General features: G+C 37.3%; 2 protein-coding genes and 1 pseudogene across 4 annotated transcripts in view; 2 read left to right on the top strand and 1 right to left on the bottom strand.

The window, feature by feature from the left end:
• Positions 1 to 5,954, top strand: part of LOC122134848 — a 7,500-nt gene extending 1,546 nt beyond the window's left edge. Inside the window, exons 2-4 of one of the 2 annotated variants that reach the window (XM_042711656.1) lie at positions 4,985 to 5,311; positions 5,501 to 5,569; positions 5,669 to 5,954. In XM_042711656.1, the coding sequence (XP_042567590.1) occupies positions 4,985 to 5,311; positions 5,501 to 5,569; positions 5,669 to 5,718 (446 nt within the window). In that variant the 3' untranslated portion in view covers positions 5,719 to 5,954. Of the gene's footprint in view, positions 1 to 4,984; positions 5,312 to 5,500 lie in introns of both variants that reach the window. The other variant, XM_042711655.1, reaches the window with a different exon arrangement.
• A 12,553-nt stretch (positions 5,955 to 18,507) lies between these two features.
• On the bottom strand, positions 18,508 to 47,082 carry LOC122134950 (annotated as a pseudogene).
• On the top strand, positions 26,162 to 37,574 carry LOC109046432 (SLAM family member 5-like). 2 transcript variants are annotated; one of them, XM_042711653.1, is made up of 4 exons: positions 26,162 to 26,655; positions 26,881 to 27,204; positions 29,342 to 29,632; positions 37,340 to 37,574. In XM_042711653.1, the coding sequence occupies exons 1-4, from the start codon at positions 26,610 to 26,612 to the stop codon at positions 37,525 to 37,527; spliced, it is 849 nt and encodes a 282-aa protein (XP_042567587.1). In that variant the 5' UTR covers positions 26,162 to 26,609; the 3' UTR covers positions 37,528 to 37,574. The 2 variants fall into 2 exon arrangements, 1 of the variants encoding a protein (XP_042567587.1); XR_006153134.1 differs by lacking the exons at positions 26,162 to 26,655; positions 26,881 to 27,204; positions 37,340 to 37,574 and adding an exon at positions 30,434 to 30,883 and having other exon boundaries at positions 29,603 to 29,632.
• Positions 47,083 to 55,878: the final 8,796 nt, after the last annotated feature.

The raw sequence follows: 55,878 nt of genomic DNA, 5'->3' as shown, positions 1-55,878 counted from the left end.
AGTCACGAAATTGTTGTGAAGCCACTCCTTCGTTATTTTAGCTGTGTGCTTAGGGTCATTGTCTTGTTGGAAGGGTGAACCTCCAGTCCAGTCTGAGATCCTGAGCACTCTGGAGAAGGTTTTCATCCAGGATATCCCTGTACTTGGCCACATTCATCTTTCCCTCGATTGCAACCAGTCGTCCTGTCCCTGCAGCTGGAAAAAACACCCCCCACAGCATGATGCTGCCACCACCATGCTTCACTGTTGGGGACTGTATTGGACAGGTGATGAGCAATGCCTGGTTTTCGTCTCACACATACCGCTTTCATGTGTCTTGCACTGATGAGAGGCTTCCGTCGGGCCACTCTGCCATAAAGCCCAGACTGGTGGAGGGCTGCAGTGATGGTTGACTTTCTACAACTATCTCCCATCTCCCCGATCTGCATCTCTGGAGCTCAGCCACAGTGATCTTTGGGTTCTTTTTTACCTCTCTCACCAAGGCTCTTCTCCCCCGATAGCTCAGTTTGGCCGGACGGCCAGCTCTAGGAAGGGTTCTGGTCGTCCAAAGAAATCTTCCATTTAAGGATTATGGAGGCCACTGTGCTCTTAGGAACCTTAAGTGCAGCAAAAAAAATTTTGTAACCTTGGTCACTACTTCTTCTTCTTCTTCTTCTTCCTCTTATCCCTCCATGCAATTCCACTGAACCCATCATCCAATAAGTTGCATTGCCACACTTCTTCTTCTTCTTCTTCTATGGGATTTTACGGCAGCCGGCATCCAATAAGTTGCATTGCTGCCATCTATGGAACTATTACACTTGACACTACATCCTTTTATACAGCCAAGTGTCTCTTAAAAATTTAAAAACACATAGTTTTCCTTTCCCGCTTACCCCTACGTCTAAAATAGCTTTCAGAGATATTTCTTCCAAACCAATTTCTCGCAATTCTCTAAATAGGTCTTGTCTTTGAAGGTCATATCTTCTACATGAAATCAACACATGTTCCACTGTCTCAGGCTCCAAACAGGAACACAAGCCACTCTGATGTTTTCCTAAAACAAATAAAGTGCAATTTAAAAACGTGTGCCCAATCCTCATTCTAGAAATAATAACTTGTTCCTTACGACTAATCCCCCCTCTATTATAAATATTAACTGAGTCAGTTACCCTACTTGAAAATGAGAATAGGTGTCTCCCTTTGATTTCTTGCTCCCAAAACTGTTGCCATTTTAAAATTGTTTCCTGCCATACTATACTTTTACCCTCCGCCTTAGATAGATTTAGGTTAACATCTATAGTCTCCTTTTGAGCAGCTTCCTTGGCCAATTTATCAACCTTTTCATTTGATGCAATACCTACATGAGCTAGGACCCATACAAATGATATTTCTACCCCTCTCCTTTTCACATCTCTAATTGCCAGAAGAATATCAGACAAAACACCACATATAAACACTTAATACCCCTTAACCAAACCATTCAAATCTAAAACAAAGTCACTACATATTAACACTTTATGGTTCTGAATCTGCTCAGTCCATTGTACAGCCATCAGGATTGCATATAATTCCACTGTGAACACACTTAGGAAATTTGATGTTCTCTTAAAAGCTTGGACATTCCACCTCTGAACGACAAAAGCTGCTCCTGTAGTACCCGTTTCTTGATCCTTTGAGCCATCAGTAAAAATTATTATATGTTCCTGATATCTTTCTCCTATATGACACTGGAATTCATACACTAAATTTGCCTCAGGATTATCTGACTTAATCCCAAGTATCTCTAAATCAGTGTTTGGGGACCTCCCAATTGCCATAAAGGAACTGATGGCCACAGTACTCCTGGACAAAAGTTCTTGTCATGTATAGACATTTCCTGTGCCCACTGCCTCCCCTGTCCATCCAAAACTTGAAAGACTTGCCACCTCTCTTTCCCAGCTTGTCTGAATTGTTATTTTAACTGGGTGATCACACCTTTGACCCATCAAATTGACCCAATAGTTAGCCTGAAGCTGCTTCCTTCGCAAACAGAGTCTGACATGCACTGTGAGCTGTAAGGTCTTCTATAGACAGGTGTGTGTGGCTTTCCTAATCAAGTCCAATCAGTATAATCAAACTCAGCTGGACTCAAATGAAGGTGTAGAACCATCTCAAGGATGATCAGAAGAAATGGACAGCACCTGGGTTAAATATATGAGTGTCACAGCAAAGGGTATGAATACTTAGGACCATGTGATATTTCAGTGTTTCTTTTTTAATAAATCTGCAAAAATGTCAACAATTCTGTGTTTTTCTGTCAATATGGGGTGCTGTGTGTACATTAATGAGGAAAAAAAATGAACAAATTTTAGCAAATGGCTGCAATGTAACAAAGAGTGAAAAATTTAAGGGGGTATGAATACTTACAATGGTTTCATTTTAGTAAGGAATAATTGACGATGGGCCGTTGATCACTTTAATAACTTTAATAAGAATAACCTATATTTAATGTATGTATTTCATTTTTATATTTATTCATTAAATGTCTGTAGTTGGCTATTTCTGTGGTAGCCTTTACTACAGTATATAGACCTATCTGAAAACTAAAAAAAAGTACTGTATTTCATTTGTATTTTTGATTAATATATTTATTTATCATGTTGCTTGCAGCTATAATAATTAGATTGTTTACTTGTTTTCAGTAAGCTTGAGAATGTTTTACTTACATTATTAGTTTCCGCTGTTGTATTGAAATTATTATTATTTTTCAAACATGGTGGCAGTTTCTAGCTTCAAATAAAAAAAATCAAATAAAAAATTTAACATCTTTGCGGCAATAGTTTTCATGTGTCCAAAACCAGACAAAAATTACATGACAAAAATTGTAGTTAGTAACATAATCCATTACATTACACATTTTAAAGCGGTCATATGATGTTGCTAAAAAGATAATTATATTGCGTATTTGGTGTAATGCATGTAAATCATATTATTCTCCACATAATGTATATTATTGTGGATCCTCTATGCCTCGCCTTTCTAAAAATATATTTTTTTTGTAGATTTTTACAAAGCTCATTGGTCTGAAAAGCGAGGTATGCTGTGATTGGCCAGCTATTCAGTGTGTTGTGATTGGCCGAATACCTCAAGCGTGTGACGGAAATGTTACGCCCTTAACATACTGTGGTGCTGTCTCCTGGCGCGGCAGGACAAAACCAATAAAACCCATTATAAACAAAGTATTTGTTGCATCCAGTGGGCACATAATTACTGATTATAATGACTTATACTGTGTTTTTATGCATAAACATAAAACCATGTCTGCATTTGTGATCAGAGAAACGACAAACAACAAGCGCTACTCTACACTGCTCAAAACTCGTGTTTGAATCATCTGTGGCAAATTCTTTAAATATGAAAACGTACTTACAGGCTGTGAGTCAGAAGCGCCAGACTGTCCTTGCACAGTTGGAACTGCCTCACTTTATAGAAACAGCCGTTGTGCCACAGACGCATTGCAGGCTACTGGTTCAGGAAACTCTCTGTAAAATGTTTTGCGCTCATCTGAATATTTGGGTTGAACTGTTCTGGAACAGTGTTGAAATACAACTTAACCACCGATTTCTAGTTGTGTCCTCTTTTGGAAGGCCAAACAAAGTAGCTTCGCTTTCACAACGAAACACACAGCATCTCCACAACATAGCGCGTGCGGCAACAGAGAGAATAAAAGTTATGCCTTCTTTCTTTGCGTGAACATTTGGGCAGCGTTATGCAAATCTTCCCACATAGTGGCGTAGACATGTGGGGGCGTGTTAGAATGAACCCTTTTAGGGGGATGTGGTTGACTCTTACTTTTATAAAGAATATCTCTTTGGATTTGAGACTTTAGTCTTTGCAACTTTACAGGTCTTCTTTATGCACCAAGAGCTTGTAACACTCCAAAGAGAAAGGAAAATTTAAATCGCATCATAAGACCCCTTTAATATAATCCGACTACTTTTAGTTTACTTTTGAGCTAACTCATTTATTAAAACAAAATCATCTGGCATAATAGTGATATAAAAATGCAAAGAAAAAAATTATATATTCCATTCATTGTTATTAACAAAATGAAGTGCATTAAACGTTACTGCAGGGGATTCATGGATTTATTAAAAAACTGGTTAAATAAGCCTTCTGATTAATGACTGATCTCTGTGTGAACGTCCACAAAAACTGAGTAATAATTCAAATAAATTCTTCTTCCTCTCAATTTACTGATCAATTATAGACAACTGAACACCAACATTTACTCAATATTGTGTAAATAAAAAAAGCTTCCTGATTAATGACTGATCTCTGTGTGAACGTCCACAAAACTGGAAGACTTTCTGAGTGTATATGAGGGGTTACCTGTATTAGAAAGGAACGTTTAAAATATAATAAAAAAAGGAAAAAGGGAGAATCAATAAATTCTTAATAATAATTTATTGCTATTGCGTAGATGATATGTAATCATGTAATTAAAAAAAATTGGTCTAATCACAAGTACTGAATTTTTGGAATCTGATTACATAATCCAGATTACATGTAATCAATTACTACCCGGCTCTTGTTATGGAAAGTATAGGGCTTTCATGCACAGACTGCGCCATTGAAAAGACTAGGTTTATCCCTCACAGCCACATTTCCATCCAAGAAAAAAAAATGTCATATAAAACCCAAAACACACACAGCCACAGTCAGAGATAAGAGGTGCATTTTCGGCTCTTCAGGTCCAATTCACCAAGCTATATCCCCTGAATTATATTATGAGGTCAAATCCCCAACAGCATTAGTTTTAGTGATTTTAAACATTAAAGTAAAACTGTCTTTTTCATTTAGATATTGTTCCATATATAAATCTATTTCTCTTTTCATTCATCATATTTTGTCTTTGTACTGCTGCAGAATATTATTGATTTAAAATGATTAAAAGTATTTTGCTTCAAACCAACATCGATTGATTCTAAAGCTTTAATCTGTGAAAACCTCTGTTCTTCAGGAGTGTGTGCTGATGCAGATGTACTGAAGTCAGTGTCAGTGAAGAAGGGAGGTTCAGTCACTCTAAACTCTGATCTTACTGGAATAAGAAATGGTGATCTGATTCAGTGGTGGTTTTCGGTTGGAAGCACTTTAATAGCTGAAATCAATAAACAGGACGACAGCATGACTGTACATGATGATGTTCTTGACGGGAGATTCAGAGACAGACTGAAGCTGGACAAACAAACTGGATCTCTGACCATCACAGACATCAGAACTGAACATGCTGGAAATTATGAAGTAGAGGTCAACCGTATTAGCTTCATTTTCGATCTCAGTGTTAATGGTGAGTCAAATATTTGTTTCACCCATTTTATTTTAATATTGTAATCTCCAAGTACAACATTAATAAACACCCTTCATTTTTTTTTTTTCAAACGTGTTACTTTCATAAACAATCATAAAGTTATTTAAAGGTCTTAATCTGTGACAAACCCTCTTTCTGTTTGTTCTCTTTGTGTGTTTGATGATGCAGGTGAAATATCAGTGATGAGTATGGAGGGAGATCCAGTCACTCTAAACCCAGGTTTTACTGAAGTAACAGGTGATGATCAGATTTGGTGGTGGTTTGGCAGTGAAAACGATTTAACAGCTCAAATGATTGCATTTAATAACAGATTCACTGTATGTGATGATGTAATAGGTGGGAGATTCAGAAACCACCTTAAACTGAACAAAGAACTGGATCTCTGACCATCACAAACATCAGAACTGAACATGCTGGAAAGTTTTATATTTTCAGATGATAGATTGTATAAACACTCACTCAACACACAGCCGAAAATATGTTTGTTGATTAGATTTTTTCTTATCTTCATTCTCTCATGTTTGCAGCTCGTCTGCCTGTTCCTGTCATAAGCAGGAACTGTTCTTCATCATCATCATCATCATCATCATCATCATCATCATCATCATCACAGCAGAATTGTTCACTGGTGTGTTCAGCCGTGAATGTGAGTCATGTGACTCTCTCCTGGTACAAAGGAAACAGTTTATTGTCCAGCATCAGTGTGTCTGATCTCAGCATCAGTCTCTCTCTTCCTCTGGAGCTGGAATATCAGGATAAAAACACCTACAGCTGTGTGCTCAACAATCCCATCAGCAACCAGACTCAACATCTGGACATCACTCAACTCTGTCACACATGTGCAGGTACAGCAGAGCTGATATTAGTTGATGTCGGCGCTGATATTAATGTTTATTGACTGAGCTGATCTCAGTTTGGTGTTTTTATATTCCTCAGACTCTGTCCACCGCTGTGGTTCTACTGAAGCTGTGATCCGATTGGTCCTCTCTGCTCTGGTGGGCGTGGCTACTGTCATTGTTCTGGTTTATGACATCAGATCCAGAAGAGCTGAACTAGAGGTATGTTTGACTAGAAGTAGTGCTGCGCAGACCGATGAGCGATCGAAGAGTGATTTGAAAGAATAAGAAGCCGTCTGCTCTTTCCGGCTCTCGCGGTACGTTGATGTCATACACCGATCAGTCTGCACAGCGCCGCTTCAAATCAAACACACCTAAGATCAAGCACAGTTTTACACATCAGCTACATGAGTGATGATGTCATTTCTCACAAAATCCTGCATATATATAAATATTTGTGAGATTAATGTATAGCTTTATTCTTTTGCAATCTAAAGCAGAACGCTGAACTTTAAAGGTTCTTCAAGTGCATTTTTGTTCTTCTAGTGTTTTTCTTTCAAAATCACCTCAAATCACACTTGAAGGTAGTGAAGAGTTGCAAATATTATTGTATAGATCAGACATCTCTACTACTGAAGCTCTTCTACTGGCTGAACATGAACTCAATAAAACATTAAGCACTCTTTCCTTGCATTTTTAGTGTCAGATTCTTCATAAATCCAGTTTGAAAGACTTATTGTTCATATTTTCTCAGACAAGACACACAGATCTTACTTTATTACTGCTCTCTGTTTGTCATGTGTATTTGCTTGCCTTTATCAATGAAGTTTTCTCACTCTGAGCTTCAAGAGTCTCTGCATGTTTTACTTACCTCCGACAGTCAACGATAAAGTATTTAAAGAGCAGGTCATATGGTATTTTAAAGTGCTGGAGTCTGCTCTGATTGGTCAGCTGGCCAAGTCTGTTGTGATTGGTCTTTTAGTATACAATGCTTGTTGGAAACGAAACGCCCATTACCTTACTTATTTTTTTGCAATGGAGGGTTACATGTAAACAAAGACTCTATAAGCTTACAAAAATGACATTGGTATTACCTTATCAATTTGAGGCGGCAGGGATTATGCAAATGTGTGACCTTGTGACGTATATAGGTAACAGGCAGGTTAAGGTTAAGGCATTAGTTAAGGACTCGTTTAGGTGGTTTAGAATCATCTCGGCACAGAACAGACAAACAACACTGTCTCTGACCACACAAGCAGATACATTTTAAAGTACTATAGTAAAAACCTGCAAAACAATCAGCCAAAGTGCCCAGAAAGATGTACAGCTTTAGCTTCAGATGAGCCACTAGGGGCTGGTTTAATGGTTAGCTTGGCCAAATGGCCCAGAAATGAACCCCAAACAGTGGGTAATTTTTCAATGGAATTAGTTCTCAAGAATCGGAGTCTTTCCATTTGAATAACAGAGATCACGTCCATAATCCACATTTGAAAAGAAGGGGGTGAGGGTGACTTCCAGTTCTTAAGCACAAGTCTCTTAGCCACAATCATACACAGGGTTAGAGACTGCTGTAATGTCCCCAGGAGGCAGGAGGTGCGCTGTGAAAAACCAAAGATAGCAAGTTCCGCATAAATCTCTTTAAATCTCTCGGAATCGTCTCTTTCTTTTAAGAGACAAATGCTGTGTCCGAAAGCTCTAGGTAGGAAGGCATCAAGGCATGTCCGAATCCAAAGTTAGCTTCACTTCCTGTCTCATGAGATACCTTCACCTGATCAGTTTTTGAAGGCAGCACAGATGTATCCTTCGCTGCCTTTGATATCCCACAATCCTGTGCATTCCATTCCGTGATGGTTGATCTAAAAAAATAAAGATGGTGTCTGAAAGTTGCGTTTGGTGGTCAGTTTGTGTGTAAATGTATATTTCTGACTAACTTTTTGCACTTTTGATGTTAGTTCCAGCGAGAAATCAGTATTATAATAAATAGGCTAAATATTAATATATTTATCACCAAAACTTGTTTTATTTTGTTGTAGATCCTTAAACCGTTTTGCTGCCTCAGAAGCCTGTCTGAAATCAGTTTCATGAAGTGCCTGCCTCATATGCAAGCATTTGCTCAGATCAGAACTTTATTTCACAGTCTTTAGCAGCTTGACTGAAGTGTGTGAGAAACTGTTGCAGTGTCATGTTATTTTTGTCTCACTAATGCGGTGTTCACTTGTTAGTAGAGTAAGCATTTAGAGCAGTGTTTCTCTCCCAGGGGCCGGGGCCACTAGAGAGGTTTTTCATCCTCATATACTCTAATAGCAGCTGTAAGGACTAATGCAGTGTTTGAACAAAGTGAGCATTTAGCGTGTCACACCAGCGTCGTAATCCATAGCTGCTGAATATAAATCATTTGAAGATATCAGAGAACACTTTTCTACACACAGTTCTAGCAGCTAATCTGTTCCTGCTCCTTAAAGCCATTAGAAACTCAGAAACAATCAAGATATTTGATAAGAAATGAAGATAGTTAGAGGAGAGAGCAGAGCCAAACACTCTCAGGATCTGATGAGCAGATTAAAATGCTGCTTTAGGACACATTTCACATGTTATGTGTCAGTTTGTTTCTGTTGAAAATGACACCATGGATCTACAGGAAGTGGACGCCCTACTGAAGCTCAAAGTGACGATGTTCAGAGTGTTAATTAACCAGCCAAAAAACCTAAGTACCAGACAGTCACATGCATTAACACTTAAAGATGTGCAGTTATTTAAGATGAATGGGGAGTTTTACTTCATTTTACTACAGATCAGCTTATCTGTAATTGTATTGCTGAACCAGTTTTGAAGAGTTTGAGTGCTTAAACTTGTGCTAGATTGAAGTCAGTAAAAATATTCTTTGGTAATGTAACTCAACAGGCACCAGATAACATCAGGTTGACGTTGGACCCCAAAAAATTACAGTAGACAGATGTTGCATTTTGGTTGAGTATGAAAATTGGGTTGACATCATGCAAAACATGCAGCTAGTAAATGACATATTCAAACAAATGGTGAACACTATTACCAGTAATAAGGGTTTGAAATAAACACCCACTAAAAATCAGCTGGTGCGGGTAACGTTGTCAAATCACCAGCCAATTTGGCGGGTGTTACTTTTCTTCACACATTAAAGTCTAAGTTAATGTAAGCCAAATCTGTTAATTTAAAAATATAAAAATAGATGAACTAACATGATCTATTAAGGTGCAAAATGCATTTACCTACACATATTTGAGAATTAAGATATTTAATTATATAGTTAACAAGTTTGGGAATATTTCAACAAGTTCGGTGCTCCCTCAAATATACTAAGTGCATGACGCACCTGTAAGTAATTGGTTTGACAGATGTAGTTTGTTAATAACAGAGGAAGCATGTAATCTCAGTCTGTGAATGTTTCTCCTCTCAACTGTTCATCCAGCAGTCGGCACTCTGTGCTTCACAGGCTTTTTTGAGATGTTGGTTCACTAAAATGTTTAATGTTTTGAGTGTGATTTTCTAATCCTTGTTACTGTTGCAGTTAAAATATGAAAGTTGTTATGTAAGCTCATCATAATTCAGAAATCACTGATCCAGGCCTCTACACTTCTCAGTTTCTCCAGAAGAAAAGACCAAGGCAAAGTTATTATATACAAGTTATTGTGCACAGAGTGTGCACATCAGTGTCTGGTTTGATCTGTCGGTGGATAAACAGCTTCTGCTGGATGTTTCTGGTTGCTGAGTGTGTGCGTGCATGCGTGTGTGTGTGTGTGTGTGTGTGTGTGTGTGTGTAGTTTGTGATGGAAGCGTTTCTTCATTTTCTGTTCTGCTGATATGAACCTTGTAATCTTCTGCTCCACATGAAACATCTTTAGAAACGAAATGAGGTGAATCCATCAACAGTAGATTAAGATTCAGAGGTCAAATATGATTGACATCTCACAATGCTTAATAACACACAGTAGATACAGATATCAAATCCAACACTCATGCAACATTTCACTCATGCAGGACCAGAATTCATTTTAAAATCTAAGATCAGCAAAGGTTTGATCATTTTCATAACTTCCTCTGCTAAAGGAAACTGAGACAGAGTTTGAAGTCTGTTAAGAGAAGATTAAACAGATAAATAGGGTTCAGTCATGTTTTCAAACATTTTAAGCATCGCTATAGTGGGGTTTTCAGTGAACCGATGAAGAAAATGTCTCTGAAATCAGTTTGGTTCTGTTTGTGTTTATGCCGTCTGGTTGGTGAGTTTGAATTGTGTTTTTATGATTTAAGTTGCTTCTGTTCTGGTAGCATGTAATAAATTACTGATTAAATTAGTAAGGATCAACACTGTTATTCTCATATAGAAATGTCAGATCGGGTTTGAATTCAGGTCTGAAGTCAGTTCTAATGGATTCATTAAATAAAATAAATATGAAGCTCAGATACTCAACAGCATTAGTTTTAGTGTGACATTAAAAATTAAATTCTGTTTTTAGTTATTGTTCCATATATGAATCTGTGTGTCTTTTCATTTAACATCTTTTGTCTTTTTACTGCCGCAGAATATTCACTTCACATTTAAATGATTAAAAGTATGTTAGTGAAGCTTCATCAAACCAACCTAAAGTGATTTTAAATGTTTTATTAACAAAGTTCGGGAGGAGCACATTCAGATAATTATCCTAATTAACAAGATAAGAGATATATACACACACAGAATTATTGACTCCTTTCCTTAACGATTTTACTTAACTTCTCATCTTACTTATTGTCACAGTTATGGACTTCTGTTCTTACTGAGTTTCCTTATTTGGTCATGTTCCTTTTCTTGTTTAGTTAATTAGCCCCACACCTGTTTCTGTTTCCCACTGATTACGTTCCCAGTATTTAAAAATCTGTGTTCTCCATTTTTGCTTTGTCCGCTATTGATGTTTGAACATTTGGATTTGTGTTTGGTTGTGCCATTTTTTCTCCTGTGGCTCATTAAAAGTACTATTTTTGAGATCTCCTTTGTCGTGCGATTGCTTTACACACCAACACGTGTGACAGAATAGCGAACCTAACAAGTGAGTAAGTTTAGTGGTGTATTTCTTTTTTGTTTTGTTTTTCCCCTCTCCTGGCATGGCTTTACCAGCTGTCCAGCTCCTATGCCTGGAGCAGTTGGACCGTTCACTGGAGGACCACACCAAGGACTTTATCGATCTGGCATGTCTTACCCACTTCCCAGACCGTTCGCTCTGTTTTTTTTTTCATTACACCAGCCTGAGCGAGTGGTGTAAGGCACACCTACCAGCGAACAGTCCCAAAGAGGATTTCGTGGAGTGGGTGCTGGAGAATAATGGATCACCATTCACCGTCTGCCCCACTGAGGAGGATATCTCCAGCCCCACTCCCGAACCAGAGACCAGCCAGCCGTAATACCGCCGAACCCAACAACTGACACAACCCAATCCAGACTCAGAACATCAACCCGCCTCATCTTACCCAATCGTCGCCTGGGAGCCTGAGCCTCCAGCATTGTCTGACCAAGTGCATGAGCCGGCGACATCGTCCGTTCCCGAGGGAGTTTTGGTGGAGATCAAGGGCTTGGAGGAAAGCCCCGCCCACACTCCAACCACTGTGGGTGAGCTGCAACTGGTCACTGGACCATACTATGAGGAACTAATTGACATTTACCAGAGGGATTTAATAGATTGGTTCGGGGAGGGATTACCCTATTTTCCTGTGTCTCCATTGCCTGTGTTCCCCGGGGAGGGATTACCCTATTTTCCTGTGTCTCCATTGGTTCCGCCCAGCCCCGAATCTACTGTGTCTCCATTGGTTCCACCCAGCCCAAGTCCTGTGTTCCCTCCCAGCCTCCCTCTCCTGCCTCCTCTCAAACCAGCCAGTTCCTCAACCCTATCTTCGCTGGTGCCTGTCAGCCCCTCAGCTCACCCTCAGTCAGCGCCATCTGGGCGCTCTTATTCGCCTCCGGACTTCCAGTCTCCAGCTCCGCCTTGGTGTGAGGATCCCCTGTCTCCGCCTCCAGCCTCAGAGCCCTGGACTCCACCTTGGTCCTTTGACCCATTGGCTCCGCCTTGGCACTTAGCTCCCTCGTCTCCACCGTGGCCCATCATCCCACCAGCTTCACCAGGCTCCCTCGTCCCTCTGGCTCCGCCTTGGTCAGTCGTCAACCATCCGCCGGCTCGGGACTCCACTCCTCTGCCTTCGCCTTTTCACTACATCCCTCTGGCTCTGTCAGGATCCTCCTTTCCTCTGGCTCCACCTCCATCCTCAGTCACTCCGGCTCCACAACGGTCTTATGGAGAGCCTCTGCCTCGGTTGCCTGTGCCTTCAGCTCCGCCTTGGCCCTCTGGATCCTCCGTGTAACCCTGGCTCTCTGTCTGCTCGGCTCCATCCTGGGCTCCTCATCCATCGGTGCAGTCTCCGTCAGTTGGCCCCCTGGTGTTGTCGGCTCTTACTCCACCGTGGCTCCTGCCGCCGTGGACTCCACCGTGGGCCGCTATCCTGGCTGGCCTCTAGAATTCCATCTGGCTCCTCCTGCTCCGGGCTCCTCCCTCCATCCACTCCACCCTGGCACTATGGTCTATGCTCCCTCCATTGCCTGCCCCACGCCCGCCTCCTGATTCCCCACCCTCCCTCCGCTGGACTACTTCTGTTGGTGCGGGGACGCACCATTCCGGGAGGGGGCGAACTATCTATCACAGTTATGGACTTCTGTTCTTACTGAGTTTCCTTATTTGGTCATGTTCCTTTTCTTGTTTAGTTAATTAGCCCCACAGCTGTTTCTGTTCCCCACTGATTACATTCCCAGTATATAAAAAAAAAAATCTGTGTTCTCCATTTTTGCTTTGTACGCTAATGATGTTTGCACATTTGGATTTGTGTTTGGTTGTGCTCTTTTTTTTTTTTTTTTCCTTTCCTGTGGCTCATTAAAAAGTACTTTTTTTTTTTTTTTTTTTCTTTTCTTTTTTTTTTTTTTTTTGATATGTCCTTCGTCATGCGATTGCTTTATACACCAACACGTGTGACACTCATGTATTCCTATCCCATCCTGGGATGGGGGAGTACTCTGGGTTCAGCACGCCAAATACATATCCTTTACTCTATCTTATTATATGTAAGTGTGAACTTGTGAAAGTTTAATCTGTGAAAAACTCTGTTCTTCAGGTGGGTTTGGTTTAGTGGAAGTGAAGTATGTGAAGGAGGGACTTTCAGTCACTCTAAACGCCGGTCTTACTGAAATAAGGAATGGTGATCTGATTCAGTGGAAGTTTGGAAAAAAAAAAACTTTAATAGCTGAAATGAACAAACAGAACAACAGAATCACTGTATATGATGGTCCTGATGGGAGATTCAGAGACAGACTGAAGCTGGACGATCAAACTGGATCTCTGACCATCACAAACAGCATGACCGAGCATGCTGGAGTTTATGAACTACACATCAACAGTGTGATCAAGAGTTTCAGTCTTACTGTCAATGGTGAGTTAAATATCAGTTTCACCTGTTTAGTATTTTAATCACCACAAACATTATTAATCCAAATTCCATTTAGCTACTGTTGTTTAATGATATTTATTTCAAAATAAAATGTCGAACTATTTACTTCTGTAAACGACTGTCTAAATCTGTTAAACCCTGTTTGTGTTTATTTTGCGTGTCTGTGTTTGGTGATACAGGAGCAAAGTATTTGTCAGTAGAAACTGGGAAATCAGTTACTCTCAACTCTCTTCTTAATAAAATTAAGAAGAAAGATGTGATTGAGTGGAATTTTGGATATAATGGATATACTTTAATAGCTGAAATCAATAAACAGGCCAAAATAATCACTGTATATGATGATGTTCTTGACGGGAGATTCAGAGACAGACTGAAGCTGAACAAAAAAACTGGATCTCTGTCCATCACAAACATTTCAACTGAACATGCTGGAGTTTATGATCTACAGTACAACTATATCAGGAAGCTTCCTTTTATTCTCACTGTCTTCGGTGAGTTAAATATCAGTGTCACATTTTATTACAGCTGTAGATCTAATTACCTTAACTGTTTACATTAACAGCCAGGTTTATATTTAACTCTGTATATCAGATTCTACTTTTATACAGTCGTGGTTCCTCTCAAAGTTTCTTCCTTGTCTACTTAAATTTCTTCATTCATACTCATTTGTCTTTATTCTCTCACGTTTTTAGCTCGTCTGCCTGTTCCTGTCATCAGCAGAAACTCTTCACAGTGTTCTTCATCATCATCATCATCATCATCATCATCATCACAGCAGAATTGTTCATTGGTGTGTTCAGTGGTGAATGTGGGTCATGTGACTCTCTCCTGGTACAATGGAAACAGTTTATTGTCCAGCATCAGTGTGTCTGATCTCAGCATCAGTCTCTCTCTACCTCTGGAGGTGGAATATCAGGATAACAACACCTACAGCTGTGTGCTCAACAATCCCATCAGCAACCAGACTCAACATCTGGACATCACTCAACTCTGTCACACATGTGCATGTAAATAAGAGCTGATATTAGTTGATGTCAGCGCTGATATTAATGTTTATTGACTGAGCTGATCTCAGTTTGGTGTTTTTATTCCTCAGACTCTGTCCACTGCTATGGTTCTACTGAAGCTGTGATCCGATTGGTCCTCTCTGCTCTGGTGGGCGTGGCTACTGTCATTGTTCTGGTTTATGACATCAGATCCAGAAGAGCTGAATAAGATCATGGATGTATTCCCTTGTGACAAGCCTAAATTACAATGTAATTTCTCCTATAACAATTTTGTATATCATTTATTAATCTTCATTTTTACATATATTCTCAAATTTATATATTCATATGCTGGCTTTGATGCTCATTTATCAGCGACTCATTTTCATCCTAAAAGATTGTTTGAGAGCATAAAGTATCATTCACATATATGCTCAAAGTTACAAAAGTGAGTGTTATGATAAATACCATGATTCATCAATATTACAATGCCTTAACTTTTTAAACTTATCTTTTACAATCTTATGTTTGTTACAGTGTTATCTTTCATATTTTCTGGGGCTTTAAAGCAATTTAAAATGTACCTTTCTTGTAGTTGTTCAGATCAGATGTCTCTAATACTGAAGCTCTTCAACTGGCTGAACATGAATTGTCTTTCATATTTTTTAAAATCTAATTTGAAAGCTTTTTTTGTTCATATTTCCCTCAGATACATAAAACAAATGAATAAAGAGACACTCAGAACTCTCTTTACTACTGCTGTCCACTTATCATCTGTATTTGGTTGTCTTTATCAATAAAGTTTTTATTCACTTTGAGGTTCAAGAGTCTCTGCATGTTTTATTACAGTTATTATGTTGAGCGCCTCCTGGAGGAAACATACTTTATTTAGATCATTCTTACATTGTTCAAAAGGATTTCTTTAATATACTGAATAACATAGGCTACATTCATGTAATGAGTTCTTTTTCCCATATTGACTCTTTTTTCATGAGGTTCTCAGAAGCAGAAGTCTGCATAACATCTGTAAACTTCTACAGCAGATTTAGTTTTTGCGTTTTCATTTAATCAAACATCAAAAAAAAAAAAAAAAAAAAATCCATGACTTTTTCAAATGAGTAAAAAAATACAGAAAGATTACGGCAGTCAAAAGAAAGAAAGGTGTCGAAATCACGGTTATTCCCTCAGAAACACCCTCACAGCAGTGTTTATATGGTTTTGGAGTCAGAATTGATCCTGCAATATTTTCCTATTTGCTTTGTACAGAATCAGTCAGGATAAACAGCTTCTGCTGGATGTTTGTTGTCGCTGTGTGTGTCAATAGTTTGTGGTAGCGTTTTTTTTTTACCCTAGTGCGATAAACTCTTGCGTGTGCGCACTTTCACTGCATTATGTGATCTATTAAAATACAGTTGACCACAAAAGGCAAAATGAGGATAAATTGAAAGAATGAATGGCCTTTAATACCCTAAGCATAAAAAGATGTCATGACTGAGTTATGCAATATCATGCGAGCAGGATATCAGCATGATTGCAAATGTGATATTGATTTTATGTTCTTCTGTGCCACTTCTTCAGTGCAAAGATTTTGTTGATTCTGATTTAATTTGATTGGTAACAGCACTATAATCTTTAGTCTTTCCTGATTGAATTTATTTAGTGTTAGAATTTTATATAAGAGATGATACATCATGTTGTAGTGTTTTCAGACATTTTTATGGTTACAACGGAGAGGTTTTCAGTGTACTTAAGAAGAAAATGTTTCTCAAATTATTATTATAAATCATTTATTAATCTTCATTTATTTTGAATCGCTTTATTTATTCATCTGCTGGTACTGATGTCCATTTATCCACCCTATAGAAGATTATTTGTGAACAAAAAGCAACAAATCCTGAACATAAAAGCTCTCTCTTTTCATTTTTCAGTGTCAGTTTTTTTTTATTCAGTTTGAAAGACTTTATTGTTTGTATTTCTTTCCGTTAAGACACACAGATCCCACTTTATACTGCTGTCCATTTGTCATCTGTATTTGATTGTCTTTCTCAATAAATATTTCTCACTCTGAGATTCAAGAGTCTCTCCATGTTTTATTACATTTATGACGTTGAGCCCCCCCTTGTGCTTTTCAACCTAAATATGCGTGAATTGCTCCTCAGTCTCATTTATTAGATGTATGTGGTCAGTAGTTTTGGTCAGTAGAAAGGTTTCTTCACTTAATATGAGTGTCTGTGAGATTTATAAAAAAAAAAAAAACTGACCTTTTTCAGAGAATGTGAGCAGATTTTTTCCAAACTCAGTGAAACATGAAGTTTTAATGCAGTCCTGAGCAAGTAGTGGCTGGTAAATATATTTCACTGCAGAGTGTCACTAAACAAAGCAACCATGATAGCTTGTGAGAAATGTGATGAAGCTCATTCACCTAGTTTAGAACACAATTATTCCATTATTTTATTGTGTTAAATGTTCTAATAACTATTTTACAATATTGTATGTTTATGCTGAAATTCCTAATACTTCACTACTGGAAAAATTGAGTGTCAGTCTAGAGTCTACGAGGCTCTGGTAAAAACAACATCTCGTAACTGAATATCTTCGTCATCTCTGAAGTCACAGCCTTTAGCAGCTTTTGTAAAATATGTGAGAAACTGTTGTAGAGTCTCACCTTGTTTTAGTGTGACCGTCTCACTAATGCAGTTTTCGGAACAATCAAATATCACTTTCATACATACAGTTCTAGCAAGCGGTCTGTTCCTGCTCCATAAAGCCACTAGAGAAACTCTGAAATCAGTCTGAGAGAAGAAACAATTAAGACATCTCTGTTTCTCACGACCACTTCAAACAAATCAAAAACGAACCTAAAATCTCGGAACTCAACTTAATAAGGATTTGCAAAAACAACGCAATCATATAATGAACTAATCTGACGTGGACCAATCCATAATGCCACACAAAACCGAATTAAAAACACGCCAACCATTACAAACACAGAAACATTGTCTTATCACAGCGATGTCTTTACCATGGTAAAACCAAAACTTGTTTCACAATTGTGCTACACTGTTTCAAAAACACTGACAGTCTGCTTTTTCTTTGCTTGACTGCTTCTATGACAGGCAGACGAGCTGGAAAAACATGAAACCACAAACACAGTAAGAACACAACTCAATAAAACATTTACCACCAAAAAAAACATTAACCAAAATCGAATGAGAAAATAAACTAAAACATAAAAAATCTGTCATCAAGGTCACACTTAAAATCATCATTCCATATGTGTTCCAATTCGTAAATCATGTTTTGCTGCAGGAGCCATTTACAGACGTTGCTCTTTCTAGTGTTTTTTTGCAAGCTACTGGTGATGGTTTCTACTGGTTTCTTTCTCATTTGTTCCTCTAGTTCAGCTGGCTTGTATAAATATTATTATTTCATCACAGCATGTCTCATCCAACTTCACGATTTCTGTCTCAGGTTTGTTTCTATACTTTTGTTTTTTTTTTTTTCTCATGACTTGAGACGAGCTGGAGGCATGTGAAGGTATTTTTAATTATTACTTTTCCTTCCAAGACGAGGAAGAAACCATGACTGATCAATGGCATGTGAAGGTATTTTTAATTATTACTTTTCCTTCCATTATATTTATGTGCTTTTGAAAACTAAATGTCCCCAACACTTGGGCCAAAGCTAGTGTGTTGTAATAACAAATAAGGAAACAGAACTAGACAGCTGTCTAGGTTTGTGTATATATTTAACCTCATGACTTGAGTAGCAAGCTGAAGTATCAATGAAAAATAAATTACAAAGAGAAAACAGAACATACATATAGAACAATCAGCAATACATTTGGCAACTGGAAAGCAGTAGTAAGTGAAGTAGCTTACTATAGATAGCGCAAGCTGAAATAATCATCATTTATTATGAAAAATACTAAAAGAACAAAAGACATACTTGTAGAACCTTTAAAGTTCATCTTTCTGCTATAGATTTCAATACATTCTGAAAAAGATGAACATATCAAGGCATAAATTAATAAATTTCACAAATATGTTTAAATGCTAAATCAGTTTGTGAGAAATTACATCATCAATCATGTACCTGATGTGTGAATATGTGCTTGATCTTGTTCATATCTTCAGGATCTGATGTCATAAACCAGAAGAAGGACAGTAGCCACGCCCACCAGAGCAGAGAGGACCAATCGGATCACAGCTTCAGTAGAACCACAAGCGTGGACAGAATCTGAGGAATAAAAACATCAAAATGAGATCAGCTCTGGCAATAAATCCTTACATTTATGGAGTGCTCTCATATCTGAACATGTGTGACAGAGTTGAGTGATGTTGAGTTATGTTCATCCAAGTCTCTACCTTTCTCTCACAGAACAACCCCCCAGACAACAACAAATCTGGTTACAAAAGTGGCCACTTAACTGAGACTGCCCTGCTTTCGGTTATTGAAGCCATGAGACTGGCAAAAGCAGCTTCCAAATCTTCAGTACTCATCTTGCTGGATCTGTTTGCTGCTTTTGAAAAAGTCATGCACTCCAGTGGTTCAAGTCTTACTTCTCAGGTATGACCTTCAGGTTGTTTTGGAGGTGTGAGGTGTCTAAGTCGCAACATCTAGTTACTGGGGTTCCTCAGGGCTCAGTGCTTGGACCATTTCGCTTTTCAATTTACATGTCATCACTAGGATCCGTCATGGTTTTTCCTATCACTGCTATGTTGATGACAAACTCAACCCACCATTCCAAATAAATAACCTCACATTAAATTCTTCAACTCACCTTCAACTCACTCTTGCAAAGAAAGATCTGCTTGTGAAAGTGACGTGACATGTGGCCAAATATGGTGTCCCAGTACTTCTTCTCCACAACTTCTTCATTTAGCAAGGTTCATCAATCATAACTCTTTCCAGGACAGCCAGGAACCTCTGAGTTTTGATCAATGGTCAGTTAAACTTCACAGACCACATTGCTAAAACTGTCCAGTCATGCAGATTTTCCGTACATAACATTAGGACGATCAGGTGCACCCTATTGGAACAGCCCACACAACTCCAATCTATCCAAGCTCCTATTCTCTCCAGACTGGACTATAAATGCTCTCTCGCCAGGCCTTCCAGCATGTACTGTCAAACCTTTGCAACTGATCACATATGCATCAGAGAGAGTGGTCTTCAACAAGCCAAATGGAGCACACATCACATAATTTTAGGGCTGTCAAATGATTAATCACGATTAATCACATCCAAAATAAAAGTTTTGTTTACATAATATATGTATGTGTACAGGGTATATTTATCATGTATATATAAATACACACACATAAATCATATATTTAGAAAATATTTACATGTATATACATTTATATATTTATATTCTTATATTTTATATTATATATAAATATATTTAATATATAAACATAACATATTCTTCTTAAATATATACATGCATGTGTGTGTATTTATATATACATAATAAATATACACAGTATACACACATATATTATGTAAACAAAACTTTTAATTTGGATGTGATTAATCGTGATTAATCATTTGACAGCCCTACATAATTTAGATTTGCAAAACATTGGAAATCTTTTCTTTGTACTTTTGTTAATTAAATAAGGGTTAAAGAGAATGAACAAATTACATATTCTTGATTTTAATGCATGGCAAAGGTGACATGATCCATTACATCATTGTTCTCCAATATGATTTGTTCTGCATATGTTTAATTCAGCAAACTTTCTTCTGTTACTAGTTAAAAGATACTTTAACTTGTTACTCAAGTCATGAGGTTAAATATATACACAAACCTAGACAGCTGTCTAGTACTGTTTCCTCTTTAGTTATTACAACATACTAACTTTGGCCCAAGTGTTGGGGACATTTAGTTTTCAAAAACATATTAATGTAATGCAAGGAAAATAAATGTTTGTGATTAATTAAAAATTTCCTTCACATGCTATACTTTTGTCCAATTTTGATCTCCTTGAATATTTCCATTCATCCTTCATTCTCTCAACATTAAAAACATGCATATTGAATGATATTTAGAAGATACAAAATAAACACATAAAATAGAAGAAATGCTATTATAGATGATGTTACATTAAAGACATGCATATTGAATGATATTTAGAAGATACTAAAGCCGCCTAGAAGAGCAAATGAGAAAGAAACCACCACCTGTAGCTTGCAAAAGCCAAGGCATGGGTCATATAGCAAAACATGATTTGCGTATTGGACAATACATGAGTGTGACCTGGGTTACAGATAGTCTCTGCGAGCTTTTATTACGTTTTACACATGCACATAAGATGATTTAAGTATTTCTGCTGAATTTCCACTGGTTTTGACTTAAACTGCTTCAGACAACCTGTTTGCTGATTGCCCGAATTTTGCCTGTTGCTGGTTTTGAGTTTGAAAATGTAAGATCAGCAAAAGCTTGTTGATTTTCATGATGTAAAAGAGGAGGGACGTCTGAGAGTAAACAGTGATGGAGGTTAGGGGAGGATTCACACACAACCAGATAAATATCACCATCCAGTCGTGTTTCAAACATTTTAAGGGTTGCTTTGGAGAACTGATGAGAAAAATGGCAATCAAATTCATTTTGTTCTGTTTGTGGCATCTGGTTGGTGAGTTTTAAATGTGTTTTTATGGCTTCAGTTCTTTCTGTGAAAGATTCACTGTTTGTTTTTCTAAATGGTGGCTCTATAAAAACACTGAAGCTTAAACAGCAGCAGCTTTAGTTTCACTGTTACGCGATTCTCATCTGAAGTAAAAGTGTTTTCTGTGTATATTGTTGTTTGGAGCTCAAATCAACTTCATCAGTAAATGGGTTTCATTCAGAATCACCACAAAGATGCATTATTAATCATTTTTGTAGTCTGGAAATTGTCAAATGTAATTTTCATCATAATCCATCATACAGTTATTAAAAGATCTATCATTTAAACAGAAGAATCTTCTGTTTGTTCTTCAGGTGTGTTTGGAGATTCAGATGAAGTGAGGTCACTGTTTGTGATGGAGGACGATTCGGTCACTCTAAACTCTGGTCTTACTGAAATACAGACAGATGATGAGATCGAGTGGAGGTTTGGACATACCAACTTACTCATAGCTGAACTCAGTATGAAGTCCAGTATGATCCTTTTGTATGATGGTGATGATGGGAGATTCAGAGACAGATTGAAGCTGGATCATCAGACTGGATCTCTGACCATCACAAACATCACAACCACAGACTCTGGAGTTTTTACAGTAAACATCATCAGCAAAAGCAGAGAGATCAGATACAGATTCAATGTTACTGTCTATGGTAAGTAACAGTTACAGTCATAGGTCGGAGCATGTGTAAGGCCATGGGGTCTTAGGGCAAAAATGCCACTAAATTGGACAAAAATGCCTCAAAATGCTGATTTTGTACTGTATTTCAGGTGTTTTTTACAGTGTTTTGCATTATAACCAATCAAACAAGATTCTGTTGAGCTTAGGAATACAATAGCCAATCAGAGGTGTTCAGATGAGTCATCGCTGAATCTCATCAGCTTTGTTGAATGCGCGCATATTCCATAATTGAATTTTTTATTTATTTATTTATTTATTTATTTTTTGAGAGTGCGATAGATCAATGTTAGTGATAATGTCATGTCTGTACATAATTTATTCGATATTTGAATAACCGTGAGAAGGAAACGTTCTATAGGCTAATTATTAATTTCTAAGGTTTTAATTAAATTGTTATCAAATTAAATACAGTCCTTAAATTCAGTCCCATTAAACATATTTTATTAGCCTACATGACACCCATGTCTGGTTCTTGCCTAAAAAGACAGGTTTATGATGTTTGTAGTTAATAGATTTGGCTGCTTTTAGCCTTACCCTGGAGTTGGTTCACCCTCCACCTAACTTACAGTCTTCTTTGTGCTGCCAGCTTCATACTTATTTACATAATTACTACATAATTTTCTTTAGGTGTACTTACACAAATATTTTTTTTCCTAAACATTTATAAAGCAAGCTATTTAAGATCACATGCACAGTTTTTCATTTTGTCATTTTGTTTGACATTTTCCTCTCTGACAGTGCAATCTTTTTAAACATGAATCTATTATAAATCTTGGGAAATGAAGACTAACAGTATCAGCATTAAACACACTGACGAACAAAACAGGCTCTTAATAACCTTTACCTGCCATCAACATAAACTCCTATGTTTTCAGCTCGTCTGTCTGTTCCTGTCATCAGCAGTAACTCTTCACAATGCTCTTCATCATCATCATCATCACAGCAGAATTGTTCATTGGTGTGTTCAGTGGTGAATGTGGGTCATGTGACTCTCTCCTGGTACAAAGGAAACAGTTTATTGTCCAGCATCAGTGTGTCTGATCTCAGCATCAGTCTCTCTCTACCTCTGGAGGTGGAATATCAGGATAAAAACAGCTACAGCTGTGTGCTCAACAATCCCATCAGCAACCAGACTCAACATCTGGACATCACTCAACTCTGTCACACATGTGCAGGTACAGCAGAGCTGATATTGGCATTCATTATGTGGCTTTCTGGAATACGTGATCCAGATATTGTCTCATAAACACTGCCGTCCATAGCAACATGATTTTGCCTTGACTTTTATGTCTCTTGTATCACAGCACAGACTTGCACTCTCTCGATTCATATATCAGAACCAGAGATTTGGAGCATGTATCAAACAGCCAAAGAGCGTTTACTTTAGTGATTTAATAGTTTTCATCTTCTTCTGTTTGTTCTTCAGGTGTGTTAGGTGATTCAGATGAAGTAAGGTCAGTGTCAGTGATGGAGGGAGGGAGATTCATGATCTTAATGAAACACAGAGAGCTGATCAGATATTGTGGACCGTAACGTTTGAACCGAACAACTTGCTCATAGCTAAACTCAGTAGATCGCAAAGTATGATCTCTATATATGATGCTCTTGATGAGAGTTTCAAAAACAGACTGTAGCTGGATCATCAGACTGGATCTCTGACCGTTACAAACACCATATAACAATAGTTTTCTTACACAAATAATTATTTAATAAGTATTTATTAAACAAACCACTTACTCATAAGATCATTTTCTTAGTCTATCAGACGGATGGACACGTTCACTCTAATGAATCGCTTTTTAGCCGAACAACAACTGATTTATATCCCATAATACTTGATTGGCTCATTGATTCTGAATGATGTTCAGGTCCAATGCATCATCAGATCTCGTGATGAATTTGCAGCAGATTGTCATTTATCAGGCTTGTTTTCTCCTTTGACTCTTTGTGTCTGTGTTTGTCTGACAGGAATCTGAGATGACGATGCGTTTCCGCTCAGAACGATGATCAAACTCTCTGTGGTTTCTCACAAACGATGTTCTGACCACAACAACTGCATCTGCCTTTACACTTACTGTTTCAAATATAATGTGATTTTAGTATATTGTTATCCTGACTGATAAATGCTCTAGATTATTAAAGAACAGAGTTATTTATGTGTCTGCCTGCCCTCGTTAATAAAGTTTTCTTCATACTTTATTACATTATACCGAGCGCCCACTGGAGGAATACTAACTTTATGTATTTTATTTTAATTTATGTATTTTATTTTAATTTTCAGTAAAGCACAACATACGGAGCTTTATATCATTTTTCTAAAGCTCATTACTTTTTTAAAAAATTTTATTTGCTTTTCATTTGTCATTTGTTTACTCTGTTTACTATTTTTATTAATGTACTGCCTATTTTTTCTTTATGGAATCATAACATTGCATTTTTGGAAAATGATAATAAATTTAAATAAAAAAAATGTGTATTATCTTCTCTAAAATAATCCTCATTGAGGATTTAGATTGATAATATTTTGCCAATGTACAAACCCGATTCCAAAAAAGTTGGGACACTATACAAATTGTGAGTAAAAAAAGGAATGGAATAATTTACAAATCTCATAAACTTATATTTTTTTCACAACAGAATACAGATAACATATCATATGTTGAAAATGATACATTTTGAAATGTCATGCCAAATATTGGCTCATTTTGGATTTCATGAGAGCTACACATTCCAAAAAAGTTGGGACAGGTAACAATAAGAGGCCAGAAAAGTTAAATGTACATATGAGGAACAGCTGGAGGACCAATTTGCAACTTATTAGGTCAATTGGCAACATGATTGGGTATAAAAAGAGCCTCTCAGAGTGGCAGTGTCTCTCAGAAGTCAAGATGGGCAGAGGATCACCAATTCCCCCAATGCTATCAAGCGGCGAAAAATAGTTTTTGAAGTTATGATCATCTACAGTGCATAATATCATACAAAGATTCAGAGAATCTGGAACAATCTCTGTGCGTAAGGGTCAAGACCGGAAAAAACCATACTGGATGCCCGTGATCTTTGGGCCTTTAGACGGCACTTCATCACATACAGGAATGCTACTGTAATGGAAATCACAACATGGGCTCAGGAATACTTCCAGAAAACATTGTCGGTGAACACAAAGCCACCGTGCCATTCACCATTGCCGGCTAAAAGTTCATAGGCCAAAAAAGAAGCCATATCTAAACATGATCCAGAAGCGCAGGCGTTTTCTCTGGGCCAAGACTCATTTAAAATGGACTGTGGCAAAGTGGAAAACTGTTCTGTGGTCAGATAAATCAAAATTTGAAGTTCTTTTTGGAAAACTGGGACGCCATGTCATCCGGACTAAAGAGGACAATGACAACCCAAGTTGTTATCAGTGCTCAGTTCAGAAGCCTGCATCTCTGATGGTATGGGGTTGCATGAGTGCGTGTGGCATGGGCAGCTTACACATCTGGAAAGGCACCATCAATGCTGAAAGGTATATCCAAGTCCTAGAACAACATATGCTCCCATCCAGACATCGTCTCTTTCAGGGAAGACCTTGCATTTTCCAACATGACAATGCAAGACCACATACTGCATCAATTACAACATCATAGCTGCATAGAAGAAGGATCCGGGTACTGAAATGGCCAGCCTGCAGTCCAGATCTTTCACCCGTAGAAAACATTTTGAGCATCATCAAGAGGAACATGCGACAAAGAAGACCTAAGACAGTTGAGCAACTAGAAGCCTGTATTAGACAAGAATGGGACAACATTCCTATTCCTAAACTTGAGCAACTTGTCTCCTCAGTTCCCAGACGTTTGCAGACTGTTATAAAAAGAAGAGGGGATGCCACACAGTGGTAAACATGGCCTTGTCTCAACTTTTTTGAGATGTGATGATGCCATGAAATTTAAAATCTACTTATTTTTCCCTTAAAATGATAAATTTTCTCAGTCAGTTTAAACATTTGATATGTCATCTATGTTGTATTCTGAATAAAATATTAAAATTTGAAACTTCCACATCATTGCATTCTGTTTTTATTCACAATTTGTACAGTGTCCCAACTTTTTAGGAATCGGGTTTGTACACACAGTTCTAGCAGGTGATCTGTTGCTGCTTCTTAAAGACATTAGAAACTCTGAAATCAGTCTGAGAGGAGAAACAACTGAGACATTTGATAAGAACTGAAGAAGAAACGAGCTGAAGACAGTTAGAGGAGAGAGCAGAGCCAAACACTCTCAGGATCTCATGAGCAGATCAAACACTGCTTTAAGACACTCGCAACTTCTCCAGTCTCTGATCATGTTAGGATTCAGTTTATTTCTGTTGAAAATGATGCCACTGAAAGGAAAGAGGAAGCTGAGGTCTATTGAAGCTAAAAGCCGCAAAGTTAACATGTTGTGAAATGACCAAAAAAAGAGCTGGATGTCCACACGATTTAACACTTCTAGTTGTGCAGTTATTTTAGCTGACAGTAGAGTTTCTCGTGACTTTACTACAGATCAGTCTCTCATCAGCTCATCTGTCATTTTATTACTGAACCAGTTCTGAAGAGTTTGTCTTCATATTTGTGGACTGAAACCACTGAAGATGTTTCACAGATTTTGGTTCTGTTTGTGTTTGTGGCATCTGGATGGTGAGTTTTTATAGCTTCAGTTCCTTCTTCAGATTCAGTGTTTGTTTGGTTTTTTTCTAAATGTCCTTTATATAAATCACTGAAGCTCAAACAGCAGCAGCTTTAGTTTCAGTGTGACGTGATTCTCATCTGCAGTAAAAGTGATTTCTGTGTATGATGTGTTTAGATGTTATTCATTTTAAACTGTCAAGTTATGTACAAATCTTTTATTTTTATGTTCTTCAGGTGTGTTTGGTGTTGATGCAGTGAAGATGGTGACGGAGGGAGATTCAGTCACTCTAGAATCTGGTGTTACTGAAATACAGACAGATGATTTGATAGCATGGTCCTTTGGACGTCCAGAGACTCTTATAGCTCTAATCAATAAAGAGAATGTCATTTTCTCTTCATCTGATGGTCTTGATGGGAGATTCAGAGACAGACTGAAGCTGGATCATCAGACTGGATCTCTGATCATCACAAACACCAGAACCACAGACTCTGGACTTTATCAAATAACTATCAGAAGCACAAAACAGACCACAAACAGATTCAGTGTTACAGTCTATGGTGAGTCACAACTACAGTGTCATTTGTGCTGCAAGATGCATGAAAATCACACAATGTTTTTTTGTTTTGTTTTCTTTCTTTCTTTTTTCTTTACTTTTCTTTTTGTTTCTTTTCTTTTTTTTATGCTCTTCAAAAAATGTATTCAGATACCATAAAAAAAGACAAAAGTGTTTAGTTCAAAGACAAACTATTTTTGACATCACGTCATCTTCAGTGTCAGATAAAGTTTTTTTTTTTCACACTTCCTATTTTATTTTCATGTAGCCGCGGTGAGTGACGTGAAATTAGCATGAACGTGTGACACTAATGTGTAAAAAACAAATGCAGTATTAATTGTTCACCCAAAGAATAAAAATGACCCCATGATTTGCTCACCCTCAAACCATGGTGTTTATGACTTTCTTCTTTCAGATGAATACAGTCAGAGCTTACGCTACGCCTGCGTCATCTGCTGGAAAACTACTCTCATGTGTTAGCCGAAGCTAGAGATTACGGTTTATACATTTTTAAATATGGATATTTTTTCTTACACAAACACATCCGTTCACTTCAGAAGGCCTTTATTAACCCACAGGAGCCATGTGAAGCAGTTTTATGATGGATAGATGCACTTTATTTGGCTTCAAAATTTTGGCCCCCATTCACTGCCATTATAAAGCTTAGAAGAGCCAGGATTTTATATATATATATATATATATAATATATATATAATATATATATATATATATATATATATATATAAATAACTCTGATTGTGTTCATCTGAAAGAATAAAGTCATATACATCTAGAATGGCTTGAGGGAGAGTAAATTATAGGGTAATTTTCATTTTCGGGTGAACTAACCCTTTTAAAGCTACAGTCTGTAACTTTTTTCTGATAATAGTAACAAATATATCAATGAGAGATAGTAAAAAAAAAAAAAATAAATAAATAAATAAAAATATATATATATATATATATATATATATATCTATATATATATTTTAAACCATCTCTTCCCAAATACACTTTGATAAATCTGTAAACAACTGCATACATGTGTCATTCGCCTGTGTGTCTTGTAGAAGTGTATGTAGGCAGTGACTCTGTGTGTAACATCATGCTGAAACAAATGAGAAACAAAATTGATCATGCATCGTTGAAGATGCATGCAGGTTTATTTCTAACCACTAGAGGACCAAAAATTGTACATAGAGTAGATTGAGCCTGTCCTCCAACAAAAAATGACCATATAGGTCGTTTGTGCAAGCACCTTATTACGACCTATATTTACGTCATTAAAGTTAAGCGGCCTCTAGCGGGCGTAAAAATAATGACAGTATCGCGTTGCGTCTGTCGTCATGAAATGACGGATAACGTCATTTACCAATCAAAACATGTTTATTTAAATGCAATGTGTGGACTTTTTTACACCGATCTCACAGTAATTCGTACATATTTTTACTAGGTGTGCTTATTTCGTTTCGAATGACCACACCTAACCCCACCCCCCTAATCCTAACCCTCACAGAAATCATGCTAAATTATGATTTATTGAGTATATACATTTTACGTGCACGTCCGTTCTCTGGGATCTAACCCATGGAAAGCATGATTGCATATCAAGGTATAACGCAATAATCTACCAACTGAGCTACAGGAAACGCAAATCACAGTGCAATAAAAGAGTACAAAACATTAATATGAAAAACGATCTTTTGCCGATAGGGGCACAATTGTAGTATACGCTCTGATGGGTCGTATTTGAGGGATTTGGACAAACGACCTATACGAGCGTATTAGTTGGAGGACAGGTTGAGTAGATTTCATAATTTTAAACATATGAAAAGACAAATGTTAATCACAGAAATGAATAAAGTAAAAAACATTGAAGCTCAAACAGCAGCAGCATTAGTTTCTGTTGTGACGTGATTCTCGTCTGAAGTTACTGTGTTTTCATTTTTATGACATTTATTATCCTCCATGACATCGTAACGCTATTAAATATGAATCTGTTATAAACCTTTAGAAATAAATTAAGATGAAGCCTAACAGTATCAGCAGTAAACACTCGCTGACTCAAAACATTCAAACACTGACTGATAAAACAGACCATTAATTACTGTTACATTTAATTTGTTCTCTCATGTTTTCAGCTCGTCTGCCTGTTCCTGTCATCAGCAGAGACTGTTCTTCATCATCATCATCATCACAGCAGAATTGTTCATTGCTGTGTTCAGTGGTGAATGTGGCTCATGTGACTCTCTCCTGGTACAAAGGTAACAGTTTATTGTCCAGCATCAGTGTGTCTGATCTCAGCATCAGTCTCTCTCTACCTCTGGAGGTGGAATATCAGGATAAAAACACCTACAGCTGTGTGCTCAACAATCCCATCAGAAACCAGCCTCAACATCTGGACATCAGTCAACTCTGTCACACATGTGCAGGTATGGCAGAGCTGATATTAGCATGCATTAGGTGGCTTTCTGGAATACGTGATCCAGATATTGTCTCATAAACACTGCCGTCCATAGCAACATGATTTTGCCTTGACTTTTATGTGTCTTGTATCACAGCACAGACTTGCAACGCTCTTGATTCATATATCGAGATGTCAGAACCAGAGATTTGGAGCATGTATCAAACAGCCAAAGAGCGTTTACTTTAGTGATTTAATAGTTTTCATCTTCTTCTGTTTGTTCTTCAGGTGTGTTAGGTGATTCAGATGAAGTGAGATCAGTGTCAGTGATGGAGAGAGATTCAGGATCTTAATGAAACACAGAGAGCTGATCAGATATTGTGGACCGTAACGTTTGAACCGAACAACTTGCTCATAGCTAAACTCAGTAGATCGCAAAGTATGATCTCTATATATGATGCTCTTGATGAGAGTTTCAAAAACAGACTGTAGCTGGATCATCAGACTGGATCTCTGAACGTCACAAACACCATATAACAATAGTTTTTCTTAAACAAAGAATTATTTAATAAGTATTTATTAAACGAACCACTTACTCATAAGATCATTTTCTTAGTCTATCAAACAGATGGACATGTTCACTCTAATGAGTCGCTTTTTAGCCGAACAACAACTGATTTATATCCCATAATACTTGATTGGCTCATTGATTCTGAATGATGTTCAGGTCCAATGCATCATCAGATCTCGTGATGAATTTGCAGCGGATTGTCATTTATCAGGCTTGTTTTCCTCCTTTGACTCTTTGTGTCTGTGTTTTGTCTGACAGGAATCTGAGATGACGATGCGTTTCCGCTCAGAACGATGATCAAACTCTCTGTGGTTTCTCACAAACGATGTTTCTGACCACAACAACTGCATCTGCCTTTACACTTACTGTTTCAAATATAATGTGATTTTGTTAGTGTGAGTATATTGTTATCCTGACTGATAAATGCTCTAGATTTATTAAAGAACAGAGTTATTTATGTGTCTGCCTGCCCTCGTTAATAAAGTTTTCTTCATACTTTATTACATTATACCGAGCGCCCACTGGAGGAATACTAACTTTATGTATTTTATTTTAATTTTCATTAAAGCACAACATACAGAGCTTTATATCATTTTTCTAAAGCTCATTACTTTTTAAATTTTTTTTTATTTGCTTTTCATTTGTCATTTGTTTACGTCTCTGTTTACTATTTTTATTAATGTACTGCCTATTTTTTCTTTATGGAATCATAACATTGCATTTTTGGCGAAAATGATAATAAAAAAAAAAAAAAAAAAAGTGTATTATCTTCTCTAAAATAATCCTCATTGAGGATTTAGATTGATAATATTTTGCCAATTTACAAACCCGATTCCAAAAAGTTTGGGAGGACTATACAATTGTGAGTAAAAAAAAAAGGAATGGAATAATTAACAAATCTCATAAACTTATATTTTATTCACAACAGAATACAGATAACATATCATATGTTGAAAGTGAGACATTTTGAAATGTCATGCCCAATATTGTCTCATTTTGGATTTCATGAGAGCTACACATTCCAAAAAAGTTGGGACAAGTATCAATAAGAGGCCAGAAAAGTAAAATGTCCATATAAGGAACAGCTGGAGGACCAATTTGCAACTTATTAGGTCAATTGGGAACATGATTGGATATAAAAAGAGCCTCTCAGAGTGACAGTGTCTCTCAGAAGTCAAGATGGGCAGAGGAAATCACCAATTCCCCCCAATGCTGCGGCGAAAAATATGTTTGAAGTTATGATCATCTACAGTGCATAATAATCATCCAAAGATTCAGAGAATCTGGAACAATCTCTGTGCGTAAGGGTCAAGGCAGGAAAACCATACTAGATGCCCGTGATCTTCGGGCCCTTAGACGGCACTGCATCACATACAGGAATGCTACTGTAATGGAAATCACAACACGGGCTCAGGAATACTTCCAGAAAACATTGTCGGTGAACACAAGCCACCGTGCCATTCACCATTGCCGCTAAAACTCTATAGGCCAAAAAAGAAGCCATATCTAAACATGATCCAGAAGCACAGCCGTTTTCTCTGGGCCAAGGCTCATTTAAAATGGACTGTGGCAAAGTGGAAAACTGTCCTGTGATCAGATGAATCAAAATTTGAAGTTCTTTTTTGGAAAACTCGGGGACGCCATGTCATCCGGACTAAAGAGGACAAGGACAACCCAAGTTGTTATCAGTGCTCAGTTCAGAAGCCTGCATCTCTGATGGTATGCGGTTGCATGAGTGCGTGTGGCATGGGCAGCTTACACATCTGGAAAGGCACCATCAATGCTGAAAGGTATATCCAAGTCCTAGAACAACATATGCCCTCCCATCCAGACGTCATCTCTTTCAGGGAAATACCTTCATGACAATGCCAGACCACATACTGCATCAATTACAACATCATGGCTGCGTAGAAGAAAGATCCGGGTACTGAAATGGTCAGCCTGCAGTCCAGATCTTTCACCCATAGAAAACATTTGGCGCATCATAAAGAGGAACATGCGACAAAAAGACCTAAGACAGTTGAGCAACTAGAAGCCTGTATTAGACAAGAATGGGGACAACATTCCTATTCCTGAACTTGAGCAACTTGTCTCCTCAGTCCCCAGACGTTTGCAGACTGTTATAAAAAGAAGAGGGGATGCCACACAGTGGTAAACATGGCCTTGTCTCAACTTTTTTTGAGATGTGATGATGCCATGAAATGTAAAATCTACTTATTTTTCCCTTAAAATGATACATTTTCTCAGTTTAAACATTTGATATGTCATCCATGTTGTATTCTGAATAAAATAATAAAATTTGAAACTTCCACATCATTGCATTCTGTTTTTATTCACAATTTGTACAGTGTCCCAACTTTTTTGAGGAATCGGGTTTTGTACACACAGTTCTAGCAGGTGATCTGTTGACTGCTGCTTCATAAAGACATTAGAAACTCTGAAATCAGTTCTGAGAGGAGAAACAACTGAGACATTTGATAAGAACTGAAGAAGAACGAGCTGAAGACAGTTAGAGGAGGAGCAGAGCCAAACACTCTCAGGTTCTCATGAGCAGATCAAACACTGCTTTAAAGACACTCGCAACTTTTCTAGTCTCTGATCGTGTTATGATTCAGTTTATCTCTGTTGAAAATGATGCCACTGAAAAGGAAAGAGGAAGCTGAGGTCTATTGAAGCTAAAAGCCGCAAAGTTAACATGTTGTGAAATGACCAAAAAAAGAGTTGGATGTCCACACGGTTTAACTCTTCTAGTTGTGCAGTTAATTTTAGCTGACAGTAGAGTTTCTCGTGACTTTACTACAGATCAGTCTCTCATCAGCTCATCTGTCATTTAACAACTCAAAAAATTCTGACATAATATTTCTTCACATAAACCAACTAAAACCACTCAAAAATTTTGGTTCTGTTTGTGTTTGTTTGTGTTTGTGGCATCTGGATGGTGAGTTTTTATAGCTTCAGTTCCTTCTTCAGATTCAGTGTTTGTTTGGTTTTTTTCTAAATGTCCTTTATATAAATCACTGAAGCTCAAACAGCAGCAGCTTTAGTTTCAGTGTGACGTGATTCTCATCTGCAGTAAAAGTGATTTCTGTGTATGATGTGTTTAGATGTTATTCATTTTAAACTGTCAAGTTATGTACAAATCTTTTTATTTTATGTTCTTCAGGTGTGTTTGGTGTTGATGCAGTGAAGATGGTGACGGAGGGAGATTCAGTCACTCTAGAATCTGGTGTTACTGAAATACAGACAGATGATTTGGATAGCATGGTCCTTTGGACGTCCAGAGACTCTTATAGCTCTAATCAATAAAGAGAATGTCATTTTCTCTTCATCTGATGGTCTTGATGGGAGATTCAGAGACAGACTGAAGCTGGATCATCAGACTAGATCTCTGATCATCACAAACACCAGAACCACAGACTCTGGACTTTATCAAATAACTATCAGAAGCACGAAAACAGACCACAAACAGATTCATTGTTACAGTCTATGGTGAGTCACAACTACAGTGTCATTTGTGCTGCAAGATGCATGAAAATCACACAATGTTTTTTTGTTTTGTTTTCTTTCTTTCTTTTTTCTTTACTTTTCTTTTTGTTTCTTTTCTTTTTTAATGCTCTTCAAAAAATTTATTCAGATACCATAAAATAGACAAAAGTGTTTAGTTCAAAGATAAAATATTTTTGACATCACGTCATCTTCAGTGACAGATAAAGTATTTTTTTTTCACACTTCCTATTTTATTTTCATGTAGCCGCGGTGAGTGACGTGAAATTAGCATGAACGTGTGACACTAATGTGGTAAAAAACAAATGCAGTATTAATTGTTCACCCAAAGAATAAAAATGACCCCATTATTCGCTCACCCTCAAACCATGGTGTTTTTATTGACTTTCTTCTTTCAGATGAATACAGTCAGAGCTTACGCTACGCCTGCGTCATCTGCTGGAAAACTACTCTCATGTGTTAGCCGAAGCTAGAGATTACAGTTTATAAAGTTTTAAATATGGATATTTTTCTTACACAAACACATCACTTCACTTCAGAAGGCCTTTATTAACCCCCCGGAGCCGTGTGGAGCAGTTTTATGATGGATAGATGCACTTTATTTGGCTTCAAAATTTTGGCCCCCATTCACTGCCATTATAAAGCTCAGAAGAGCCAGGATTTTATATATATATATATATAATAATTTTCATTTTCGGGTGAACTAACCCTTTTAAAGCTACAGTCTGTAACTTTTTTCTGATAATAGTAACAAATATATCAATGAGAGATAGTAAAAAAAAAAAAAATAAATAAATTAAATAATAAATAAATAAAAAAAATATATATATATATATATATATATATATATATATATATAATATATATATATATATTTTTTTTTTTTTTTTTTTTAAACAATCTCTTCCCAAATACACTTTGATAAATCTGGTAAACAACTGCATACATGTGTCATTCGCCTGTGTGTCTTGTAGAAGTGTATGTAGGCAGTGACTCTGTGTGTAACATCATGCTGAAACAAATGAGAAACAAAATTGATCATGCATAATTGAAGATGCATGCAGGTTTATATCTAACCACTAGAGGACCAAAAATTGTACATAGAGTAGATTTCATAATTTTAACATATGAAAAGACAAATGTTAATCACAGAAATGAATAAAGTAAAAATCACTGAAGTTCAAACAGCAGCAGCATTAGTTTCTGTTGTGACGTGATTCTCGTCTGAAGTTACTGTGTTTTCATTTTTATGACATTATTATCCTCCCTGACATCGTAACGCTATTAAATATGAATCTGTTATAAATCTTGAGAAATAAATTAAGATGAAGCCTAACAGTATCAGCAGTAAACACTCGCTGACTCAAAACATTCAAACACTGACTGATAAAACAGACCATTAAATTACGGTTACATTTAATTTGTTCTCTCATGTTTTCAGCTCGTCCCCCTCATCATCACATAATCATCTTCATCATCATCATCTCAACAACATCATCATCATCACAGCAGAATTGTTCACTGGTGTGTTCAGTGGTGAATGTTAGTCATGTGACTCTCTCCTGGTACAAAGGAAACATTTTATTGTCCAGCATCAGTGTGTATGATCTCAGCATCAGTCTCTCTCTACCTCTGGAGGTGGAATATCAGGATAAAAACACCTACAGCTGTGTGCTCAACAATCCCATCAGCAACCAGACTCAACATCTGGACATCAGTGATGGTGATCACGTTTTTTGAATCTTTGGAATCCAAAGATTCCCACCCCTATAATCCAACATATTTGTTTCTAGAATCATGATGCAAAATGCAAGTTGCCGTATTATAGCACCACCTTGTGTCTACGGCAGCAGCTCTGATAAAGATAATAAATTCACTTAAAAGGTTAGTTCACCCAAAAATGAAAATTAGCCCATAAATTACTCACCCTCAAGTCATCCTAGGTGTATTTGACTTTCTTCTTTCAGACGAATCCAGTCGGAGTTATTTTAAAAATTGTCTTTGATCTTTCAAGCTGTTTAATGGCACTCAGCGGGTGTTGCAGTGCATCAGTCCAAAAGAAGTTAAATAAAAAGTGCCCATCCTTAATAAAAAGTGACTCACACGGCTCCGGGGGGTGAACAAAGGCCTCCTGTAGCGAATCGATGCGTTTTTGTAAGAAAAATATCTTGAATCTTGAATCTAGCTTGCACCAACAGTTGTACACAGAAGCAGTCCCGGGCTGATGACGTATGGGTCAGCGTTGCACATGCGTTGGTGAGTCTCGTGAAAACCAACATTTGTTAACAGTAAGCAAAGTTTCCTTATTTTAGCAAAGGAAAACCAGTCTCCTCTTGGCTTATATCAAAATCCTCTGACATTCTTCTTTACAAATCCTTGTTTTTACTTCTAATTCGTGACCATTGTTTTGTTTTGATCGCTCCGCTGCATTTCCATGTTCATCACTTCTGAGTGGCACATGCGCAAAGCTGACCTCCATACGTCATCCACCCGGAACTGCTTCCGTTTACAACAGTGAGCACAAACTACATTAAAGTGATTATTACATTTTTAATATGGATATTTTTCTTACAAAAATGCATCAATTCGCTACAGGAGGACTTTGTTCACCCACCGGAGCCGTGTGAGACACTTTTGATTAAGGAAGGGCGCTTTTTATTTCACTTCTTTTGGACTGATGCACTGCGACACCCGCTGAGTGCCGTTAAAAAGTTTGAAAAATCAAAGACAATTTTTAATACTGTATAACTCTGACTGGATTCATCTGAAAGAAGACACCTAGGATGGCTTGAGGGTAAGTAATTTATGGGCTAATTTTCATTTTTGGGTGACCTAAACGCTTTAATGTACTATGATCTGCTTAATCTGTGAGTCAGAATTAAACCTGCTCTGTTCAGAAATGTGGTTTGATCTGCTGGTGGACAAACAGTGTCTGTATCAGAATGTGTCTATCATTAGCTGAATGCGGTCAGAGTTTCTGTCAGTAGTTTGTGGAAGAAGAGTTTCTTCATTTCTCTCCTGTTAATGAGAACCTCGTGTTCCTCCACTCCACACAAACACATCTTCACAGTGAAATAAAGTGAATTTATAAACCACTGAGAAACAGTCAAATCAGAGAGACAGGTCATTGGTTAAGATTGTAGGATTGTTACTGAACAACGCAGATTGACCCCTGATCATCCCAAAAACACTAAATTACACACCAGTAGATACAGATATCTAGTCATGCAACATTTCACTTCTTCACTCTTGTTCAGATTTCTGTTTATTCTCTCATGTTTTCAGCTCGTCTGCCTGTTCCTGTCATCAGCAGAGACTGTTCTTCATCATCATCATCATCATCATCATCATGTTCACTGGTGTGTTCAGTGTCGAATGTTAGTCATGTGACTCTCTCCTGGTACAAAGGAAACAGTTTATTGTCCAGCATCAGTGTGTCTGATCTCAGCATCAGTCTCTCTCTACCTCCTGGAGGTGGAGTATCAGGATAAAAACAACTACAGATGTGTGCTCAACAATCCCATCAGCAAACCAGACTCAACATCTGGACATCACTCAACTCTGTCACACCAGTTCAGGTACAGCAGAGCTGATATTAGTTGATGTCGGCACTGATATTAATGACTGAGCTGATCTCAGTTTGGTGTTTTTATTCCTCAGACTCTGTCCACTGCTGTGGTTCTACTGAAGCCGTGATCCGATTGGTCCTCTCTGCTCTGGTGGGCGTGGCTACTGTCATTGTTCTGGTTTATGACATCAGATCCAGAAGAGCTGAACTAGAGGTATGTTTGACTAGAAGTAGTGCTGCGCAGACCGATGAGCGATCGAAGAGTGATTTGAAAGAATAAGAAGCCGTCTTTTGCAATCTAAAGCAGAACGCTGAACTTTAAACGTTCCACAAATGCACCTTCTCCCTCCTATTTTTTTTGAAATAATAAAAATTTGTTGATTATTTGAGCTTACGCTCTCTATTAGTGTCAGATATTTAAAGTATAGTTGTTGTTTGTATTTCCCTCAGATACATTGCTGTTCAACATTTTGTTTGGATTATTTACTATATCTAGGTTTAGTTGATCATGTGATCTGTGTAACCATGTGGTTCCTTATATTAAGATGACTCCTGCGTTATACTTGAAGCAGCGCTGCACAGACACATCGGTGTATGACATCAAAGTAAAAGTAAAAGTAAGCTCGTTTGAGATGAGCCTAGCATTGCCTCAACTTTAGCAAAGACTATAGAAAACTCAAGACGTGTCACTCGTATAGTTTTGAATGGGGAAAAATGCAACACTCAATATGGCCGCGCTAACAAAGGAAGCCCCGCCTTCTGATAAAAAGAGCCAATCTCTAATCAGTAAAGTCATTACATCACTGCAGCTGCTGTTAGAAGTCCCGGTTGCTATAGAAACAATCAGCATCCGGAGACGTGTGCTTAGGTCTGCACAAGTGCACTGTCTGCTCTTGCCTGAGAAATACACTTTTTTAATGCTATTTGAGCAAAAGAAACAACATTTATGAGACAGTTGTTGTCAGATTTCATTGGTGATTTCAAATATGCAATTTATTCATAAGTTGAGTAGAGATATAAAGATATAGGAGCTGTACTTGCATGCTCGAGAGACGTTTCAACGATGGCCACTGAGTTAAATGACTTGGCTTAAAGGGACTTTGACTTTTAGGCGAGAGTTACAGCTGCAGAGAGCAGAGGAGTGAAATAAGTGGGTCCCACTTTATATTAAGTGGCCCTAATACCTGTGTACTTACAGTACATAGTAACTAGATGTGTACACATTGGTAGTATCTACAGCTGTAATGTTTGTGTAACTACACTTACGTAACAACCTGTAACAGGACATTGGTAACAACACTTTTTGGTAATGAAAGTACAAATGTGTAGCAGGACTAACAGCAATTTTTGGCAAATAAAGCATTACACTTTATATTAGATTTATCATGTAAGTACTCTGATGTTAAACAGCAGGGGTCAGTAAGTTAGGCTTTACATATAAATTGTGGTTTTGTTACACTTTATATTAAGTGGACAGTTCCTGAGGAGTTACCATGTAAGTACACTGGTATTACAGTGGTGCACCAACTCCAACAACTCGAGATCCAACTCCTCTCACTTTACATATCCCTAAACCTACCCATCCCCCTGGATCCCATTTCCATCCCTAAACCTGACCATTTCCACCCCCTGGATCAAATTGTTCCAATTGCTCTTATACATATTGTTGTTACAAAATGTAGTCATATATGTACTGTTACACATTTGTACTTACACAAACAATTCTGGGGGTCTGTTATATGTGTGTAGTTACAGAAATATTACAGCTGTAGATACGATGTACCAATGTGTACTTTGTGGTTACATACTACGTACACATCTAGTTACTATGCAAGTATGAATGAACAGCACTCTTTTCCACCCTCAACACCACAACTGAGGTGAGACCCTTGAGCACCGAACCCCCAACTGCTCCATGGGTGCCACAGCAAAGATAGCTACCCACTGCTCCAGGTGTGTGTGTGTGTGTGTGTGTGTGTGTGTTGTGTGTGTGTGTGTGTGTGTGTGTGTGTGTGTGTGCACTTGGACGGGTGAAATGCAGAGCACAAATTCCATACTTGGCCACACATCACACACTTTCCCTTCCTATTTTATTTTTAAACAAAATTTATTTTGGCACTGAACATACCTTCTGAAAATTAACATTTTTAACTTCTCTAGTCTCTGATCATGTTATGGCTCAGTTTATTTCTGCTGAAAAGGACAACACTGACCAGAAGAGGAAGCTGTGGTCTACTGGAGCTTAAAGTGTTCATTGTGTTCAGAACTTGTGAAATGATCATCAAAAAAAAAGCTGGACAAGCACGTACATCAACACAGAAAAAATAACACACCGGCACAAGATGCATAAAGCAAACTGTTTCTTGAAATATCCACATGTAAGGGAGGTTTCTCTACAGTGGTTCAGGCTGTAGGATTGCCGAATGACTAAAGAAACATTATCAGCACGATGGAATAATACTGGACATTTCTAGTCTATTACCACCCACTGCTGCTTATACCAACGACGGAAATAAGTGCAGTTAGAGTAGCTAAATATGTGGGAGAGCGTGGCTATTACGTGACTACATATATGTGACCCTGGACCACAAAACCAGTCTTAAGTGTCAATTTTTCTAAATTTAGGTTTGTACATCTTCTGAAAGCTGAAAAAATAAGCTTTATTCTAAGATTTATTATTAAAAAAATCTAAATATTGAGAAAAATTGTCTTTAAAGTTTGTCCAAATGAAGTTCTTAGCAATGCATATTACTAATCAAAAATTAAGTTGTAATATATTTATGGTAGGAAATTTACTAAATATCTTTTTTTATATCCTAATGAACTTAATATTCTAATAATTTTTAGCATAAAAGAAAAATCGATAATTTTGACCCATACAATGTTTTTTTGGCTATTGCTACAAATATACCCCAGCGACTTAAGACTGCTTTTGTGCTGCAGGGGTCACATATTGTATTGCAACAGGTAGCATTTTAAGTTTAATGTTGAATCAAGACTAGTTAGCTCATAATTTATAATTGAAATGGTTTAATAACAGTATTTAGCTATGGTAACACTTAAATTGGTTACAAAATACATGAATGATGGTAAAATATAAACAGTTAAATGTACCCTTCATTTATGTAAAATGTTACCTGAGAGAGAGAAAGAGAGAGAGAGAGAGAGAGAGAGAGAGAGGGAGTGAGAGAAAGAGAAAGAGAGAGATAGAGGGAGAAAATAAATAAATAATAATGCTGCCAGACTGGGTCAACGATTTCCAGCCCAAGCTCTACAAAAACCTGCCTGATAAGACAATTCAAGTGCAGAATAAATAAATAAATAAATAATAATAATAAGGAGGCGGGAACCGGCAGACATTCAAATAAAACTTTAATAATCAAATAAAGATAAAACAGCACGACAGCCCATCACGGTCGACTGCCGCGGACAAACAAAACCAAACACAAAATAAAACCCAGGCCGGGTCCTCTCTCGTCCTTCACTGTCGTCGCTCCTCTTTTATATCCTTCCGATCTCTTCCGTGGGGCTCGAGACCGGTGAGTGGAGCAGGTGTCGCTCATTTCCCAATCACTCCACCGGCCTCGCTCCGTTCCCACGGCTCTCGGCCCCACCCCACTCGTCACATACCCCCATCGCCCCTCGCAGGGTAGGGGGTACTCCCGACGACTGCGCTCTACTCCACCCCCATTCTATATCTTCTATAGAAATAGAAGATTTCTATTTCAAATTAATGCTGTTCTTTTAAAACACATGACTTCTCTCAAATGAATGACCCAATGTGTGAGAACATTTACAGACACTGTTCAACACCACCCAAATACAGCTGCACTCAACCTCACCCAAGCACAGTCACATCTACAATCACACACACACGCTCCTCTCTTTAGAAAGCATCCTTCAGAATTCTATGGGAACTGTGTGGGCATTTTCAGACATGTTTTTCCAGATCAAGAAAGTCCCAGACTAAAGTAAAATACACCATCAGAGAGTCAGGAACAGCTGAAGACTCAGGGATAACAGTGCATGCGGGGTGTGCTTGAAGACAAATAGAGTGATGAACAAAACACATACAGACGAGAAAAGTGCCAAGTGCCAACAAATTGCCTTATGGCCTTATGTCTAAACTGTAACCCCTTGCTTGTCTGAAATTAGGTCTCATTTTTTCCAACTACTGCCAATGTCGCCACCTCACACTCACCCCAGTGGAAATGTGTGAGGAACCTGTTATCAAATAATATACAGACAGACTCACCCCTCACGAAGACGGAGATCTGATCTCTGCCGTATCCCAAACTGTTTCTGACCTCACAGATGAAGGTGGTGTTGATGGTGTCATCCACCTTCTGCACAACAAGCCGATTTTCCTGCACCTGCACCGTTTTAGGCATCAGTCCAGACAAACTGAGGAACAAAGTCCAGACAATATTAGCACACCGTTTCTGATAGAATTGAAGCTTAAAAGACCTATTGACTATCAGCATTAAGTCTGGTCCACAGCTTATTCTGGCCCAAGAACTGCCCACTAAGGTCTGACTGATCTTTTGTTATGTTTTTTACATGCCCTTTTTAAAGGTGGGTTTATCTGTATTGTTAATACGACAATAACATCCTGATGCTGAAAAAAAACCTGCACAAACATGTCTCCCAGAATTTGTGTCAAAGCCAGCCATTCAGAACAGAGGGGTGCCAGATTGAAAACATGCTTTCCCAATTTTGTGTGCAATATGCATCAGAGGGTTCAGGAATGGAATAGGTGGTTTGTGGGCATTATCTTAAGCCCGGTGCACACTGTACGATTTTTTAGTGTTTACATTTGTTGTTGTTGTCAGACTGTACAAGATGATCTCAAGTGGGCCAAGCCAAGACTTTGGTCCCAGTCATCCAGTTGAATTTCACAAGACTCCTCAAACTGCACGACAGTTTTGTAAAATTCTTGACACTGCCAAAACTTTGTTGGAAACCAAGATTCTTTGCATAGGCCAGCGGTGTCCAATCCTGCTGCTAGAGGGCCAATGTTTTCAAGAGTTTAACTTCAGTCTGCCCCAACACACTTGCCTGGAAGCTTCTAGTAATCCTGAAGACTTAGATTAGCTGGTTCAGGTGTGTTTCATTAGGATTGGAGCTAAACTTGGCTGGAAGACAGCTCTTTTGGAGCAGGATTGGTCAACGGTGAACACACCTGAACCAGTTAATAAAGGTCTTCAGGAACACACAAGAAACTTGCCGGCAGTTGTTCTGAAGCTAAACTATGCAGGAAAGGGGGCCTCAAGGAGAAGAATTGGACAGCCCTGCATAAAACAATCAAAGACTGGACATTTTGCCCTATTAAGTCTTTTACAATCTTTGAAAGAGAGTAAAATGCGGCCTAAAAATCTACAGTGTAAACCCCGCTTAAGGGAGAGACTATTCAGAACTGAAAGGGAAAAGAAATGCTCACGTTTTCCAGGTGACAGTGGTGGGGACAGGGTTTCCATCTGCCTGACAAGTCAAATATGCACTTGTCCGACCCCTGTACCAGTTGTTATCGTACCCTACGATCTTCACCTGGGGAGGATCTGACAGAGAGAAAAAGACAGAGTAAATCAAAGGATCTAACAACTAGCCTTTAAGAATGATTTAACCTTGTTTTACCACTGTAAAGCCTCAGGGTAATTTGCTTGATGGCCTTTACTAATGTCTGGCATTACTGGCCTGGAACAATAGAGGCATGACTCTCTTAAAGCAAAAATCTTACATTCAACAACAAGTTTCATCGGGAAGGTCTCGGGTCGGGTCATGGTACTGTGTGACACCATGCAGCTGATGTCTTTGCCATTATCCGACGGCTGCGGAACCAGCATGTAGGCACTCTGGACGGTGATTGTATTATCTGGATTTTCTGTCTCAATCGGTGTTTGTGACGTTTCCCCGCTAAGCTCCGTGGACCCAAGAAATAGTCGCTGCCCGGACGGCCATTGGAAGATTCACAGCGCGCCACGATTGACTGGGGTTTTGCCGGTGTTAACGGTGACAGATGTAGCTAAGTTCTTCGGTTTAGCTGTGGGAAAGAGAGAGAGTATGACCTTATTTTGATGCTATAATGTGAAGGAGGGTAAGGGAAGATGAGGGGAGGAGGGGAGGAAGAGGAGACGGGAAGATCACAGCACTCAGATTGTACTCACGTTTTGCTCCAAGAAAGACATCAAAGAGAGGGAAAGGAGAAAAGCAGGGGAGACGGTGTCAGGAACTCGAAGAGAGAGAACTCAAACGCAGAGGATTCGTGCAACAGTTTATTAGGTACAACAAAAAAATCCAAAAAATAATCCAATGTGTGGTGACACACACACACAAACTGAAAACCTGGTGTAACAACTCCAGAGCCGTCCCTACAGACACCTGCGGACACAAAATGATAACACCAAATCACAACAAAAAACCTACTGATAAAAAGGGACGAGACAGAGGATCTCGGGCACACGGCCAACGAAAAAACTCCTTGTCTAGACGTCCTGAGCCACAACAGCGGAAAAAGGCGAGGAAACAGACACACAGCCCAATAACAATGACAACACGAAATCTACTGACAACAAGGGACAGACACAGCAGAGAATAAAAGGGAGAACGGGAACGAGCAACAGGTGAGGACAATCAGCTCGTGATCTGCACACACCATCGCTGAAGTATCAGCGCTGATTGCCCAGGTCACGAGCTGCAGAAAATGACAGGACACAGACAACAGGGAAGCCGATGAAACACCCTGAACCGTGACAGACGGGGAACGACAGGGAAGTGATGACCTCTCAGCATGGTAAGCAGGCAGATCAATAGCAGGGAGAGAGAGGATTACTGCCACAAGGTTACTGCCACATTTCACACACATTAACACCAGCACAACTGATCTGACAATACCATTTATAAATCCTGTTTAAGCCTACAAAACGGACACAGACATGAGAGCGAGTATGCTTACACACACATACTCAGACTAAGGCTGCAAACTGACAAATATAAAATATAATCGATCCAAGCTGTCACTTGTCGTTACAGTCCTCTCCCCCACCCAACAAAAGTTGTCAGTTATTTTTTTTTTTTAACAATTTTGATTATTTGATTGTAAAAAAGAGACATTTCCCCTAGTATTTTTGATGATGCTCTCTATCAATTAGTACTGCAAATAATCAGATTAAAAATGCCTAATGCTCCTCCTGATTGTTGAATTAGTTTTTTTTTTGTTTTTTTTGTTTTTTTTTGATAAATTGGATTAACAAAATCTATTTTCCCTTGCATTTTATTGGGGGGAAATGTATATATTTCAAATAATCATAATTGGATATAAAAAAAAATACAATTTCCCCCTGTTTTTATTGAAAAACTGATCTGTCAATTTTTTTTATTTTTTTGTAAAATATATATATATATATATATATATTATTTAGTTTGCATATTGTTTGTTGAAGATATTTTTTCTAAAATAAAATAGGGGGAAATTTAGCTTTATTTAATATATATATATATATATATATATATATATATATATATATATATATATATATATATATATATATATATTAAATAAAGCTAAATTTCCCCCTATTTTATTTTAGAAAAAAATATCTTCAACAACACAATATGCAAACTAAATAATATTAATGATATATTTATAATTTGATGAATGCACACCAAGCATTTTGCTAATGGTATACACGTAAATACATAATCAACTCATGAAATTAAGTTTATGATCATTTTTTAAATGATTTTATTGATTAGTCATTGCAGTTGTTGATGTTTCTTTTCCTCCTGCCCACACAAAACACATACTCATACTCACCCAGCATGACCAGCGAAGTGACTCCCTGTTCATTGCCAGAAGGGTAGGTGTTATATTCACAGATATATCGGCCCTCATCGGTCATCTCACTTCTCTGATCTTAATGGATGGGTTCTCCAAAGAGGGCGGATCTGTTACAAAACTGACACGTCCTGATAAAGGGGACTTTGCTGGGTAAATTACTCCAAAACTTGGATGGAAAACTGCAATGTTGGTTCGCTCTGCATCAGTCGGTTCAAAGATCCATGACACCTGCATGCCAACAAAAACAAATCCAAAATCAATTCAGATGATGACCAACTGATGCTTACAGCACATCAAATGCTTTCAGAAAGTTCTTACTTCAACCCCAGTGAACAAGTTCTTTCTACAAACTCTTATTCGTTGGGTTTCACAGCTCTGCTTCAGACTGGCAGGAAACAGTTGATTTCAGACCTGAGTGAGCAGGTTTTCGCCTGGGTTCGGAAACTGGCATCGCAGTGTCACTGGTCTGACCAGGATATGACATGACTTCTGGCTCCACGCTCACGCGCTGAGCCAATGACCCTGGAAAGAAAACGAGAAAAGGCCCTGAGAACAGGAAATGACCTTCACTTTGGTCCGGCTAAATTCAGGTGACCCGCGACCACCCCTCGCTGAACGCGCCAGAGAGAAATTCAGCACGTACCAGAACAGTCTAGAAGTTCAGGGATGGCAAAAAATAAGAAATGATAAATGAGGTTACAACAAAACAGCAAGTAGGCCTATGTTTCTGATCTCATCCGGAGTGTGAGAGGGTGTAAATCTAGATGTGAATGTGTGCGTGCAAGCGTGTGAAAATAAATATGAAAAAAAAAAAACATTCAGCTCGCTTTCTGCAAAAAGCATTCATCATCCACCACAACCCTGACAGAACCCATTCAACGAGTACATGAGTGTGTATGTGTGTGCGCACGTCAGTGGGGGTATAAAGTGGTACAGAAATAAAAATTGAACACAGAGATGTAATAATAAACTGAAAGCACAGGAGAGATACAGACCACCTCAGTCAGCGCAGATGGCATATTTCTCACAAATGATAAAAGCTGTAAAGGGATACACATACAGTCCCTTGTGTATTAGCGACTGTATGATGCACTGATTGCTATTGCGATACCAATCACTTTAGAAGGCTGAATACCTAATTAATGTCCAGTGACCAAGAGAGGAGTAAAAGGCCAGAGTCATATATTAGGATTCACTCAATGTATTTTCACAATAGAATGTACTAATTATTCACATTTGTAAATACACATTTGTATAAATAAAACAAACTGCAGGCCTGCGCAACAATAAACAATCAAAATAAAGAACAGTATGCACAGACAGGATTCGAAGATACAGAGATACTTAGATTGTGCAGTGAGGTAGTTCTCAGCTCTAATAAGTCCCAATAGTTTCATGGAAACGTCTACTTGAAAGGAGGGATAGTTGCAAAACAGATGACTGGACTCGTTGTAATCCTCACACAGAGACTTGAACAGGCAGATGTGGTGGATAGGTGTCCTTCTCTGTGTGGTGACACACTGGATGTGTGAAGTACTGACAATGCTTGTATAATTCGTGAGATTCGTGATATGTGTGTGTGTGTGTGTGTGTGGTTCTATAATAAAGAAAATAAATGAAATTAGTTTCCAAGGCGATCGGCGTAACAGGTGCTGAGTCATTATAGCTTCACGTGGCTAAACGTGAGAACCCACAAAGATAGAATATACACAGAATATTGCAGAATTTCTTTCATAACTGAAGAAATATGTCAATAATACATCTGATAACATATCAGGTCACAATATTAAGATGAATAACAAATAAACAACACTTACAATCGTTAATGACGCACATGAAAAACTCAACAGGTAATCCCAACGAACTCTGTAGCAATCTCACAGCATTGGCCGATCATCCGCGTGGAAAACTTCAGTTTGCTTACAATCTGTATGCTTATGACCAATCCCTCTCTCGAAGGCTTCAATCAAACTCACTTCGATAGTTTATAACAGCCATTGCACCTTATCTTCATCTTTCTATCATTGCTTGCATCTGATCTCTTATTAATCTCTCTGAACTTGCCAGACTCTGTGTAACCAGGCCTACTCAGTTGATGCAATAACTAGAATAAATCGAATGTGATAGAACAATTATAATGAAACAATTTAAATTAAACAGGGCCCTTTGCACACCTTGTATCATACAGTATATATACACTGCACAGGTGATCTTGAGGTCCACTGTCACATCTAGTTTTTCACACTTACTGTTTCAAATATAATGTAATTTTAGTGTGAGTATATTGTTATGCTGAATGATAAATGCTCTAGATTATTAAAGAACGCTTTAATTATTTATGTCTGCCTGCCCTTGTGAATAAAGTTTTTTTCATGCTTTATTACATTATGCCGAGCGCCCACTAGAGGAATACTAACTTTATGTATTTTATTTTTATTTATGTATTTTATTTTAATTTTCAATAAAGCGCAACATACAGAGCTTTACATCATTTGTAACTATACATTATTTTCAAGCTCATTACTTTATTCTGAGTTTTTTTTAATTTTTTTTTTTTTACTATTCATTTGCTTACTCTGTTTACTATTGTTATTAATGCACTGTCTATTTTTTTCTTATGGAATCATAACATTGCATTTTTGGAAAATGATAATAAATGTAAATTAATAAACGTGTATTATCTTCTTTAAAATAATCTTCCCTGAGGATTTAGATCAATTATATTTTGCCAATGTAAATTTATTTTTAATTTATTTCAATTTATTTTTTAATTTGTTTCTGAAAATTATATAATTAAGTTGTCTATTATTGGTGGCATATGAATTCACAAGAGTATAATGAGTATAATTAATACTGACATGCAATATTATCATTCTTCCCAAACTACAGTATGTGTTTCATGGCTTGGGACCTGACCCTGAAATTGACTTTTAATAAAGTGACCCCTGCAGATATATTGCAATGTGAAAACCATGTCATTAGTTTATAACTTAAGGCTAACATTTTCATACTAAAAGCTAAAGAACTGCCATTCTGATTTCATGGGGACTTTAAAAAAACATTATTACTGTTCTTATTTATTGTTTCTGTTTTGCTTAATAGAGTCATATACAGTATATATATATATATATATATATATATATATATATATATATATATATATATATATATAGTTTTATTTTTTTATTTATTTTTACAAAATACAAAAATGCTATAAATTTATACATACAATAGTATGAATTATATAAGATTATAAAAAAAAAAAAAAAAAAAAAAAAAAAAAAAAAAAAAAAAAAAAAAAAACAAAGGCTTAATAAGTTTGTTTGCCCATAACAGTGTGACTGGTCTGATGAAATGAATGAATATTATCATCAATGAATACGTTTCTTTGGACTGTTCATCCACCAGGAGGCGCTCAGATGTTTTGTTTTATTAGAGACGGGGTTTTTAAAGTTATTATGCTAAGATTTGCCAAGCAAAGTCTACAATCAAACACCAGAGATCTCATTATGAACTTCTGAAATCTTATTGTATATTGAAGAACACTTTTCTACACACAGATACAGCAGGTGGATCTGTTCCTGCTCCATAAAGCCATTAGAAACTCTGAAATCAGTCTGAGAGGAGAAACAACTGAGACATTTGATAAGAACTGAAGAAGAAGAAGAAACGAGCTGAAGACAGTTAGAGGATGAGAGCAGAGCCAAACACTCTCAGGTTCTCATGAGCAGATCAAAACAACTGCTTTAAGGACACTCGCAACTTCTCCAGTCTTCTGATCATGTTAGGATTCAGTTTTATTTCTGTTGAAAAGGACAACACTGAACAGAAGAGGGAAGATGTGGTCTACTGGAGCTAAAAGTTACAAAATTAACATGTTGTGAAATCAGCAAAAAAAGAGCCGGAGGACACGGTTTAACACTTCTAGTTGTGCAGTTATATTAGCTGACAGTAGAGTTTCTCGTGACTTTACTACAGATCAGTCTCTCATCAGCTCATCTGTCATTTTAGTACGGAACCAGTTCTGAAGAGTTCAACAATCCCATCAGCAACCAGACTCAACATCTGGAGATCAGTCAACTCTGTCAATCTTCTCTAGGTCTGTCAGTGCTGATATATGTGGTTATTTACTGAGCTGATGTCTGTCTTTTGTTGTAGATCAGACTGATATATTCATTCACCACTAATGACTGTCTGTCTTTAACTGTTACAACAGCAGACCCACAGGACTCCTTCACCTCCTATTTTACATCCTCCTTTTTCACTATCAATATCAATATCTCTGCTGCTGCTGCTGTTGGATCTCTGGTGATTTTGGGTGTGATTGGGTTGTTTTATATCAGCAGGAAACACAGAGACGCAGGTTGGGTAAATTGACCCCACCCCCAGCATCTTGGCATCTGTACACACTTTACTGTCATGTGACCATGTATTTTGGAGCCACCCATCATTTCTGCCAGAATGTGAAATGGAGAGAAACACACTGGGGCAATGGAATGTACCACGGCCGTAGCCAGGGTTTGGAAATGAGTGTGGTCTGGGTGGGAATTGTGCTATAATAACCCACTCATTATATACCTAAACACTTTAAAAGAGGACAGATATGTAGATGTTTGTGAAATATGTTCTCTGTTTTAGAGGAATGAGCATTGTTAATTTATATCACATTGCACCATTACTTTTATGTTTAGAGGTATATAATTTTATCAGTTGTTTATTATTATTCATTCAGCAATACATAGGCCTATTACTTTTATAGTTTTCATCAAATAACCATTGCTATATATGATAACTTTGTCTAGTGCCCTTATGAATGCTGTTGGCCACGACTTTGTGAAAATTTAAACTACAATATGAAAATAGCACAGACATAACATACTTGTTCTCAGATCTCTGCACTAGTGTTTATATGCTTACTGTTCTGATAGCGTTGATAACGTTTCTGACAGATAATATCACAATGTGTGTTTTTTACCGAATGTGATATCCTGTCAGCAATAACCATGTCTGTGGGCTCTTTTGATTACTATCAGTTTAAGTTCTGGCAGTGTTGGCCAGATATTGCTATGAAAAAAATAAAAATAAATAAATAAAAAATATTTTTCCACCCATAGTCACTAATGGCCAACAAACACTCTGTTAAGTCTGGTTTTAGGAAGGCTACAACTTCGGTGTTCAACATATTGTGTATTGAAATTTAAACATCATTTGGTTGGTTTTATGTTGTTAAAGTTAACTTTAAGAAAAGAAATATGACTTTCTGTAAAAGGGAAAATTATTCAGTTTGTTTTTAAATTATTATTTATTCACATGGATTTGAATCAGATTTGGTCAGATGGTGCATCTTTCTCACTGACTCGACTCGGGTCAACTTACCCCAAACACGGGGCAAACTTTTTTTATAGGAATACTTTCATCTGGAAACCTTTGTCATAGATACATTCTGATTCTCATTTAAAATGATAGGAATACTTTCATCTGGATAGGATAGATACTTTCATTGTACTTCTGCATCATTTTCTCTTATCTTGAGGACCACAATAGTAAAAATTGGCTATTCTTACCCCACTCAACACAACATTCATAAGACAATTAATATAATATACTAATAAATGACTAATTTAGAACACATTTTTCATAGGACCATTAATATTTTGATACTATATATTTAAAACTATTTATAGGCCTACTATTAAATTTGGTTGTAATCAAATATGATGTGTTATAGATTACTAGTATTAAGACAAGTGATTATAATGGGAAATATACTTAATTACAGAATTAAAGTGTGACAAACTACTAAATATTCTATATGATGATTTACCTGCTGTATCTTTGTATTCATGTTGTAATGTTGAACTGTCTTTAGCAGCATCCCTTCGCTCTTTCTCTTTCTATCTTCTTTTTTTGTGAAGGCTTTTTTTTTTTTCTACAAATTGTGCCAACAACAGCAAATTTGGTGTTATCTATATTAGATCCTGGTCAGGTACAATAATTTGATTAGACATTCTAATTCTAAGAACATGGATATTTTGTGCAGCACTTTTAGAAGGCCCAGTCATTACCGACAAAAACAAAAAACAAACTACCAACTAATTACTAAGTTCAGTGGATCAACCACTGATTAATGTGGATCGTAATACATCTACCTGGCAATGAATGAGGCTTCGGGGACTGTCCCACTTTCAGAGATTGAGAGATTGCACACAGATTGAGAGTGATGCTGCCGAGGGGCGGGAAACACGGAGCGGATTAGCAGAATCAGCAGCTCTTTAGCAGAGCGTAACAGACAGCTTTGAGCTGGGGATAATGGGGGAATTGATGAGAGGGGCACCTCAGCCGATGAGGGCAGAGGGGCAGTGGCTCTAGCCACCGGGCCATTCCTCCTATGCACAGCCCTGCCTGAAGGATACTTCTATCAGTTTATCTATTAAATATTAAAAGTAAAAGAGAAACTAGGTATTTTATAACCGGAAACAATTTGTGATTCCTTTCACTATTTCAACATCATATTTGTCTTACCTTGAATAATTAGGGAGAGTGAGTGCGCTTTAACAGTCCTGACATGTTCATCGGAGAGAAGGTAGTGAACAATCCAACTATAGCCTATAATAATTTGTCGGTTTTCCGCTTGTTGAACTCTGCTCAGAGTCGCAAAAAGATACCAAAATAGTCAGATGGAGACAAAAAAACTGCTGTGTGTTTCCTCTGGTTTCCTTTAATGGACGAGCACAGAAACTTAATGTTGAAGTGCGTCGCTGTATTCAGGACATGTTCCTTTTCCGTTGGTTTACAATCAGGTGGTCAAAAACCATAGGCAGAGTTTGGGGGCGGGGGGCAAAACATGATTTTGTCTGAGCTATGAATTAAAATATAAAAATTTAATAATTTTATATTTTCTCTTTTTATTTGTATTATCTTGTTATTTTAGTAGATTAACTTAACTTGTCCATAGGCTGTTTTCATTTTTTCCCACTTTAGCAAGTTAATCTGAATAAAGTGGAAATTCGTTGTATATTTTAATAAACCCGCAAATAAAAATGTGGTTTGTACTAACTGTTGGGTGAATTGGACAGGCGATCTTCACATGAAGCATATTTTTCCCCCTTCTCACATAACAGTTTATACTACTGTTTCAGCTATTAAAATGTTTTGGTTTGTATGTAATGGCAAAGTGATTATATTTTGTTTTGTTTTTTTATTAAGATAATTTAGAAAAACGTTTGGTTTTTGTTTATTCTTTAAATATAAGTTTTTGTTTTTTAAAGTAATGACCAAGCGGCCAGTGGTGAGTGAGCATGTTTTGATTAATTTAGCCTTCTAAAAATCATCATGACTTGCCTAAAATAAAATGAATAAAAAAACAGTTCAAGCATATAACAATGTTTAAACATTTAATCTTGACGAAGGACATGGAGGCGTGAACACCTTCACATTACACCACTGTACAAGCGTGTCAAATAAATTTTTCTCATCATTAAATACACAAGAAACTTAAAATACGTGTGACGAAACCTTTATTTTTGCTCATCAAGGTTAAGACTCGAGTAATACACCATTCGTAACTGTAAAAGGTTCTAACTTTTTTGTGTGCACTACCAATATCAACAAAAACAATGTGCTTTTATAAACTAAAGAAAAAAAAAAATGATGCGCTTTCTGCTGTCTCGTCTTGAACAGAAGCGCTTCACAAAAATTAACCAAAAACTCAGCAAATTACATGCCACACAGACATGATTAATATATCTAAAGAAAGCATTAAATTAACACTTAACTAAATAAAACCAATCAAAAACAAAAACTCTTTCATTATATTAATAATCCGTAAAGATGCACTTCTCTCTAAAGGCGCGTCTATGAGATGGAGAGAGTCAGGATAGGAAACTTCATCCTTGCCACCACCAAACTCAGAAAAACACTATTTAATAGTAAATAATTCAAATATCTCCGTTCTGTTTTCCACTGATATATTTATTGTAATTACTTTTGCCGGTGCTCTGCGGCAAGCTTAAGCCTATTGCGTGTATTTGAATGCAAAGAGTAAGTCAAATATGTTTTTATGTTGTTAGCTAACGTAATCAACCTTAGCTGTCCTTGTAGGTAGCCAGTTTAGCTATATCACCTTGAGTACAGTAGACATCATAAATGTCATGAAATCTTACCTGTTTAATCCCAAATTTTGTGTTGGTTCGCATTTTTAGGAATACGATAAAATGATTTCCTCTTTGCTTTACATATCGCATATGTAAGTATGTATGTGTGTATATATACATGAAAATGCGTAATTTTTTAATTAAAGATAACAGATTTAATATGGGCTGCTTTTAGTGATTGACACTTTTTTTATTGGTCATTTTGTGTGTTTTACGAATAAGACAAGGTTAAGAAGTTTACTTAAGTAAATGCAATATTTTTGCAATAAAAGACGGCTTCCCTTATTGATCACGTCTCGGGGTAGATTGCATGTTTTCTTGCACGGCAGTATGTTGGACTCATGAAAAATAATCACGCAGTTTGTATTTGCCAAAAACTGATTTACTGAATCAAAAACACGGACAAAAATTGGCGTTAGCTTGAGCATTGCTTAATTGTGAAGCGGGAGCGACCAGCCAGCAGAGGATTCTGCAGCCTTCCTCAAACAGTTAACTAATGTTCAGGATTTTCCATGATTTACTTAACGAATACTGTGTGACAGGGAGGGCAAGAAATGGGCCATGGGAGGTCATGTACAGGACACATAAATTTAAGCCCAATATATGGGACGTCCCGGCTAATACAACCCTAGCTTTCCCCTGCCTTTTCTGGCATCCTGGCGCACAGCAGCTGTCCACCATGTTGAAACAGTAAGGTTGGTAAGATCTAAATAGGTCCGGTTTTAAATTATTGTTGTACAACTGTTGATACCAATCAGGGCGTAGATGACGCGGGGGACGCAGGGGACTTGACAGTCTGCACGTGACCTGATATCTTATTCAGACCCAGAATAAGGCGAGAATGAACATCGCGGAGCACTAAACACCTCATGCAGTGTGTTTTCATTCATACTCGATGCCGGAGGGGCGCTCTTGCGCAGAAAGTCGAACCAGAAAATGGACAAAAAGCGTCCAGCTGTATGAAAACAGCAATATCAGAAAAACAGAAACATTTGGAAACATGAAGACATTAAACATACGATTGCGACAATATATGGTTTATTGGTGTTTTTCAAGTCTCCAGAATGCAATACGACTGGTCTTCAATGAACCCAAAAGAGCCTATGTTACACCTCTCTTTATCTCCTTGCACTGGCTACCGGTTGTGGCTCGAATCAAGTTCAAGACATTGATGCTTGCATATAGAGCGGCCACAGGCTCAGCACCCGTCTACTAACACTCACTACTACGGAATCTACATCCCCTCCAGAAGTCTGAGATCCACTAGTGAAAGACGCCTTGTGGTACCATCACAGAGAGGCTCAAAATCACTTTCCAGAACATTCTCCGTTCACCATTCCTGGCAGGTGGAATGATCTTCCCACCTCTATCTGGAATGCCGAATCCCTGACAAATTTTCAAGCCACAGCTGAAAACTCATCTCTTTCGAAGCTACTTTACTTCATTCATCATAAAAAAAGTCTTCTCTCTTTATTTTATTCATTCTCTTTCTAGCTTGTACTTATTTGAACAATGTCTAAAACTTGGTATTACAAGCACTTCCTGACTGTCTGTTTGCGTCTTTAAGAAGAAGATCTACAACATGTGCAAAGCACTAGATTTACAATTAAACAAAAATATCAAATCAAAAAATTTAAAATTAAAAATAAAAAATAAAATAAAGCATATGAACAATGCAGTGCTAATTGACATTTAGCATTTATTACAGTATAGAAACTATTCTGCTTTATAATGTGAAAAAAAGTGTTTGTAGTATATAAACATTAACAAATCATTATTATTGATTAGTTTCCAGCAGTTATCTTATTTCTAAGCCAATTAAAAGCTAAAAATTAGAGAAAAAAAAACTAGTTGCCTAATCAAACGTTTTTTGTACAGTAAAATTGTTAGTTTGATCCAAAGTACAGCAAAACAGTAACATTTTAAAATATCACTTTACATTTTAAAATATCACTTTTCAATTTTTAAATATTTTTAGTATTTAAATATAGGCCTATTTTAAATGTAATTTTATTGTTGATTTCAAAGCCTACACATTTTTAGTATCATTACTCCAGTCACATGATCCTTCAGAAAACATGTTGATATTCTTATTTGCTGCTCAAAAAACTTTTATTATTATGATTAGTGTGAAAAAACATCCGAGTAGAACTTTTTCAGGTTTCTTTGATGAATAGGAAGTTCAGAAGAACAGCATTTATCTGAAATAGAAATCTTTTTTTTATTTTAATTTCTTTAATCTCACTTTTGATCAATTTAAAAGTATCCTTGCTAAATAAAAGTATTAATTTTCTGATAATTTCTTTTCTGGAAAAATATAAAATTTTTTTACTGACTCTAATCTTTTGAATGGTGTATAGTGTATTATGCTACAAAAGCTTTTTATTTCAGATATAATGCTGATCTTTGGATCTTTCTATTAATCTAAGAATCCTGAAAAAGATTTACTCAGCTGTTTTAAATATTGATAATAATAATAATTTAAAAAGGTTCTTGCAGCAGCAATCAGCACAGTTAGAATGATTTCTGAAGATCATGTGACACCTAAGACTGGAGTAATGATGCCTGAAAATTCAGCTGCACATCACAGAAATAAACTTACATTTTAAAAGTAATTAAAATAGATCAGCAGTTATTTTAA

Source organism: Cyprinus carpio, chromosome A22, assembly GCF_018340385.1.
Source record: "Cyprinus carpio isolate SPL01 chromosome A22, ASM1834038v1, whole genome shotgun sequence".
Lineage (NCBI taxonomy): Eukaryota > Metazoa > Chordata > Actinopteri > Cypriniformes > Cyprinidae > Cyprinus > Cyprinus carpio.
Note: the sequence above shows the minus strand (reverse complement) of the source record. Positions and strands in the feature narration are given on the sequence as shown.

Coding starts and splice junctions, on each gene's coding strand:
- LOC109046432 (XM_042711653.1), top strand. CDS start 26,610: ATGTTTCACAGATTTTGGTTCTGTTTGTGTTTGTGGCATCTGGATG. Junction 26,656..26,880: donor GTGTTTGTGGCATCTGGATG/GTGAGTTTTTAT, acceptor TATGTTCTTCAG/GTGTGTTTGGTGTTGATGCA. Junction 29,633..37,339: donor ACTCTGTCACACATGTGCAG/GTATGGCAGAGC, acceptor TTTATTCCTCAG/ACTCTGTCCACTGCTGTGGT.